The 72089-nt window shown below is 35.4% G+C and overlaps 1 protein-coding gene and 1 long non-coding RNA gene across 5 annotated transcripts; one reads left to right on the forward strand and one right to left on the reverse strand.

The window, feature by feature from the left end:
* Positions 1 to 7550: 7550 nt before the first annotated feature.
* Positions 7551 to 36942, forward strand: LOC144440212 (uncharacterized). 3 transcript variants are annotated; one of them, XM_078129516.1, is made up of 5 exons: positions 7551 to 7693; positions 9669 to 9818; positions 13382 to 13470; positions 15447 to 15657; positions 35083 to 36942. In XM_078129516.1, the coding sequence occupies exons 1-5, from the start codon at positions 7684 to 7686 to the stop codon at positions 35874 to 35876; spliced, it is 1254 nt and encodes a 417-aa protein (XP_077985642.1). In that variant the 5' UTR covers positions 7551 to 7683; the 3' UTR covers positions 35877 to 36942. The 3 variants fall into 3 exon arrangements, with proteins under 3 accessions (XP_077985642.1, XP_077985644.1, XP_077985643.1); XM_078129518.1 differs by lacking the exon at positions 7551 to 7693 and adding an exon at positions 8798 to 8908; XM_078129517.1 differs by lacking the exon at positions 7551 to 7693 and adding an exon at positions 8901 to 9040.
* On the reverse strand, positions 15970 to 36286 carry LOC144440213 (uncharacterized). 2 transcript variants are annotated; one of them, XR_013481174.1, is made up of 4 exons: positions 36162 to 36286; positions 35055 to 35188; positions 19106 to 19238; positions 15970 to 16508 (listed from the first exon to the last, which is right to left on the reverse strand). It is a non-coding gene; the product is annotated as an uncharacterized LOC144440213 (long non-coding RNA). The 2 variants fall into 2 exon arrangements; XR_013481175.1 differs by lacking the exon at positions 19106 to 19238.
* Positions 36943 to 72089: the final 35147 nt, after the last annotated feature.

Here is a 72089-nt window from a genome sequence, read left to right on the forward strand (position 1 = left end):
TTGAAGACCAGTCACCATAGCTGTGTGCCACTGTCTGATTGAAGACCAGTCACCATAGCTGTGTGCCACTGTCTTATTGAAGACCAGTCACCATAGCTGTGTGCCACTGTCTTATTGAAGACCAGTCACCATAGCTGTGTGCCACTGTCTTATTGAAGACCAGTCACCATAGCTGTGTGCCACTGTCTTATTGAAGACCAGTCACCATAGCTGTGTGCCACTGTCTTATTGAAGACCAGTCACCATAGCTGTGTGCCACTGTCTTATTGAAGACCAGTCACCATAGCTGTGTGCCACTGTCTTATTGAAGACCAGTCACCATAGCTGTGTGCCACTGTCTTATTGAAGACCCGTCACCATAGCTGTGTGCCACTGTCTTATTGAAGACCAGTCACCATAGCTGTGTGCCACTGTCTTATTGAAGACCAGTCACCATAGCTGTGTGCCACTGTCTTATTGAAGACCCGTCACCATAGCTGTGTGCCACTGTCTTATTGAAGACCAGTCACCATAGCTGTGTGCCACTGTCTTATTGAAGACCAGTCACCATAGCTGTGTGCCACTGTCTTATTGAAGACCAGTCACCATAGCTGTGTGCCACTGTCTTATTGAAGACCAGTCACCATAGCTGTGTGCCACTGTCTTATTGAAGACCAGTCACCATAGCTGTGTGCCACTGTCTTATTGAAGACCAGTCACCATAGCTGTGTGCCACTGTCTTATTGAAGACCAGTCACCATAGCTGTGTGCCACTGTCTTATTGAAGACCAGTCACCATAGCTGTGTGCCACTGTCTTATTGAAGACCAGTCACCATAGCTGTGTGCCACTGTCTTATTGAAGACCAGTCACCATAGCTGTGTGCCACTGTCTTATTGAAGACCAGTCACCATAGTAGCTGCAATAATTGTAGCGTTTACTGTGATGTTGAGGGTTTTGATGTTGTTTTTGTGTTTTTGTCATTCCAAACTGGAAGCGAACACTACAATTCCTGTATTAAGTAAACGCACAAAAACGGCAGAAAAAACCACACGCAAACACTATAATTATTGCAGCTATGACTATAACTGTGTGACGTCATGAAGTACAACCTCCGAGTGCCGCCGTGATCTTCATCATTTGAATAATACAGTTTCCTAGATAATACTTCTGATGTTCTGAAATGGGAGCCAGATATATTTTGCTCATGATTTGAACCAAATTAAACCTCATGAGCAGTTCTTTACCGAGTAAATAAAATATATCTCGAGGCTTTTCCGCAATATTTATTACTTCTAGAACCTACATTAAGTGATGAGTTGGGTGACAGCCATGCAAATGTATTTGTGTACGTGTATGCTTTCCTCTGTCCGCCTGTCTGTATCCCTCTGTCTCTCTCTACTCTCCATCCATCCATCTGTCTGTCTGTCTGTCTGACTGTCTGTCTGTCTGTATCCCTCTGTATCTCTCTATTCTCTATCTATCTATCTATCTATCTATCTATCTATCTATCTATCTATCTATCTATCTATCTATCTATCTATCTATCTGTCTGTCTGTCTGTCTGTCTGTCTGTCTGTCTGTCTGTCTGTCTGTCTGTCTGTCTGTCTGTTTGTCTGTCTGTCTGTCATCCCCCCCACTCTCTCTCTCTCTTTCTCTCTCTCTCTCTCTCTCTCTCTCTCTCTCTCTCTCTCTCTCTCTCTCTCTCTCTCTCTCTCTCTCTCTCTCTCTCTCTCTCTCTCTCTCTCTCTCTGGAGACTTTTTTGAACATTCAAACCTCAGGAATAGTCATTTATAATGATAATAGCCATACAGTGCAGTTGCATTGAGAATAAAATTGGGGTATTGAAGACAATTTTTTAGTAGTCTATGGCCATGGCTTTCGATATTGTGTATGGTTTGAAATTTTAGGCCACTAAATGGCCTTACCGTGGGAGGGGGTATCCCCTACCCCTCCCAAACCCTCCCCACTAGCTAACAAGGGGGTGCTGTTTCTGTCCTGAACCAAGAAGATTAATTGAAAGAAAAAACTCTGCTGGCTAAGTATTTTATAAGTACAGGTTACAGCCCAATGTGAGACCTTTTCACAAAGTTCACATCTATTTGTAAAGAAATCTCGTCGCATGTAATGTATTTCCACTGTTAGTTTAACGTAGTGCACCATACTGTACATATCTTAAGTGGAGCGGGGTGGGGGTGGGGATGGGTCTGTATAGTTACACATTAAAATATGTGTAGCTGGAAGGCGGGGGGGGGGGGGGGGGGCTATGACAATTCTTGGGTTCATTTCAGGGGAGGGGGTGTTGGTGGGTGACATTCTTTGAGAGCGTGAGGGTGGGAGGAGGGCTGCAGAGAAAAATTGACCAAAACGATTTCTCCCCATCCTTAAATTCTGACCTAAGCCTCATATATCATTTCTATACGTCTACGAAGAGATTATCTATTCTTTAGCCACAATTCAGAATGTTTGAATGGTTCCAATTATGTCAGAAACTTATTCAAATGAATGTGACATTTAAAAGTATCTAAAGCTTTCACTTTTATACCTGTACAATAATCAGTACACACATCTCAATTTTACTCTAGACCCAATTATTGAGTATTAGTTATTGAATAGATGGTTAATTTGTCAGTGCTGCATTCCAAAATCTGCAAACTTGCTGCCACCTAACAAAGTAAACCAACCTACACTATAGTCACCTAACTCTATGGCCAATGTAACCTTTGCTCTCTGTTTGTTAACCAATTATTACCTACAGAACTGAAGACATTTTGGCTGCCACATTTTATAATAAGTCCACTGTGTTAATACTTTTGTAGTTCTTGATTCTCGTTTGAGGACACCAATAATCCTCTTGCTGTATAGATATTGTGTTCCTACTTTTCCCATGTTGGTTTGATTTTACAAGTTTGTCAACAATGTGCAACACTTTATAGGTTTTACGTTTGGTGCAGAGACGTTCGTCTCCACTACATTTGTATTTTGTTTCTATCAACGGGCCAATGCGGTTGAGACACTGGATATTGAAAGAAGTTTATGGTTTATAGGTAATATCGGTTGAATGCTAGAGCAAAACGGAACTCTCGATTTACACATTACATTGCTGAGTTCATCCACACTGGTGTATATAGTTTGCCAAATTATACTAATATTAAACTAAATGTGAACACGATCAATACACATCACTACCTTATTTTAGTTCCAATTGGTGTTTATTTAACAAATAGACTGTTCACTTATTAGTGATGAATATTTGTATGAACTTGCTGACACCACTTAACATGCTACACTTAGTTACTCATCTTTATGGTCAGTGTAACCTTTGCTCAACTAATTATAATATGAAAAGACATCTTCTACAGAACTGAAGACATTTTGGCTGCCACATTTTATCACATGACCTTAGATTGACCTCAAAGAATGTTTTACTGAAAATCATTTATTTTCCAACAAAATATATTTGTACAATATAGGAATCTTCAGTAGCTTTGTCTTCTTTAGACAATCACTTAATTCAACTTTTAAGTTTTAGACAATCACCGAGTTAACTTTACAATTCTCCTACCATACTACAAACTATACAGGTGTAGCAGGCGACAACAAACATAATGTGTGACGTCAACAAGTTGAATATTACAATAAATAAGAAATCCATCTATATTTGACGAAATCAATGAATTGACATTAATACACATTGATACTGAAATAATGGCATCTAAATTGATGGATTTCGTAAAATATAATGTTTGTATTGTTTGGTGATCAATATTCTTTATTTAGCTGACATTTTACGACAATAGTGTTTCGTTAGACTTTTCCTGAAGGTTCCCGAAAATGTAATGTTTTCATTGTTATTCTCACAATCGGTATATGTATCACATTACTGACCTGGTAATGATTTGTTTACAGGGCAAAAACTAGTTATGACTTTTGGAACTCCTTTGTTTGAGTTGAGTTTAGTTGAGACTATTCAGTTCTCATTTCTGCCAGATGTTAATACTAAAATGTAAATTACCATTGTAAGTTCACATTATCTTATAACACAACCCTTCATCCTGATTGGTCTTTTCACCTGCCAATCATTCACACAATAAGTATTAAGTATAATTACCAGAGATGAATCAAAACTGGTTAAAACAGACGGCTCAGTTGCAGTTGGAATTCTGGTTAAAATGTTGTTGCGTATGAGATTCGTAGATTTTATATTCACAAATTATACCCTCTAACTCAATCTCTACAATGTTTTAATTAAACAGATGTGAATAATGGCAACAGCGTCAGATTTCCAGAACATCAGACAGGATAAACTGGCCGTGAAAAATCTGATAGGAGAAGGTGGTTTTGGCTCAGTATACCGTGCCTTGCACAAAGATTGGCAGACAGAAGTAGCTGTTAAAGTATGTTGTGCAGAAACTAGAATTACTGAGAGGTAAGATATTTAATGTAACTGAATTAGCATATGTTTTCTCATTGAACAGGTTTGTGTTGTTTCACATGAATTCTCATTTAGTCATAAGTTAAAACCCTCTAAATTTAACGAATTTTTCGTAGAATACCAGCTAGGGGGAATATCCCGTGCAGAACGCTCTACAGTGGCCTAATTTAGACTGGGCATATTCCCGCTTAAAATAGAAACAGGTAGATTTTGTGGGCTTGAAGTCGAAGACAGAAAATGTCACTTCTGTCAAAACTCACCAGATGATGAAGTACACTTTATGTTTTACTGTAATTTATACAAGGATCTAAGGAAAAGCATTACTGGATGAAATAATAACTTCAATGCCAAACTTTAGTCATCTGGACATTTACGATAACTATGCCATTTAATGTTAACATTTCCCATTGATACCGCAAATTTTCTACACGGAGCATTTAATCGTAGTAAAACTTTCATTTATAATCTAAATGTATGTGATATTTATTTATGTATCTATGTATTTTGAAATGTTCTTTTGTGTCCTATAAGCCAGAGGGCTGGATGTGGCTCTTTTGTTTGTAAATTTTAAGTATTGTAATAGTTTGGATAAGTTTGGATTTTTTAAGCCTATGTTGAACACCTACTTTTGTTGCCACAATTTTCTGTTTGGTTTTCGCACAGGGTAATAAAGAGAGTAAAAAGATGCTGTTCTATCACACACAGATTATACTTAGAAAACCACATATTTTAATACATGTTTGATTTTCAATTAAATAAATATCATTGACAGTTTTTATGCCATGACACACTGAAAATGCAAATCCGAAACTTGATTGATGAGCTAAAACATTCAGACAGACCGGTCAGTTTTTCCAGCCGGGGGGTGGGGGGGGGGGGGGGGGTGTCAGTGTTTTTTTCCATTAGCCGACAAAAAGTCAGTGACCATCGTGAATAAAGTTTCATAGCATCTTGACAGTAAGCAGTAGAGGGAAGAGCTTTGAGACTGGGATATATTCACCTCTTGTGTGAGTGTGTGTGTATGGGGTGGGGTGGGGTGGGGGGGGGGGTCTAGGGGGTCTCCCCCTAGAAGCCCTGGAGGATTTCTAGTCCTAAAGCCAATTTTTAGGCTATTCACAGACACTTTCAGACAATAATTTCCAAGCTTTACAAGACAGCGCCAACATGTAAAAAGCAACTACATAAGGTTGAAACATTTTTAAAATAAAGTTTCATAGCATCTGGACAGTAAGAGGTGGCGGAAAGAACTTTGATTTGAGACTGTGACATGTCTACCTCTTATGGGTGGGGGTGGTTCTAGGGGGTGTCCCCCTAGATGCCCTGGAGGATTTTTACTCTTAAAGCCAATTTTCAGGCTATTCACATACACTTTCAGACAATAATTTGCAAGCTTTACAAAACAGCTCTACCATGTAAACAGCAACTACATATGGTTGAAACATTTTTGAAATAAAGTTTTATAGCATCTTGACAATAAGAGGTGGAGGGAAGAACTTTGATTTGAGACTGGGACATGTCTACCTCTTATGGGGGTCCTAGAAACAGGGAGAAGAACAAATATTTACATATACCACATTTCAGACAAGGCTATATGCCATTGTAGAAAAAGAATGTTTTTCTTCTATCACAATCCAAAACACAATGACCCCCCCATCCACAATTTTGAAAACAGCATGACCCCCCTACTGCCAATTTCAAAAACAGGGTGACCCCCCTCCCAATCCTCTGCCCCCCCCCAGCCGAAGAAACTGACCGGTCCCTTAGGTTATTCATAGCCTCAGAGGTGACTGTACGTGTATAGCCACATCTGGCGTTTTGTACAGTAATGGACAAGAGGTAATATTGCCAAGCTTTGAAAAGCTAAAGTAAATATAACTTTTTAAATACGTTTTCCATGTTATAAAAGTGGGCCTGTAACATTGGTATAGGGGCATTGATATTGCATGTATAGTTCACTGGTATGTTAGAGCACGATGCGGATAGGATTTCTTTTCAAGCAACACCATTTGACATCTTTTTTTCCCAAAAATCTTCCAACCCCTCCCCCCCCCCAAGATATCAAATTGTCCACTCTTTAATAAGGTCCTTTTTGGAATCCAGTGGGATCCTTGTTTCATCATCAGACTCCATGTTCATTTCAAGTTCTGGTGATCAAATGGCACCTACATACTGCACTTAAACTGATTCAAGTTTTTTATCAACGAACTCAGTGTAACAGTCATGTATATTTGTTTCTAATTTTGTAACTGCGTCATCGCATGACAGATCGTGAATGCACATACAGTGACATGCTAAAGATATGTATGTTGCATTTTATCAGTATTGTGCCTGGTAAAGTTACTAAATCTGTTATTTTCGATCTTACTTACATTCTAGGGACAAGGATGAAATTCTGCAGGAGGCAAAAAAGATAACTGCAGCTAATCATCCAAATATAGTACGTCTGTATGGACTCTGTATGACAAAGAAATACTATGGTCTGGTAATGGAATATATGCCACATGGTTCATTGTCTTCTGTATTACATCGACCTGGTGTAACTCTACCCTGGCCTCTCAGGATTAAATTTCTGTATGAAACCAGTCTGGGTATGAACTTCCTGCATAACATAGGATCGGTTAAGATGTTACATTTGGATCTGAAACCAGACAATGAGCTACTTGATGAAGATATGCATATCAAGGTAATCACTGCAGTAAAATTTGAACTTAATATATTCAGTGATTTGATAGTCTTTATAAAACTGTTTACTAATATTATTATGGAACCCCAGTAGTGTATAAATACAATCAGTCCAACAATATTTATACATATTTGAATTTACAGCTACCTCGTCTTAAGATGATTTAAATAATGTATCATAAATATATACTTTGTTCAACCCTTTACAGATTATCATTTATTGTACATAATTTTTTAATTATCAACATTTATGGTCATACTCATTTAATTATTATGAATTAATGACACATTACCATGTATTCAAGTAGATAAGAGAAATATGCTTTGATCAAATTGTCTCATCTACGATAAAGAAATGACATCTAGAACACTCTTCAAGGTATAATTAGCATTTAGGCATATCAATAATGATGTATATCGTTTGAACTTTAAGTAACATTTTTTTAAGCTCTCTGACTTTGGAATGTCAGCTTTAAAGAACCTGACAAGTACTATCAAAACCATGGAGGCAGCCAAAGGAGGGACGTACACACATATCCCACCAGAGCATTTAGATGATATGACTATACCAGCCACTGAGAAATTTGATGTATTCAGGTAAATAGATATATGCCATTGAGACATCATTGCTTAAAGGAACAATAGCCTGAAACAAACCCTTTTGTCCCCCAAAGTCAGAGGTGAGAGTTGCTACTACATTGGGTCTAACTTCAAGGTGAAGGCCAAAATTTAATCATGGTGCATGCACATATGTATTCTACTGAGATGCACTGACCAATTTCAACTAAACCTGGCACAAATATCAAAAACAGTAGTCCTCATATCAACATTATTCAGTATCATGAGCTTGGCGAGATGATTCACCATATCATCAAGGTCAAATAGCCAAAAATCTCCAGAGTGCACATGCATAACTCATATGTGCATGTTCACATTTCAACCAAACCTGGCACAAATGTCAGATATAATAGTTTACAAATGCACATCATTTTGTTTCATGTTGACCATCATGATAGTGACTGATTAGCAGCCATGTCACAACAAATTGAGAATATAAATTAATGCATTGAAATGTTGCAGACAATGATTTGTTACAATTGTATAAGTTGCTTTTATTGATTAGAATTCCATTTTATTTTTCCAAATATCACAGCCCAATGCCCAAACCTACCCTTGATTTAATGTATCAACTGTTTGATAGTATATTTCACAAAAGAGAGTAGTCTCGATGCCACATTTCGTGACCATCATCCCTCAGTCTAAATTTGAGCATGTGCAGCGGTGAAGCCACAAGAAGGTCAAATGCTCAGTATCTTACAATATTTAGACTGAGGGACGATAGTCGTGAAGTCTGGCAGCGGGACTAAAAAGAGTTGTTGTTTCTTTAAGTGAAGAATGAAATATCATAGCACCAAGGAAAACACTTCTAAATACCTAATATTTATTATTTAATCTAATACCATATCAACTATTTATTCCACTGCTCTAGTTATTGAGTAAGATTATAGCATTGCAATGTAAAACATAATTTGCCTTAGATTGTAAAATATTGAGATGACATTGTAAATGACACTTGAAATATATAACATCTGTTATTTTGATTCCACTGGTGGAAGCCTTATAATGTATATTAAGTCTAGAATATATCAACAATTATATTTATATACCAAATGTACCTTGTGTTTGTTTACAGTTTTGGTATTGTAATATGGGAAGTGCTGACACGCTCACGACCATATAAAGATAATGTAACATGGTTCAATATTTATAAAGATAATTCTGCTGTAGTATATAACCATGGTGAATGATAAGGTGAAACATACAGTGTTTTTGAGGGGGACAAGTATTAAATATAAGACTTAATATAACATTCAGGACACATTTATAGTATTTGCCAAAAGAACAGAAGTATTTCATGGCTCTGGATTTATAGACTTGTAACATGTAAGTACTCTAGCATAAATGTAGCTCATAAAACCAATTAGACATCTCCATCCTTTAAAAAAACATAATATTTATGGTAATCAGAACTAGTGCATGTCATGCATCATTTGCAAGAATTCATGAATTTCTTGTATCAACATTTCTCTCATTTCTCAAACTGAACTTGAATTTGTAGATCTAAATTTAATATCATTGATACTGTCATCATGTTGTGAATGTCTTTCATATACATGTACACATCCCTAGATGCATCTCCATCAAATTAAAGCTCAATCTACTCTGGATTTTGAATTAAACATTTCTCACCAAAAAGATGAATTTTCATACCTAATTTGCATATCACTGATGTTCTCATCATATTAAACAATTTTACACAATCCTAAGAACGTTCCAACCCAATTTGAGACCAATCTGCCCAGTAGTTTCTGAGTTTGTTTTTTCAGCACAAATGGGATTATTTGACCCAAATCACACATCATTTGCATTGAACATTTCCCAAAATAGACACCTTAAAAATGTCCTCACTAGGTACCACTACACCATGCTTGTAGCACTATTGAACTTTATAAGTTCACTTGCACTAACAAATTAAATGTCTCTAAATAGGTACATATTTTCTTGTCTGTAGGTGTTGTTAACGTGGGATTGTTAATTCATAAAGTGATAGATGGAAGTAGACCAGATATGAAATTAATACCAAAGGATACACCAAAAGAACTCATACAACTTATGGTTGATTGTTGGCACCAAGACCCAAAGAAACGACCTCAGTTTATTGGTAGGTAGTTTTCTGTGCCTATAAAGTTATCAGTTCTTTTCTGCATTTACATTGTACTTACTATTCAACCAAGGATATTAGCATATTACAAATTCATGGTTATAATAAGTATTTAATTATTAAGAAGCTCATACATTGCATTTGGTAATCAAAAGTGAGGTCATTGTATTTATAACTATAGTATTTAAGAATTCAAGAAATGTATGTAAATAAGGCTAGCAACAGGACCATGCCCTTTGCAACAGCCAAATGATCAATTATATTACAAAGATAATGATATGTATTAATAGACAACTGAATAAACATTCAAACAAGCGACCTATCGGTCAGAATAGCTCCGCTGTTTTTTTTTTAATTTAATTTTTTATTTTGGTGACACGTAGAAGTGGTTCAGTTCTTCAGCTCTTCACTATGCACTTTTGTTTTAGCGATGCAATAAAGTGGTTAGTGGTTCATATGATGTCTCACTGTAAAACACATTTTACACAGAAGTTGGTAATGTATTGTACTTTTATACCAGTCACCATTTTATAACAAAAATCTACTGTTATGAAAAATTGCACACAATCTCAGAAAAAAAATGACTGGGAAATGCACACAAGAAAAAGAAAAAAAAGAGGATTTTGAGGTTGGCTATAAATAATTCCATTGTCTTACAGCTTTAACCCTGGGAAATTTTAATGATGAATGAAATAAACTAGGGATCTAAAATAATTTTGAGGCAATTTGAATTTAAATTTTCTAACAAATTTACCAAGTCAACAACATTCAACTTGTACAAGTTGTAGTAGATATATATAGGGAAGAAATGTATTAATCGCCATCTTAGTTTCCGGACGGCGACAATCCCCGCCAAGTACCCGAAAGAGAGTCATTCTGGCAGCCATACGTTACAGTGGTAACACTCGTTCATGTTCTATTACCTTTCATAAAGAAAACACAACGAAATGGTTGAAGTGATCTTTTTTTTTAAATTTCTTTTCATCACAACAACAAAATCTGCGTGATCAAAAGTGTTGTAAACTAAACCAGAAAGAATTATCGGACTGGCTAAACTTCCCGATGAACTGGAGTAAGGTCCAAGTCCAAGTAAGCCTCGATAGTACGTGAGAAAATCGTCTCAAACTAGCGATACAACTTTCAAAATATAACTTGACATGTCTATATTTGTTAGATTTATACAATTCAAGACGCGTTTTCACTCGAAAACAACAATTCTGTGAATAATGACACTCTGAACGCAGCGATTTCTCGGACGATGTTACCACTGTAACGTATGGCTGACAACAACTTGCTTCCGGGTTAGTCCCTCGTGCATCCGGGTACCTGGGGTTGTCGCCGTACGGAAACTAAGAAAAATGGAATTTACAAGAATTTACAGTGTTTCTTGTGACCGGCGCGGCGCCTGTCAGCAGACTCGGCCATTTTTTTTCATCATTCCATTGTATTTAAACCTTGTACATGACATTTCGCAATATTTATAATTCTCAACAAAATACCTCAACATGCCTCACTTCGCTCGTACTCAAAGCAGCCCCTCGCGGTATGATCACTGATGACATGACGAGAGAACCTTTTCATCGGATTTACATCATCGGGGTAAGATACGCAAAACATAATGCAAAGTCTGAAGCCAAATTAAAGTTGTGATTATTTTAATTATTTTTACTTGCCAAATATTTGCATTTTGGAAATGGCAAGACACGTTCATGTCGTTTAACTTTACATGTGAACTGTCGGCCAATAAACAAAATTTGGTTGATTCACAGTCCGCAGTTAGACTGCTCTTGCATAACTTCAACCGCATGCCTTCCTTATGCAAGTTGTCTTAATTCTGGTTCACACTCCAAATTGCACGACAATATAGAATTAATCACAAGTTACATGTTATCTGAAAACATCACATTTTTATAGTGGGTCTGAAGTGAGATTTTAGTGAGTACCAAGAACGTCCTGTGTTGTTACTTGCTGTGGAAAATCGCCCGGTCAAATGAGGTCAGCTTCAGCTTCTGGTCGAATCAGGATAGAGTATGCAAATAAGGACGTTGCGGACTGGCTGAAGTTTACAACCCTGTTTCGAATAAACGCTTGTCACTTCATGCATTTGGGCGCCCAATGCGTAGAATTATGACTATAGCACATATTACATTGCTTGTTTGACGTCAATAGTGTCTTTTGAAAAGTGGCAGTTTACTTAAAGTCTCGTCGACTGATTTCCAATATGGCGTCGGTCATTATGCTCATTAACATATTCATTTTTTTTTCAAATTACAAAAAAAAAATCATAAAAAATAAAAATGAAGATGTGCTGACTTGAAATTAACAAACCTGAGTAAGCTACCCCCTGCGCATCAACACGCCAGATATCAAAGCAATCTAATAAGAGGTTTTCAAGGAGTTGATGAAAATGACATTTTATGAAAAAAAATCATAAAAAATTGAAAATGGCACAGATCAACTTGGCATGAACAAATCTGAATAGCCTCCCCCCAGGGAACATGCACACCAAATATCGAAGAATTCCGACTGTCACTTCCGGAGTAGATAGTAAAAATATAAAAGTTTGACGGACACCTATGATTCACTCTACTCTCTATACCTCAATACCCACCTATACCTAAAGCTACGCTTTCAGCTTTCGCTGACAGCGGAGCTAAAAATGTATGTATGCAAATACTCACAGCAACCGTGACCACACCAATAGGAACAGCCAACCAGTGGTAGCAGGGATTTTTAGACAAGTGAACAAACATTCAAAAAATGTATGCAAATGTACCTAGCAACAAGACCACACCCATAGCAACAGCCAAATGATCACTTATTTCAAAGATAACAACAGGGATTAATTAGCAAATAAACAAAAATTCACAAAAATGCATGCAAAATATTCAATCAATTATACAGTTGTGCTACAATGCCATTGGCGCTATATTTCATACAATCTTATACATCACATTACCACGACTGATGGCAATCTCTGTAAACATCCATTGCAGGACTGAGTCATCTCCGATGACTGCTTGTTTCATTTGAACAAGAGGTAGATTATCTTATTTGAAAAAGAGCTAGATAATTTTATTTGACTTTTTTTTCAACAAAAACTCACCTTTTTAGACCATTTTATTGTAACACATTTGATATATTTTACCTGTATGCATGACAGTATACCTTTGTACTATAATTATCCTAATATCCAGACATTTATAAGTTTTTTTAAAGTGTATTTTTGTTGTCTTTTATGTTTGTTTGTTTTTTCCCTGTCAGTTGTACATCATATTGTGGTTATATTTAATGTAATGTGCTTTTATAAGAAATAACTGATTACGATTATAGCTTAGTATTATTGTTCAAAAATGTAAAAGTTATCATTGGATACTTGGTGTGGAAAGAAAGATAATATTTACTTCTATATTCTTAATGAACTTAGAGATTGACACTGTCTAATTACTGTATATGCAATAGACAAGTTAATTTGTATTGAAGTAAACATGAAAAGTTATTAATGTTTGTCCAATTAAAAAAGAAAATAATAAAGATTTTTATCTTTCATGTATCTTTTATAGATGTTTTATCAAGACTGAAAAGCATCGCTGAGAAGTATAAAAGTGATATGCATACAATCATTGGCAAAGTTGTCAGAGAGTTGGAACAGGTATGTGTTATATCAGAATGTAGTTAGTGACTCACATATATTGCAAATAATATCTAAATTAAATTAAAATAAATGTTTCAAAGCAAGTTATAGCCCACATGCTGTTAGATAATTGGTTACAAAGATTTACATCTGGTATACATTCATAAGGTCAAGATTTTAGATTTTATTCTCTACAAGTACACATACATACGTATGTACTTACATGTATGTACATACACACAATCGTTAGTATGTATGTATGTACAAGTACATGCATACATACGTACGTACGTGCGTATATACGTACATACATACTTACATACATACGCACGTACATACGTACATACATTCATCAAAACATACATGCATTCATACATTTTGTACATATACACACATCAATACATACATACATACATACATACATATACACATATAAACACATATGTAAGTACATACATACATACATACATACATACATACATACATACATATATACATACATACAGTATGCACATACACACATATATATATTTATATTTAGAAATGTTCGGGTTTTCACCTGGCATTTCTCTGTCTCGCCAATTTTTCCTTTGAAAAAGAATATTTATTCGAAACGTCGGATTTAACAGCTATATATACGGACTGGTTTATTAGTTCCTTATGCATTTCTTTCTACACACATATATAGACATACATACATATACATGCATACACATACATCCATACAATTACGCACACACACACACATACATACATACATATACATGCATACACATACATCCATACATGTACGCACACACACACACACACATACATACATACATACATATACATGCATACACATACATCCATACATGTACACACACACACACACACACATACATACATATGCATACACATACATCCATACATGTATGCACACGCACACACACACACACACACACACACACACATATATATACATGCATGCATACTTATAATCTCTATATGGATGGAGGGAGGGAGGGAGTAGATAGATGGATAGATAATTTGATATTCCACTCTGCCAGTCAAGGTCAAAGGTGATCATATGGGGTTAGATTATATTTTGAATTAATCTGCACATTAAAATGTTTGTCAATGATGAGTATTGCAATAATATATTTGTATTTCATACTATAACTATGGTCATAATTCAGTAAAAGTGATATGAAAATAACCAAATGCATTTCTTGTGTATATTACGTTTCTTTTATTACCTGTAATCGTGATTTCAAAGTAATTTAGCCAACAAATAAATACTACAAATGACTTATGGAATAACTGGCTTGTATTTGATAATTGACCCTGAAGATCAAGATCAAATGTAAAGGTTGTATAAAAACTGCACCCAATAATATGGGGGTAGATACTTGATGGGTGTCTTTATGTACTACAGGTTTTGAGTTATGTATTAGATATTGATTTTGACCACATGGTCACCAATTTGTCAAATTTGCACACATCACAAAACAAAGCAATGAGTAAATAACATGTCACCTTTGTGCCGGATTTGCATGAAATTAGTTATGAAGGGGTTACTGTAGCACCATAAGGGCCTGTGTCCATTTGTGGTGATTTTTAAATAGTTAACTTTTAAGTTTTATTGTGAAAGATAACTGGGGTACAAACATGAATTAAAGTTGGTTCAGAAGGGGCTAGTGAAAAGTTTATTGTTTTTGGAATTTTCTAAAATTTACATATTTCACAAAAAAACCCAATGATATTTTCTGATGGGTTGCTGTTTCTTCTCTTATCTCACTAAAAATTGCTCAGGTTAAAGAAAAATAGTGTCAAAAAATTTATTTAATTTTGACTTAGAGTCATAAGGGCCTAGTACTGGAAATACAATTTTTGTTCTTTTTTTCTCAAAATGGAATTTTTGGAGTTTAGGTCCTTATGGCATTAACCCCTTCATATTGGATGTCAGAGTATTAACAGATATTATCACAAGTTTTCAATACTCTGCCTTACAGGGGTCAAGTGATGGCAGAGCCAAGACTGGGATTCAATCGGACACCTTAGATGAAGCTGTCATGACTGTCCAACAAAAACCTATAAGACAACCTGCAGTCAAACCGCAAAAACCAAGAATACAACCTGCAGCAGCCAAGCCCAAAAGGAAAGTAAGAAAAGTGGAAGTACTAAGTGAGGATTTCCTCAAGAAGGTTGCTGTGAGGGATGATGGTAAGCTGAATAATTAAAATATAACAAATTATTGTTACAGAGTCAACAACTTACCACCTTACTTGGGGAGCTGTCATTATTCATAACCTGGGGGGGGGGGATCAGAGGGGCATCACTCAAAATGCTAAGCTAGAAGGAGGGTGGGGGTTGGGGGGTTACTCAAAAACTTGGGAGTGAAAGGGGGGGGGGATACTCAAAAGTTTTGATCACACTGAAGTATAGAATACATATAGTACATATATACACAATTACAAACAAACATATTTATTAACACTGTTTTATTCTGTTAGAATTTTTCAACTTATATATCACATATACATGGCCCCTATGAAAATGCATAAACATTCAACATATACATGTAGTTTTTGAAGTCAGTACAGTGGAACATATCAATCTGTAACACAAATAAATTGATCAAACCAATACTAGTACATTTAGCAGCTGTTACATAAATCAAATCATTAATTCATATTAAAAGTTGTAAGGAATAACCTGGTTAAAGAAATAAACAGCTGAAGCCACACAGGAGGACAAAGTCTGACCAAATAGGATCAACTCATCTAGAATATCATGGTGTAGATTATATGTCAGTCAGTGAAATTATACCGGATACTGGGTTGATATGGTGACTTGGTGAGCTAAAAATCCCTGACAAGTTTCTTTGCACAGATATTTATGACTTGTAAATACTGATTATAACTTATTAAATACATGTTGAAAACAAAGAATATGGTAATATAGGTCTTTTTACACTTGTAGAATCTTCTTGATTTAGTATCACAGTCAAAACCACTGATCATAGAATAGGTTGTACTTGTCCAACATTTAACTCTTACAGTGTACCATGCTTTCTGAAACAGAAGAGAAATAAAAAGTTGTAAAAATAGGTTATGAAGTAGACACTCCAAGATGTGACTTGGAACCGATGACAGCAGTGGGACCATGCCACTAAATAAAATAGATAAATAAAAGTGACAATGGCATTTTATGTATATCACAACTATTGATAGTGAAGTTTAATTTTCTGTAATGATTGTGTGGTCTTGTTGCTAGGCATATTTGCATACATTTTTCAGTAATGATTGTGTGGTCTTGTTGCTAGGCATATTTGCATACATTTTTCAGTAATGATTGTGTGGTCTTGTTGCTAGGCATATTTGCATACATTTTTCAGTAATGATTGTGTGGTCTTGTTGCTAGGCATATTTGCATACATTTTTCAGTAATGATTGTGTGGTCTTGTTGCTAGGCATATTTGCATACATTTTTCAGTAATGATTGTGTGGTCTTGTTGCTAGGCATATTTGCATACATTTTTTCAGTAATGATTGTGTGGTCTTGTAGCTAGGCATATTGTGTGGTCTTGTTGCTAGGCATATTTGCATACATTTTTCAGTAATGATTATGTGGTCTTGTTGCTAGGCATATTTGCATACATTTTTCAGTAATGATTGTGTGGTCTTGCAGCTAGGCATATTTGCATACATTTTTCAGTAATGATTGTGTGGTCTTGTTGCTAGGCATATTTGCATACATTTTTCAGTAATGATTGTGTGGTCTTGTTGCTAGGCATATTTGCATACATTTTTCAGTAATGATTGTGTGGTCTTTTTGCTAGGCATATTTGCATACATTTTTCAGTAATGATTATGTGGTCTTGTTGCTAGGCATATTTGCATACATTTTTCAGTAATGATTGTGTGGTCTTGTTGCTAGGCATATTTGCATACATTTTTCAGTAATGATTGTGTGGTCTTGTTGCTAGGCATATTTGCATACATTTTTCAGTAATGATTGTGTGGTCTTGTTGCTAGGCATATTTGCATACATTTTTCAGTAATGATTATGTGGTCTTGTTGCTAGGCATATTTGCATACATTTTTCAGTAATGACTGTGTGGTCTTGTTGCTAGGCATATTTGCATACATTTTTCAGTAATGACTGTGTGGTTTTGTTGCTAGGCATATTTGCATATATTTTTCAGTAATGATTGTGTGGTCTTGTTGCTAGGCATATTTGCATACATTTTTCAGTAATGATTGTGTGGTCTTGTTGCTAGGCATATTTGCATACATTTTTCAGTAATGATTATGTGGTCTTGTTGCTAGGCATATTTGCATACATTTTTCAGTAATGATTGTGTGGTCTTGTTGCTAGGCATATTTGCATACATTTTTCAGTAATGATTGTGTGGTCTTGTTGCTAGGCATATTTGCATACATTTTTTCAGTAATGATTATGTGGTCTTGTTGCTAGGCATATTGTGTGGTCTTGTTGCTAGGCATATTTGCATACATTTTTCAGTAATGATTGTGTGGTCTTGTTGCTAGGCATATTTGCATACATTTTTCAGTAATGATTATGTGGTCTTGTTGCTAGGCATATTTGCATACATTTTTCAGTAATGATTGTGTGGTCTTGTTGCTAGGCATATTTGCATACATTTTTCAGTAATGATTATGTGGTCTTGTTGCTAGGCATATTTGCATACATTTTTCAGTAATGATTGTGTGGTCTTGTAGCTAGGCATATTTGCATACATTTTTCAGTAATGATTATGTGGTCTTGTAGCTCGGCATATTTGCATACATTTTTCAGTAATGATTATGTGGTCTTGTTGCTAGGCATATTTGCATACATTTTTCAGTAATGACTGTGTGGTCTTGTTGCTAGGCATATTTGCATACATTTTTCAGTAATGATTGTGTGGTCTTGTTGCTAGGCATATTTGCATACATTTTTCAGTAATGACTGTGTGGTCTTGTTGCTAGGCATATTTGCATACATTTTTCAGTAATGATTGTGTGGTCTTGTTGCTAGGCATATTTGCATACATTTTTTCAGTAATGATTGTGTGGTCTTGTAGCTAGGCATATTGTGTGGTCTTGTTGCTAGGCATATTTGCATACATTTTTCAGTAATGATTGTGTGGTCTTGTTGCTAGGCATATTTGCATACATTTTTCAGTAATGATTGTGTGGTCTTGTTGCTAGGCATATCTGCATACATTTTTGGAATGTTTATAATATACATTTGCTTTCACTTTACTGGTGTTATATTGGCGTTACCTAATTTCCCAAGTACTCCCCCTTGTTATCACTGAAGGCCTCCTACATCATGAAAGGCTGGTATCATGGTCATTTTTACATAGCTATATTTAATTGGTTGCAATCAAATGTTTATACTTTAGAAGCTGGATAGGGTTGTCTGCAACACAATGTATCTTACAGTCTAGAATGGTACCAGACAAACCCATTTTTACATGTTTGTTCTGTAGACTCGTATTGATTTATGTCAGAAAACAGAGAAAGTAAGAACAAACACTAACTACCTCCAATATCTTGTCCTACTGTTTTAGTACTAGTTGTAGACTGTTCTTGTTCATTAATTGTTACTCTATTGATTTGTGTACAGAAAACAGAGTTAATAAATAACAAACACTAACTACCTCCAATATCTTGTCCTACTGTTTTAGTACTAGTTGTAGACTGTTCTTGTTCATTAATTGTTACTCTACATCTATCACAGTCAATACTACTCATCATGACATCCATGTAACACTTTCAATTTAACCACTCATTCTGAAACAGAAAAACAAATCAAAAAGTTTAAATAATAACTTGTGAAGCATGAAAACCTCAGATTGTGGAAGAAATGCTGGAAAACATACAAAAGACTATAACAAATTTGTCCAAGTAAATGATAATGCAACAAAAACAAAGCTAAACGTATCTAACTTTATAGCTGAGTCTGTAAGATGATCACGGTGAAAGTGAAATGACTACTTAGATTGCATATAGCTGGTCAGTTGTCAATAAATACTAAAATGGTACGATGAATTTTGTACAAATTCTAGGAAATTAGTTTTTATACAAAGAATACAATTTTCATGTAGTTTTATCAAAATAATAAATGTTAATCAAGGATAGAAATTAAAAACTACCTTCAAATTATTGGAGCAATATTATCACTGTTTAGATGTTTGACAGATTTGTAACCATAGCAACAAGTAATGCTGAATACATTGTGATTATGAATATATTGTATTTTAGGTATAAATGGCAATACCACGGTAGTATTCTGATTGTCATTGTGACAAGATCAACAACCAAAAAGTGATTTTATCCTTCAAGTAAACTAATAATGTACAGGGAATGTCACAAACTAAAATATAAACTTAATCTGTAAAGTTATCAATTTATATGTTTCCATGGAAATAATATCACGCTAGAGATGTTTTTCCTTTTAAAACAAAAAATAACATATATCCAATATCTTGTGACAGATGAAAGAAACTTTGATAAATTGTAGGAATGTTACCATGGTTACAAATTAATGTATTTCAATACATACCAGATCTAAACTGAATGTCTTCCGTAAGGGCAAAGTTTTGAGATTGTTGTTCCTACAGACAATTGACCGATCGCCCTGAGCACAGTAGCCACGCCCCCTTAGTTACCATTGCTACTATGACAACTTCGCATGTTTTGCATGGTTTGTCGTAGGCAAAACATGGCGTCCAACGTGGCGATTGCTGAAAAATACTATTCATAATTTGAGAGTTCTTTATTGTTCCACTGCCACCAAGGCAAAGATGGTGTATCATATGCTTTCCTACGGTCGGTACATCGATGGAAACAATTTATTTTAGTTCGGGTAGTGTCAGTTCATCAAAGTTTATCGAAGTCTGAGAAACCACACGGCAGACGCATGTTGAATAAGATTTTACATCATAGCCGTCCCCGTTCCTGTACAGCTGGGTACGTATTTATTTATTTCACTGATGTTTTCATTGATTTTCACATTTCATAGCAATACTATTTGTTTTACAATAAATTCCACTAGGTGACAGTGATAAATCATCAGATGAGAAGTAAACTAATATGATTCACCGTTGCATCGCTACGATATAGAATATTAACAAGTTTGTTATTGACGAAAAAATGGTTTGATTTGTATTTTCAATGGTATTACATAACAATCACACGTCTATTCCATCAACACAAACAAGTCATTGAGAATGACATAGTCCCGCTATGATTGGGTTTTAAGGAATTATCACTACTCTGATCACGCAACAACACTTGAGAACCTAAATCAAACTTATATGTTGTGTCTGCATGCTTGTAGGACATGGAACATGCCTACAACAATAAAGGATGGGTTGGGTATGGGGGATCATATCACGATGAAAACGGATATGCACATGTATGTCATAGAACACTGTCCTAATATCAACTTTGAATGGCTTTGGACATAGAAAAATTGCAAACAAAATGGCTGCTAGGCGGCCATATTGGATCGTTTTACAACAACAATGAATATGCACATGTGACACATGTGTCATAGAACACTGTCTTAATACCAACTTTGAATGAGATCTGTTCAAGCATGTCTGAGTTATGGCTTTAGACACGGAAAATTTGCAAACAAAATGGCTGCTAGGTGGCCATATTGGATCATATTATGAAACAATTAACGTGCATATGTATGCCATTGTATGTTGCCCCTGTACCAAGTTTGAAAAAATCAGTCCAGGCATCTCCAAGAAACAGCTGCGGACGGACGGACGGACGGACGGATGGACGGCCGGACGGACGCACAGACAGACGGAACCCAATCCATTATTAGTCTCCATCCCGGACATCGTCCGGCGGGGACTAATAAATGCAAAAAGTAGAAACAGCGCAATTTATAGCATTTTACGGTATGAGAGGTCACTTGTTCAACTTGCAGGATACGATTGTGTCAAAAAGTTGAAATAAAGAGTCCTGGCCTGAACGGTGTATACGTGCAGTATAGAGGCTTACAGTAGGTAAACTGGGGAAGGCAAAAAAAAAACCCACCCCTTGAATTCACAATTTTAAATGTCAGTCGAGACGACCGTTATAACTGCAAAACTCAACGATTTTCTAAAATAACGGTCGCCATCAATTAATCATTCTCTGCACACGACAAAGTCAACTGCAACGTACCATATCATTTCTATTCAAAATTATATTTCTCTCACAAGCATTGCACAGTGAAAAATAAAGAAACACTTATTAGACTTGAAAAAATAGACACTCATTTAAGTTTACCCTACCTCAAACTGTAGTTATTTTGCAGATTATTACTGTCAGATACTCTCAGAGTATTAATTTCTGATAATCATAATCATAACAATAACTTATGGTAATAAGAAAAACGTTTTTTCCTTTCTGAAGTCCAGTGGAGCAACAAATACTTCCTAATTTTATGTGTATTTTTTTCTATTTGTATATTTATTTCAAACTTGCCTAGTCAGTGTTAACTTTGTGGCACTAAACAAGTTGTAGCTCTCCAAGAATGGATATTTCTTTGTCTGGCATTTACAAGCAATCATCCATTACATGCACCCCACACTGACAAAAGTGAACCAATATGAACTGTGAAGCCAGTGAAGCCCAGATATTTTTTTTAAATAGCAAATATAGAGACGCAAAAAAATATTCCTAGACCATAGAATTTGTAAAGTTCGTTTGCATACAACTACAAAGTAGTAATTGATATTTTTTTTACAATCTCTAATTTATTACACATAAGGAAAAGAACTTGAAACTCACAATTCATGAAGTGATTTAATTATCCAACACCAAATACAAAATCTCCTTAAAATGACAATAACAAGTCCAATGTTTGTTTGTCTTTGATAATGTCTTGTAATATTTATAAACAGAAAAGAAAGTTTAAAGGAATTGTTACTATTGATTGTCATGAAAAAAGTTGTAGCAAAGTATGAAAGGAGTTTTCATGTAGCTTGTAGAATATTTTTGATACATAAGCCATGTTATTCATCAGCTGCAAAACTCCTAACTTTAAATCAGAGACACTACAGGATCTCCTTTTTAATTCGTAGTCAGAGGATTTCAAATGTTAAGACATTTTCATGTGGTTACTTTGTCATTCTGCAAACCAACATCCACTAGAAACCACATCCACTAGAAACCAAATTATAAGAAAGGAGATGACATTATCATTCATGTTTCATGTATATTTTTGTTTTATTTTACAGGCACCGTCAATGGAAAAAAAATAGCGCAAATATTGCGTTGCCGCACAACTTCATGTTCAGGGCAATGATAGATATATAATTTTTTGAAGATTTAAAGTTGTAACCAAAACAAAATTTTCATACCTAATTTCCATCATCATAATCCAGCCATCCTATGTTGGAAGTGTACAAGACAAGTATAGCAACATCCTAATCAAACTTTAAAGGGATGTGTCTACAAGGTTTTGTACTTCTTTATTTTTTAAAATCAATTTGGAACCAAGTCATACCAATGTAACATGTTTAACTTTCTTGGTTGTCTTATTGTAATATTTTAAACACAAGCTACATTCAGTTTATATGGGTAGGTGATGAAACGGCTGTCTTACAACATATTACATAATCAAGTCATAAACCAAACTGGCCATACTACAGGCTTTACCACCAGAGGAAATAGTAAAGTAAACATTATAGTTAATTAACAATGTACTGTCCTCACTGTGTCAGCTATTAATGAGGACAAATCTACACATTCTCAACAAAGTTAAGCTCAATGTACTGGGTAATTTCAGAGTTGAAGATTTTTGAGGAAAAGCAATGATATAGAATAACACTTCAGGAAACATCTCACCAAGTTTCAAACTCATTCACTTAGTACTTTTTGAGATATAAGTTTTTGACCAAAATTCACATTTTTACACCTTAATTCCATATCACTCATGGAATCATGGTATGCGTAACATATCTTCGTCCATACATCCCTACCCAATAAATTTCAGCCCAATCTGCTCAGTGGTTTTGGAATTATAGATTTTTAACCAAAAAGACACATTTTTAGCCCTAATTTGCATATCACTGATGGAATCATCCCGTCATGGACAAATCTTACTTTACATCCCCTTAAGAATGTTCCCACCAAATTTCGCACCAATCTGCCCAGTAGTTTCTGAGTTTAAGTTTTTTGACCAAAAATCACATTTTTTTACCCAAATCACACATCTGTGATGCGATCATTTTGATTTGAACAATTTCTCAACTAGACACCCAAGGTAATGGACCCACCAAATATCATGGCAATCGGTTCAGCAGTTTTTGAGTTTAAGTTGTTTACACACATACACACACACACACACACACACAGACAGACAGACAGACAGACAGACAGACGCCGGGCGATCCCTATAGCACTACTGAACCTCAGTTCAGTTGTGCTAAAAAGCGCATCGTCGTACCACTTTAGACAACATTTCCTGACGAGAAACTATTTTTTCCTTTTTAGTGGCCTACAAAAATATGCCAATAATTTATTAAAACTAAAAGCTACATCAATAATATTTTCAGGACAAGTGTGCTTTGGTATCGCAATGCATGTAGCAAATTGTATTGAATTTGAAGTGTGCATTCTTGAGATATAGCCTACTTACCGAAAACCATTAATTATGTAAATCAGTTCTTGTCTCTACCCTACAGAACACATGCAATAAATTTTGTTTGAATTGAGCCAGTCGTGTTTTAGGAAATGGTGATAAAGTCGCACCACTTTTGAAGACATTTCCTGATGAGGAACTATTTTTATCTTTTTTGTGGCCGATCGAAAATATGCCAATAAGTTATTAAAACTAAAAGCTACATTAGTATTATTTTCAGGACAGGTGCGCTTTGGTATCGCAAATGTGTGTACCAAGTAATGAATTTGAAGCGTGTATTCTTGAGATATAGCCTAATTACCGAAAATCATTAATTACGTAAATTGCTCATTAATATTCACGAGATTTTTACCAAAACCTAATCAAGTCTTGCCATTACCCTACGGAATACGTCTTCAAAATCTCATTTGCATTGAGCAAGCGTTTATGGAGAAAACGATGACACAGATCCTTTAATGTCCATGACGATCTTGTGTACACTGTACCGAAAATATGCCAATATCTTATTAAAATCAAAAGCTACATTAATAATATTTTCAGGACAGGTGCATTTTGGTATTGCAAATGTGTGTACCAAGTTATAATGAATTTGAAGCGTGCATTCTTGAGATAAAGCCTAATTACCGAAAATCATTAATTATGTAAATTTCTCATTAATATTCATGTGATTTTTACCAAAATCTAATCAAGTCTTGCCATTACCCTACGGAATATGTCTTCAAAATCTCGTTTGCATTGAGCAAGCTGTTATGGAGAAAACGATAACACAGACAGACAGACAGACACACACACAGACTTCCACCCATAAATATATCTCTTCCATATGAAAGAAAAAATCAAAGTTTGTATTCTGAGGTTACCCAAACAGACTTATTGACCAGTGAAAACTGTGGTTTCTGGTTGACTACCTTACCAGGTATGAATAAAACAAAACCTGAATGCCTCCCGTAAGGGAATCACTACAGTGAAAACTGTGGTTTCTGGTTGGCTACCTTACCAGGTATGAATAAAACAAAACCTGAATGCCTCCCGTAAGGGAATCACTACAGTGAAAACTGTGGTTTCTGGTTGACTACCTTACCAGGTATGAATAAAACAAAACCTGAATGCCTCCCGTAAGGGAATCACTACAGTGAAAACTGTGGTTTCTGGTTGGCTACCTTACCAGGTATGAATAAAACAAAACCTGAATGCCTCCCGTAAGGGAATCACTATTATAGTGAAAACTGTGGTTTCTGGTTGACTACCTTACCAGGTATGAATAAAACAAAACCTAAATGCCTCCCGTAAGGGAATCACTACAGTGAAAACTGTGGTTTCTGGTTGACTACCTTACCAGGTATGAATAAAACAAAACCTGAATGCCTCCCGTAAGGGAATCACTACAGTGAAAACTGTGGTTTCTGGTTGGCTACCTTACCAGGTATGAATAAAACAAAACCTGAATGCCTCCCGTAAGGGAATCACTACAGTGAAAACTGTGGTTTCTGGTTGACTACCTTACCGATTTACCAGGTATGAATAAAACAAAATAACTGACTGAAGAATTACACCAAGTATCATAAAAATGTTGATATGGTCACAAATTTTGCAAAGAGAAATTATTTGGCATTTCTCTGTTGCCATGGAAAATCACTTTTAAAATATCCAGTCATTTCTATATTCATCTCAATTCTATTTTCTTCACAGTTTTTGTTTTACAAATTTACAACAACAAAACCCTGGTACAATCCTTGCAGGAATTGTCTACAGATCTGCTTCAGATTATTTCACAATTGTGTGGTTCTGATTACGTTTAAGGTGGAGATGCACAAAGGGAAGGTTTTAAGGGTGACATATTTTCAAGTTATTGTTTCCCAACAATGAATAAAGTTTACACCATCAACCCAAATATTTTCTGAAAGGTTTTTCTCTCCTCTTAAATGCTATTGTATTTTCTATTGTCTTTGACTGAAAGTGAGAGTTTGTTTAAGGTATGAATAGAGGTGTCTTGATTATCTCAAGGCGCCAATATAAACGCCTTGGAAGAGACCACCTGTCACCCGATTTTCCATTTCTTTGGTGTTTTAGAATGTTCACTTCACACATAACAAAAGTGTGTCTCACTTTTTTCTGCCATCTGTCGTTCTTTTACAACATGCCTCAAAAGTTGACAAATTATAATGAGAAGCTTATTGACAGATTTTTCTCACTTAATCATCAATTTCACACGTAATAGAGCGAACTTACAAATTCTGAGACACACTGTGTAAGAACAATACCTCAGAAAGTACCAGCGAAAATTTCAATTGATTGCGAGGAAGTACTGTCGACATCGAGACTTTAGAACTTAGTCTGGGGGCTTGAAAATGTAAACGGAGAAAATGCCGATTTTCGAAATACAGCGTAAAATTTGACTTGCAGAAGATTTCCTGGCGTGTCATGCAATAAAAATATCACCAAGCAGTTGATAAAATGAGTCTTCAGTTATTCCAATTGTCGTTTTGATTAATACAAGTGTAGCATCGTAGAAACACGGCAAATCGAGGTCGTTCGACTGGAATGTTATACACGAGATCACGTTGCAAATGGCGCGGAAGCCCAGTTTATTGACGTCATCTCATTAATTAGTAATCAGAGGCGTGGCCAAAGTCAAGTCCAAGGTTATTATGATGTTACTCTGTCCGGCGGCAGATCCACGGTGCTATGCCCTGTGTGTCTAAACTTCACTTTTCCCGGAAGCACTTCCCGATACAAATATTTCGTTTTGAATTTCGGAATAACTGCATTAATTTTGCTCAGTTTCGAACGTCAAACACTCAAAATTTCGTAACTAGATGAGATGTAGTAGCATGGCCACTTTCTAAACCACGGCGGAATCACCTTGTTACTATTTCGTTCAAAATATTGTCTAAAGCTTCGAATGTGCGATGAAAGGGGTAACCTACATGATTTCACACATTGTCACATAAATTTAGTCAAAAAATTAGTGTCTGCTTACGTCTGTACGTACACACTCCATTAAATCCAAAAGGGGAAATTTTGCCTGAATTTGGCTGTTACAATAAACCCAAAATCTTTCCACACAGCTAGCTTGCTACAAATTACATGTAAAGCGTTTTCTTGTTGTGGTGTCTTTCGCGTTTGATTGTCTGACGCATTGCATTGCTCATGTTGGCATCTGAAAATGGCTAAGTCTTTTGATTAAAAATAACTTTCAATATGTATTGGCACATCACTGCATATCAGACACATCGACTGATATCGTAGACAGACGGATAAACAAAACTAGACTCGATTGTTACGGACGGGTATACGGGTATGTTTGGAAAATTGAAATCGCCAATAGAAATACTTAAGCTCGGGTGATACTCGCCATTCAGTATAACTCGGAGGAGTACAAGCACGTGAACATTGACTGTTTTCTGGAAATAGGACAAGTCTAGTCAATCATAAAACAACCTTAACCGACATTTTGTAAGAACACGGAAGGAAAATAATAGGAAAATCAAAGACATTTTAAAACCAACTCGAAATCGGAGATGCGAGATATTATGGAAGTATTCCGGAAGTACAAATTAAAGCAAGCTCAGATTGCAGTGCGTTGGTGATTGTTAGTGCATACGCTACTCGTGAAGTTTATTTTGAACCGAGATTTCCTGATTCAGTCAAAACACGGCCCAATATGTAAACCATAAAAAATTGTCATCTATCTAAAGATTTTGGTGTGTTCAAATGTCTGTAATGATCGATCAACCGACCGAAAGCATGACGTGTGTACATTGTACCGTACGTATTGATTTTCACAGCGAGTATGCACTGACTCTGTGTCGCGCCGGAAGGTTCTGAAACTACTGTAGACAGTTACTAATTCACAGGATTTTGGAGTACGTGATTGAAATGTGTCAGCTTACATTTGACCGTGACCAGCAAAGTATCAACAGTTTTCAAAGTACAAGAATCAGATATTAGGACGTGAGCAGTAAATCTTGAGACGGTGTACGAAACTAGGTCATCAGTGAATTTCGGAAACGTATGGTAAAATATCTTTGAGAGGTTTTACTCGTTTGTTCATATGAGTTATACAGATATTTTTGACGTTATTAACGTTGCGATGTAACTACTAGAAGAGAAATAAAGTTACGCCCGGGATGCCAACATCTTTTTCTTTCCTTCATGGTACCGTCATTGAGATATCTCCCCTTTTACTCCATATGCCGGTGGTTACAGTGCTAGTGATTCGTGTGTGATCTGAGCATGCGCGAATTTGACACCGCGTATATTTTGCATAATCCTCTGTCAATCGTCTTAGTTGTATGCAAATATCGTGAGTTTATAGTGTTAAAATAGGGCTTCTTTTAGCGTTTTGGTACCCGTGCATTTGTTGACTTCTTTTTTTCATGATTTTTCGGGATTTGCAAAACTCAAACCCAGTCCAGTTTTCTCTGGTTGATAGAAGAATATTTACTATGGCAAAAGAGCACATAATCTCAAAAATGGTCAAAATAACGATTTTTTTTGTGCATCTCCACCTTAATTTTAGAATGGTGGGATCAGTAGATTGTTATTTTTATTTATTTTTATTTATTTTAATGTGTAAGTGTCAAGTTTAGATAGTTACTGTTGTTTTCCATATGGTCTCTGTGTTATTATCTGATCAAAAGCCATTACAGAATAAGATTAGAAGAATAGTTGTATATATTGTCTTTTTTAAGTTGATGTCAGTTTCTGATCTACAGCCATTACAGATTAGAAGAACAGTTGTATATATTGTCTTTTTTAAGTTGATGTCAGTTTCTGATCTACAGCCATTACAGATTAGAAGAACAGTTGTATATATTGTCTTTTTTAAGTTGATATCAGTTTCTGATCTACAGCCATTACAGATTAGAAGAACAGTTGTATATATTGTCTTTTTTAAGTTGATGTCAGTTTCTGATCTACAGCCATTACAGATTAGAAGAATAGTTGTATATATTGTCTTTTTTAAGTTGATGTCAGTTTCTGATCTACAGCCATTACAGATTAGAAGAACAGTTGTATATATTGTCTTTTTTTAAGGCTGCTTTCACAAAAACTTGTTGGGGGGGGGGGAGATTTTTTGTAAAACCCTAATTTTTTTTCAAGTACCCCCCTGCCATATTCCAACATTTTTCAAGTACCCCCCCCCCCCCTGCCAAAGCCCCAAATATTTCAAGTACCCCCCACCCGAATAAATTTTTTTTGGAATACTCTTCCTATGCTGTAACATTCCATACCGAGTACAAAACTGTACATAATACACTTAATACCAACTTTATCCATTATATATATAATCAATTTGTATATTGTGTGTATATATATACACAAACACCAGTTAAAACAAAATGTTATGTTAACCAGTGCATTGCCTTTCCAAAAAAACAACATATACTTGCAAATGAATTACACTTTGAATAACTCTTGTAAAATGATCAGCAGACCAACCGAGTCTTTGTTTTCTGTTCAATATTGTATTAGTACATTATACTAGTAGTGTTACAGTTGAATGTCATTTTATTTGTATTTGCAAATATTGTGATGCACATGTTATCTAAAGAGAGTTTTATACTGTATTGTTACAGTTTAGTTTCCTAAATGTGTGCTAAAAGAAATCAAATTGGTCTAAATATTAAACACTGAAAAAACTCTTGATAAAATGCATTGCCATGTATCCCGTTCTTGTTTGATGTAAATTAGTTCAATATAATGTCAAAAGAAAATAAATGTCCGACTCAAAAATGCCAGCCACATTTCATCTAACAGAATAGGAATCAAGTGATATATATTAGTGGTAATGATAATTATTAAGATGGCCCTATTATCATAGTAATCATATATCTTAATGAACCTGGTAATACATTTACCTTGTAAGAGCCTGATTATTGGACTGGTTTTGACGTTAGATTACAAAGGTGAATGCAGGATTTTAAACAAAGTCTCAGAATGTGTTTATTTAAATTTTTGATTTCCAAGTGGTAGCTCTCCTTCCAGATCTTGTGTATATAAACATGGCATTGTCATCACCATCATCAGACCCAATTTCTCCTTCAACTTCATCAGAGTTGGAACTAGCTGTATCATCATTCTCACTGCCACTGTCATCAGATGACAAATCACTCTCACTTTCTTTAGATTGATAATAGTGGCATCTTACAGCCTCAACTTTGTCTATTTTGTGCATTCCTGCCACAGCTGGAATTTCATAGTTGGAAAGGTACTTATCAAGTTCTTTCACTTTCAATCTGGAAATGTCACTGTTTTTGACAAGTGCATCCCAGTCATATTCATCAAATTTTTTTCAGCACGTTGCTCCCTTTCTTTCATTCTTTTTCTTTCCCTCATAGAGGCAAGTGTTCTCTGTTGTTCTAAATGAAGGATTGCTCCCTTTAATATCTCTTTCTTGACAACAATTTCTTGCTCAATTCGTCAAGTTTCTCAACATTTTTACTTGACACTAACCCTTTACTATACAGGTGTTTTAGTTGTGCACGGGGTTGGAAGTCATCTGGTGGTCTTTCACTACCATCATCTCTTGTTAATGGTGTTGAGAATATATCCATATAGTGTCAAAGTTTATTTATTTATCTTTATATTTACAAGTAAAAGTATATTCATGCAAAGTTGAAAAGTATGTGCAAAAAAGTTATTTTACTTTTTCTCTGTTAACTCAGCTTGTGAGATATTGTCTTCTGTTTCACATGTAGCAGACGTTGCCAATATGCTAATTTTAGGAAATATTTAGAATGTGTTATTAAAAGTTTGTGTTGAAAATTATAGTCATATCTATAGGATGAAAAAATACCTTTCACAGAAGTTTTTGATACTTGTCAAGTATGTTTTAGTGCAGGTGCATCTTTTACATTTTGATGGCAGGCTGAGATGAACCTGTTCCAAATCTTTTTTTTTTTTTTTAACTTCCAAGAGCTGCAAATGTAAAATGTTGCCTGTCATTTAATACTAGTAAGAATTTACATGAAAAAGTTACATATCATTGTGAAAACCACAAACCAAAACACAGTCATGTCACAAAGAATATTTTCAGTACAGTGTAACGGCATTTTCACACATTAAATGAACCAAATTTCAGTAGATAGTAGTGTACATGAATGACACTGGTATTTTCAGACAAAAAACAATCTGTACCACTCAATTCGCCCATTTCAATTTATCATTACATTAACAGTTTATTAAAAGAAAATCAAAATTTGACTGTTTTTGTTTTTCAGTTTACTAACTTGTGAGTAACTGTTGTTTGTAGCTGTTGTTGTTGTTGTTGTTTTTGTTGTTGTTGAAAAAAGAAGACCAACATTTTAAAAGCTTATTTTCCCATGTTTGAAAAGTCATGATGTCAATTTATTTTCAGGTACCCCCTACAACCCATAACATTTTTTCAGGTAGCCCCCCCCCCCCCCCCCCCCCCCCCCACACACACACACACACTATCCATATATTTTCAAGTCCCCCCCCTAAAATCTCCCGACCCCCCCCCCCCACACACACACACAGGTTTTTGTGAAAGCAGCCTAAGTTGATGTCAGTTTCTGATCTACAGCCATTACAGATTAGAAGAACAGTTGTATATATTGTCTTTCTTAAGTTGATATCAGTTTATGATCTACAGCCATTACAGATTAGAAGAACAGTTGTATATATTGTCTTTTTTAAGTTGATGTCAGTTTCTGATCTACAACCATTACAGATTAGAAGAACAGTTGTATATATTGTCTGTTTTAAGTTGATGTCAGTTTCTGATCTACAGCCATTACAGATTAGAAGAACAGTTGTATATATTGTCTGTTTTAAGTTGATGTCAGTTTCTGATCTACAGCCATTACAGATTAGAAGAACAGTTGTATATATTGTCTTTTTTAAGTTGATATCAGTTTATGATCTACAGCCATTACAGATTAGAAGAACAGTTATATATATTGTCTTTTTTAAGTTGATATCAGTTTCTGATCTACAGCCATTACAGATTAGAAGAACAGTTGTATATATTGTCTTTTTTAAGTTGATGTCAGTTTCTGATCTACAGCCATTACAGATTAGAAGAACAGTTGTATATATTGTCTTTTTTAAGTTGATGTCAGTTTCTGATCTACAACCATTACAGATTAGAAGAACAGTTGTATATATTGTCTTTTTTAAGTTGATGTCAGTTTCTGATCTACAGCCATTACAGATTAGAACTTTAAGAACAGTTGTATATATTGTCTTTTTTAAGTTGATGTCACTTTCTGATCTACAGCCATTACAGATTAGAAGAATAGTTGTATTTATAATATACCTAGTGATAATACTGTGCCATGATTCGCTAGAATCAGTCATGTGATAGGAAAATAGAAATGACTATTTCCCTAGGGAAATAGTTTCATCAACTTTTATATGGTCATGTGACCACCGTGCGTTCACAGCAGGTCAAAATGGCAGCTTCTGACGATGTCGTCTGTCACCGCGAGTTCACAGCAAGAGGTATATTATAAAACACATATTGCCTGGCCTATATTCGGGCTATAGCACCCGTTCATTACCCCCTCGTGACTGTGAGTTACAGAATCACATGCTATTTCCCTCGGCCTTTGGCCTCGGGAAATAGCATGTGATTCTGGTAACTCACAGTCCCTCGGGTGTAATAAACGGGTGCTATAGCCCTCATGACCAGGCAATATGTGTTCAATATTGTCTTTTTTAAGTTGATGTCAGTTTCTGATCTACAGCCATTACAGATTAGAAGAACAGTTGTATATATATTGTCTTTTTTAAGTTGATGTCAGTTTCTGATCTACAGCCATTACAGATTAGAAGAACAGTTGTATATATTGTCTTTTTTAAGTTGATGTCAGTTTCTGATCTACAGCCATTACAGATTAGAAGAACAGTTGTATATATTGTCTTTCTTAAGTTGATGTCAGTTTCTGATCTACAGCCATTACAGATTAGAAGAACAGTTGTATATATTGTCTTTCTTAAGTTGATGTCAGTTTCTGATCTACAGCCATTACAGATTAGAAGAATAGTTGTATATATTGTCTTTTTTAAGTTGATGTCAGTTTCTCTATCCACTTTTTTCTCATGAGATTTCACAATTTTTGCAATATTTAATTAATAGTTTGTTTCAAATACATAAAAAAATGTTAGGATGGGCAGTAAAAAACTATATAGGGTCTGGTAATCGGAACAAAACAATTTGTTCACATAATGTTAACATAAAACAAGAAGTTATTTCATAACTCAAAAACTAAATGTTCCACACACAAGACTGAAGTCATATTTGTAAATTATTATTTTCCTTGTTGCCATGGAAATGATCATTTTTTTATCAAACATTTTTTTATAACTCTACACTGTGACTTGTCATTCTACAAGATTATCAAAATAATGTGTATTTCTATTATCCATCAATATCAAACAAAATTAATGAAAAACATTACTTTTTACCATTTCTTGTAATATGTTACCATGGACACAAATTCTAAACAATATTTCAAATGTGTTGTGATGTGAAATGTTTTATAAATACCCAATTTAAAAAACAGAATAAGTAGTTTATCTGACTAAAAAAATGACAGATAAACCTGTATGGTTGCTATGGTGATTAGTGTTGCATAGTATTTTATGTCATTTTTGGATAAAAGGAAGGAAATAAGAAGCGTAAGTTTCATTAATTAGAAATTTCAAGTTGCCATGGAAACCACAAATGTACTGATATAAATAATTCATTGTCATGTAGTATGAAGAGAACTTGAATTCATTTTGAGACTCTGGTGAAAATAAATGGTATAACATATAACAGAAACTGATCAATCAAAACATTTAAAAATGTGTTTCCATAGCAACCATTCCTAGACCTTTAATAACGCACAATTCATATTAAGTCTTAAAGAGACATCAAATCATATTAATAGTTGATAACAGAAATGGCAATAGTGGATAAATACAAACCATAATAGTACTAGTGTTTAAAGCCAATGGTTGCCATAGCAACAGATAATTTTGATTGTAAAGAGTTTACATTGTAAAGTAAAAATATACATTCCAGGGTGATGAAATTCCATGTTTAAAATTACAACACGTAAACTAACAAGCTCCAAGTATTTAGTTTAATATCCTCAAATTTATGTCTACAAAGATTATTTTTGACCAATTCTTGAAATATATTACCATGGTTACAAATTATTTTTAAATATTTCCAATTTGAGCTGTTACATGAAATTATATTAAAATGTAATTTACTTCAAAAACAAGATTGAAAATTTTCTAATTTAGAATCACTGGTATGGTTTTCTTAAAATCACCCCCAAAAAGAAGATATTTATGGTTGCTATGGTAACATATGAATCAACATATTCACATTTTTTCTTTATAAAATAAAGAAATAGTATGAATCAAATTTTTCATAACTAATAATAAACCAAAAGTGTATATAAAGAATAAAACAAAAAAATCAAATAAAAATAAACAAAAATACACATTTTTGTGTTGCCATGGAAATTGTAAATTTAAATTAAAAATTCTGAACTAACTTTCACAAAGTTTTAAAAAAATCTTGGGTCATTTAATATTTTTGAAAAAAATTTTTTTCTAATACCTAACGAGTACAATAGGGAAAAACTAATTTTTGAACCATTATTGGAAAATGTGTTTCCATGGCAACATTTCCTTGATTGTTTATACCACATAATTGAAATAATGTCATGAAAATATCAAATCATGTGCATGGTTGAGGGGGTTAATAACAGAAAGGTGAATAGAGGTATTATATGTACACAGGCTATGCTAGTATCAGATATTTAAATTCAATGGTTGCCATAGCAACAAGTTATTTTGATGGTAAAAAGTGCAAATGTAAAACTAACCACATATATTTCAGTTTCCATGGTGATGAAATTCCATGTCTGAAATTATTTTTCTATTCTGAAAAGTGAATTATTTCAGAATGTTGTATTTTTATATCTTACCTTTATTTAACCTTTGACCTCTTTGTAGGTTCATCACAATGGTCAGAAGAAAGAATTGGCCGGAGTGGTGAAGGTCCTGCAGAGTTCAACGATCCCCGTGGTATGGCCATGACTCCAACTGATTTACTACTGGTCTGTGACAAGGAGAATCAACGAATTCAGATTTTAAACAAAGAATTTCAATGTCTTGATTGTATTACAGTTACAGATGAATTTCCACAACCCTTTGAACCATGGGACATAGCAGTATCCCATGACAACCAATATTTCATATATGATGATGGTAATAAACAAATTATTGTGACAAATCAAAATAAGAAAATAATCAGAATTATTTGTCAAAGTGAAGATCTATGGGGTATAACTGTCATGGGTAACTTTGTATTAGCTACTGACTACTATGGACATAGACTGATTAAGTTCACAACAATGGGAGACAAGGTTACAGAGGTTAAAGGTCAAGTTCAGAGTAAAGGTCAGTTTAGTGAGCCCTGGTCAGTGGCTGTAACAAGTGACCAGAAGGTTGTTATGTCACATGACAAAGGGATACATTTTTATGATTCAAATCTAAAGTTTTTATCTTCATATGATCACAGCTTTAATGCAGCTGGACTGTGTGTTGATAAAAGAAATAATATTTATATTTGTGATTGGAGCAATCATAGAGTTGTTATGGTAACAGAGAATAGAGAGTTTGTAGTTGTACACTCTGACATATGGTCACCTTGCTTCATAGAAATCAGTGACGAAAAGACAACCAAGATTTTTATTACACATCGCTGGGTCTATGGCTATGACTACATCACAGTGTTAACCTTGTAAACATACACACATCAACCCACCATATATCTTGACACAATTTCACATTTTTTTCTTATTTTGACAATTTATTTTCCATAACCATGCACCTCTATGGCAGTCGCTATGTATTTTAGACAACATTAAACCAAAATTGAGATAAAATTCACAAATTTATTGTCAAAATTTTGACAATATTTGTGAAATTGTCCCTTGTCAGTGATTGTTTTGAACAATGACAACTCTGTGATGACAATTTACCCACCAGAAAATGACATTTGTGTGTGTAAAATAATTATAAAATCTTACCTGTACATTCTGTAATTTATGTAGAATTATCCCATGTAAATATTTCATGTAAATTTAGTGATTAAATATTTTTAACAATTTAAAATCAAAATTCATATCAATAAAGCAATTGTGAACTGGACGCTGCCATCTTTATAACTGAAAACACTACGCCAGACACTTCACACAGTATACGATGTAATGCGGCTTAATCAATCCGCAGGTCAGGAATGAAATAGTTCACAGACAAAACGGAGTTTTTAAGTTTAACTTGGGATGAATCTAAATTAATAGTTTATTTTGATGATTTCTTTAACTTGAATTTTAATACTAGTCACCCTAAATACTCACTAAAAACAACGGGTTTATCATCGACGAGTTTTGAGAAACTAAACTCTAGGTGGCGCTGTAACCACTTTCCAAGCTTTCCACGAGAACAGTGTTGTGCAATGTACAGACCTCAATATTTCGACACTGCTCTCCGTATCTAGTTATGTTGACACTCGATCAGTTCGTGTTGATATTTAGTTGTTTTATTAGCAATGCAGTTAGTGGCATTTTATTTCTATTTTCACAACAACAATATTGATGTTACTGCCTAAAAGTGAAAATAAACTATTGTTAGAATATGTATCTCCTGGAGAATATTAATGTTATGAACATTTACATATATTTCATAGTTTTCATTAAATTTCTTTGATCTGTAAATTTAATGATTTTTACTCAAAATGTAATGTTTTAATTTACTTTGTATATTGTTATTTTGACACAACTGATGACAGCATGTTTACGTTGTTATGGCAATTTAAACTTCCAGTTCAGAATAAAAATGTTACAATGATATTATAAAACATTCTATATCAGTATTTAAACCCTGTGTGTGTTTGTGGACTGGGAGGGCGTACATTATTGTTATAATTTTATAGTTTTGCCAATTTCAGTGAATTTGTAGACCGAGAAATGCAAAACAACGTATAATATACACAGCGCTGAACATCGTCTGCCATGTTCGGCCTGGAAGCTGAATACTAATCATAGCGACACACGTACGTACACGTACACACACATATACACTTCAATGAACTGCTGTGAATACAAATTTTTTCTTTTTAATTTCAATCTTTAAAAAAAAATTCTTATGGTGTTTACCCCATAATTTCTCTGTTCTTAAATACCCACACCTTTTATTGCCTAACGGGCATAAGCTTGTATTGTTATGCTCGTTCCGGGGCAGCGATGCCCAATAACGGAGTACATTATCAGTAATAATGTACAGTGATGACGTCACAAAATTCACTGGAATTGGTAATGCTATAATAATAAGTATATCCACTAAAACTTGTGTCAATCTTGGCTGCAAGAGGGCGCTATTTACAATTTCGCCTTTAGGGAGCTGTCAGCGAGCCATGTCAGGCATCACATGAGCGAGCTAGGTCGCCGTACAAGTATATCATAGTACTCATGCATAAAGTATCCACTATACAATGTAGTGCGTAGTATTATGTGTTAAATTATCATTGTAAACAACGCAGTTGGGATCATAATTCATATTTTAGTCACTACTCCCCGGGCCCCGTCTCTTTGATGGGGTCAATTTATCACTACCACTGAGACTGTGAAGACTCATGGATGGATGTCCCGATGCTGACACCAGTGAGTGTACCCTGTTGTAAGTTACTTCAAATCATCGTACGTTTTAGTTTAAAATCTCGTCTTGTATTTGCAAAGACACAAGGTAGTTGGTAGACGTAACGATGTGTTGAATAATAAATCTCATTATCTAAATTTTAAATCATTTATATTTGTTTAGTTTAAAACAAATCAGTTCGCAAAATGCAATGTCTTCATTTAGGAATATTTTACATTTGTCGAATCCATGTGCCCACATACACGGTGTAACTGCAATTATTGTAACGTTAGTTTTGAATGACTCCTTTTTTCGTTTTGGGGTTAAAACTCAAAACAAACAGAACAAAAAATCCCAAACATCAAGTCGAAAACAGTTTATAAATACGCAATGTTTAGGATAAGGTATTATAAAAACTAACGTATTCCACTAGGCTGGATGCCAATATGGCGTCCGACGTGGTCTTGCTAATTTTCTCATGCACACGTATGAAATTCTATCGCCAAAGTGTAGCATAAGCACATTGTTCATGTCGTTTGTGTAAATAAAATGCATAAACGTGCATATACAATATACAATATTTTTTTTTACAAAATGGAATTCTAAGCAGTACATTTTATTGTTATGATTATGAATTAAAATACTCTCATTATTGAAATACATATTTACATTATTGAAATACACATCTATATTATTGACATACACATCTATATTATTGAAATACATATTTATATTATTGAAATACATATTTATATTATTGAAATACATATTTATATTATTGAAATACATATTTACATTATTGAAATATATATTTACATTATTGAAATACATATTTACATTATTGAAATACATTTTTTTTTCAAAAGTCAACTTTTATTTATATCCCTTTGAAAGAATATATACATCGTGTAGCTCACAAAGCATTAACAAACTCTTTCAACATTTTGTTCTTCTTATTATAATTGATATCAAATATTTCTTCTCTTACTATTTGTTCAATATCTCTTCTTTCCAAAATTCACGCTTTATGCATATGGCAAAAGTCGCCACCATCAAGATTAAATTAAATACATCAAAAGTATTTTCTTTGTTTGGGATTTTGTTGTATAATAAATAATAATCAAATTGTGCTATTTTTTTGACTGGCATACATTGAATTTTTTCTACCCATATTTCCTTCCAGTTACAATCTTTCCCATAATCCTTTTCCCAAATCTTAGGAGCATATATGTTTTAACACCGCTATTACTTACTATGTTCCAGTAAAAATCTTTACATGCAAAATCAAACATGTCTTTGTATTCTCCGTTGAAAGCTCTTTTTCTTAGCTATATCCTACCAAATCTTATATAAATCTTATTGCTAACTTCACACATAACCCTGTACCAAGTTTTGGGGATTGCTTTTTTTACTTCTACATATTGTACAATCCAGTTTCTCTTACATTTCAATTTCTCCAGTAGAGTATTGTATCTAATAAAACTACCATTATTGAATAGGTCTGCTATGTGAATAATTCCTGACTCAATCCATTCTTTGAAAAACAACACAGACTTGTAACCAACGTTTAAATGTCGGTTTCCCCATATGATTTGTTCTCCAATTGAACTAGGTGTTAAATTAAGATTGTCATTATTCCTAACAACCTTATACCAGTTCATAATGACCTCCCTATATAAACATGGCATATTCCTTGTAATGTAAACAAGACTTTTTTTGTCAAGATTGTAATTAAAAATAACTTTGCAACCTCCAAATTCACGAAAATGGTGTTCTATTACTGCTTTCCAGGTTTCATCCCCTGCATTAGCTATATCTAGTCGATTTACCCATCTACATTTTAGTGATTTTATGAAGGCATCGATATTAATCATTTGCAAACCCCCCTTTTCAAATTCTGTACAATAATTTCGGATTTTCCCTTCTTAGTTTGCTTCTTTTGCCACTGTCCCCACAAGAAATTAATAAATAAATTGTTCAACCTTTGAACCACTAGGTTTGGTGTTTCAATCATAGAAGCTACATATGCAATTTTTGACATGCCAAGACTCTTTATAATAGTTATTTTGCCAAAGAGAGTATCTTTGCTTCCACCCGTTTATCATAGTGTCAATTTTTTCAATTTTATCATCCCAGTTGAGCTTCCTCAGTTCATTCTTGTTATGTCTAAAGAATATGTCCAATGCTTTAATAGGTTTCATTGGCCAAGGGATTAGACCGAGATCCTCCCTTTTCCAAAGTCCCACTTTCAACCCTTCTGTTTTCTCTCTATTTAGCTTCAATCCAGCATATAACACTCTAGCTAAAGATTTTTTCTTACTTATAAATATTTGCATATCATCTGCAAGTTGCATTATCTTAATACTCTTACTTCTAACTTTAAAACCTTGAAGTTCTGTATCACTCCTTATTACATTTGCAAGAATTTCAACAACGATCAAAAATAACAAAGCAGACAAGGGACATCCCTGACGGATACCACGCTGCACACTGAAAGAGGGTGACACCCAACCATTATTGATAATTGCACTAGTACATTCTCTGTAGATTGTCTTTATCCAATGAATAAAACTTTCCAAACTCAGTTTTTTGCAAAGCAGCAGACAAGAACCGATGTTCTACAGAATCAAACGCCTTGCAAAAATCAAGAAAAATAATAGCACCACTCATCTTTCTTTTCTCTATAAACTCTATAATGTCTTCTATTAGGCGTATGTTTTGACCAATAAACCGCCCTTTGATGTAACCTACTTGGTCACTATTTATAATTATTGGCAATACCTGTTTAATTCTTTCCACAAGAAATTATTGAAAGACATATTTACATTATTGAAATACATATTTTGTTTTCTGAAATACATATTTACATTATTGAAATACATATTTACATTATTGAAATACATATTTTGTTTTCTTGGACTATGAATATCTGATGTGTATAGTTTTATCTGGTGTGTATAGTTTCTTTCAATTCTTTCATATTAACAAGCAAGTTATCTAACAATTGTGTGTTGTTTTGATTTCAGAGTTGATCGTATGTCTTCATCGAGAGTGGTGTCGTCCACAGCGTATGTGTTGTTTTATGAAAAGGTGAAGTAATGACATCACTATATCAGTTACAGTACTCCACTAGTGGCAGGACATATGACTTCTTTTGTTTTTATCAAGATGTATGCATTTGCAGTTCAGTTCAGGTCTTTCAAGTCAGGATTGAAGAAGCCTGATTCCTGGATTTTAACTTTGAAGTGAATTTTTAACTGTGATTTACGATTTGTAGATTGATCCAATTGGCTCTGTTTTAGAGTCGAACTGAACATATAAAACAGTACTGAAGAATTTGGTTGTTTTTTACGTTAAATGCTGACTTTGTTGGCATTATGAGGTTTTTTATAAAATATTTGTAAAATATGATTATGTAACGAGGAAATGAGAGTTGGTAAAAGAGAAAAGTGATGGATGTTATAATGGCTATGTTGTTTTTTTAGTATATTTAGGGGCTGGTTCTCCCAAAACTAGTGTTGTTTGATAACATTTATGAAAAACTTGTCATGCAAAATATATTTTGTACATTTTTGTACATAAATTGTAAGAATTGACTGCATAGCTTCCGTTAAAAAAACCCCAGTTTTGATGAATTGTGTTAATTTATTCTAATCAAGTGTCACCTCTTACAGGAAAGTACAAAATTATCTTGTAAAACATTGTTTACACCTTACTATTAGAAATGAATTAATCACAGAGATGAGAATTTACTGCATATTATAGGTATCAATCTGATTAAGATCCGATGTGGTGAAAGTGTCTAAATGCTTTATTTACCTCTATTTCCATCATTTTGTGACGTTTGTTTTCATACCGAGTGATCGCCGCCTTCCCATGAAGGATTTTAATCAGATTGGGGTGTACATGTATATAGAGAACGACATCAGTGGTTTGTAATAAGTACTGTGTTATAGTTATATTCAACCAGTTCTCTCTTTAAGTGAAGTCGGATATCTAAAGTCATATTTCAACATTGCACAAAATATTTAAGATATTTATTCACTGAAATATTTGGTTTAGTAGTGTTACCATGACAATATTAGACTCTGTCATGGATAGTATCTGATTAACTCTCTTTGGTGGGGGTGAAGAAAGTGACTAACTCACTGACTGATTGTACTGGTCAATGTCATCAGTAGTAGTGCCAAATTTACTGACTCACTGACTCTCTGACTGTCTAACATAGAAAATACAAGATGACCTTTGACCTATTCATATCTGCATATCAATACATTTCTTATTAACATGGGGGATTTGACCTTTGACCAGTAAGAAGACACTATCCTACTGTGAGTGTCCCATAACAGGTTTGTTGTACTGTCCTATCAGAAACACTACTCTACTGTGAGTGTCCCATAACAGGTTTGTTGTACTGTCCTATCAGAAACACTACCATACTGTGAGTGTCCCATAACAGGTTTGTTGTACTGTCCTATCAGAAACACTACTCTACTGTGAGTGTCCCATAACAGGTTTATTGTACTGTCCTATCAGAAACACTACCCTACTGTGAGTGTCCTGTAACAGGTTTATTGTACTGTCCTATCAGAAACACTATCCTACTGTGAGTGTCCCATAACAGGTTTATTGTACTGTCCTATCAGAAACACTACTCTACTGTGAGTGTCCCATAACAGGTTTGTTGTACTGTCCTATCAGAAACACTACCCTACTGTGAGTGTCCCATAACAGGTTTATTGTACTGTCCTATCAGAAACACTACCCTACTGTGAGTGTCCCATAACAGGTTTATTGTACTATCCTATCAGAAACACTACCCTACTGTGAGTGTCCCATAACAGGTTTATTGTACTGTCCTATCAGAAACACTACCCTACTGTGAGTGTCCCATAACAGGTTTATTGTACTATCCTATCAGAAACACTACCCTACTGTGAGTGTCCCATAACAGGTTTATTGTACTGTCCTATCAGAAACACTATCCTACTGTGAGTGTCCCATAACAGGTTTATTGTACTATCCTATCAGAAACACTACCCTACTGTGAGTGTCCCATAACAGGTTTATTGTACTGTCCTATCAGAAACACTACCCTACTGTGAGTGTCCCATAACAGGTTTACTGTACTGTCCTATCAGAAACACTACCCTACTGTGAGTGTCCCATAACAGGTTTATTGTACTATCCTATCAGAAACACTACCCTACTGTGAGTGTCCCATAACAGGTTTATTATACTGTCCTATCAGAAACACTACTCTACTGTGAGTGTCCCATAACAGGTTTATTATACTGTCCTATCAGAAACACTATCCTACTGTGAGTGTCCCATAACAGGTTTATTGTACTGTCCTATCAGAAACACTACCCTACTGTGAGTGTCCCATAACAGGTTTATTATACTGTCCTATCAGAAACACTACCCTACTGTGAGTGTCCCATAACAGGTTTATTGTACTGTCCTATCAGAAACACTATCCTACTGTGAGTGTCCCATAACAGGTTTATTGTACTATCCTATCAGAAACACTACCCTACTGTGAGTGTCCCATAACAGGTTTATTATACTGTCCTATCAGAAACACTACCCTACTGTGAGTGTCCCATAACAGGTTTATTATACTGTCCTATCAGAAACACTACCCTACTGTGAGTGTCCCATAACAGGTTTATTGTACTATCCTATCAGAAACACTACCCTACTGTGAGTGTCCCATAACAGGTTTATTGTACTGTCCTATCAGAAACACTATCCTACTGTGAGTGTCCCATAACAGGTTTATTGTACTGTCCTATCAGAAACACTACCCTACTGTGAGTGTCCCATAACAGGTTTATTATACTGTCCTATCAGAAACACTACCCTACTGTGAGTGTCCCATAACAGGTTTATTATACTGTCCTATCAGAAACACTACCCTACTGTGAGTGTCCCATAACAGGTTTATTGTACTGTCCTATCAGAAACACTACCCTACTGTGAGTGTCCCATAACAGGTTTATTATACTGTCCTATCAGAAACACTACCCTACTGTGAGTGTCCCATAACAGGTTTATTATACTGTCCTATCAGAAACACTACCCTACTGTGAGTGTCCCATAACAGGTTTATTGTACTGTCCTATCAGAAACACTACTCTACTGTGAGTGTCCCATAACATGTTTATTGTACTGTCCTATCAGAAACACTACCCTACTGTGAGTGTCCCATAACAGGTTTATTGTACTGTCCTATCAGAAACACTACTCTACTGTGAGTGTCCCATAACATGTTTATTGTACTGTCCTATCAGAAACACTACCCTACTGTGAGTGTCCCATAACATGTTTATTGTACTGTCCTATCAGAAACACTACCCTACTGTGAGTGTCCCATAACAGGTTTATTGTACTGTCCTATCAGAAACACTACCCTACTGTGAGTGTCCCATAACAGGTTTATTGTACTGTCCTATCAGAAACACTACCCTACTGTGAGTGTCCCATAACAGGTTTATTGTACTGTCCTATCAGAAACACTACCCTACTGTGAGTGTCCCATAACAGGTTTATTGTACTGTCCTATCAGAAACACTACCCTACTGTGAGTGTCCCATAACAGGTTTATTGTACTGTCCTATCAGAAACACTACCCTACTGTGAGTATCCCATAACAGGTTTATTGTACTGTCCTATCAGAAACACTACCCTACTGTGAGTGTCCCATAACAGGTTTATTGTACTGTCCTATCAGAAACACTACCCTACTGTGAGTGTCCCATAACAGGTTTATTATACTGTCCTATCAGAAACACTACCCTACTGTGAGTGTCCCATAACAGGTTTATTATACTGTCCTATCAGAAACACTACCCTACTGTGAGTGTCCCATAACAGGTTTATTATACTGTCCTATCAGAAACACTACCCTACTGTGAGTGTCCCATAACAGGTTTATTGTACTATCCTATCAGAAACACTACTCTACTGTGAGTATCCCATAACAGGTTTATTGTACTGTCCTATCAGAAACACTACCCTACTGTGAGTGTCCCATAACAGGTTTATTATACTGTCCTATCAGAAACACTACTCTACTGTGAGTGTCCCATAACAGGTTTATTGTACTGTCCTATCAGAAACACTACCCTACTGTGAGTGTCCCATAACAGGTTTATTGTACTGTCCTATCAGAAACACTACCCTACTGTGAGTGTCCCATAACAGGTTTATTGTACTGTCCTATCAGAAACACTACCCTACTGTGAGTGTCCCATAACAGGTTTGTTGTACTGTCCTATCAGAAACACTACTCTACTGTGAGTGTCCCATAACAGGTTTGTTGTACTGTCCTATCAGAAACACTACCCTACTGTGAGTGTCCCATAACAGGTTTGTTGTACTGTCCTATCAGAAACACTACCCTACTGTGAGTGTCCCATAACAGGTTTATTGTACTGTCCTATCAGAAACACTACTCTACTGTGAGTGTCCCATAACAGGTTTATTGTACTGTCCTATCAGAAACACTACCCTACTGTGAGTGTCCCATAACAGGTTTATTGTACTGTCCTATCAGAAACACTACCCTACTGTGAGTGTCCCATAACAGGTTTATTGTACTGTCCTATCAGAAACACTACCCTACTGTGAGTATCCCATAACAGGTTTATTGTACTGTCCTATCAGAAACACTACCCTACTGTGAGTGTCCCATAACAGGTTTATTATACTGTCCTATCAGAAACACTACCCTACTGTGAGTGTCCCATAACAGGTTTATTGTACTGTCCTATCAGAAACACTACCCTACTGTGAGTGTCCCATAACAGGTTTATTGTACTGTCCTATCAGAAACACTACCCTACTGTGAGTGTCCCATAACAGGTTTATTGTACTGTCCTATCAGAAACACTACCCTACTGTGAGTGTCCCATAACAGGTTTATTGTACTGTCCTATCAGAAACACTACCCTACTGTGAGTGTCCCATAACAGGTTTATTGTACTGTCCTATCAGAAACACTACCCTACTGTGAGTGTCCTGTAACATGTTGTAACAATAGTTGAAGTTTTTGTCTATCTTAGTAAGGTGAAAGCTGTCTGACCACAGTTATGATTTTACCGTGGCACTTCTTGGAATTGAATGGTTTACCAGAGAGTAGTCAACTTTATTTTATTAATAACCTTTTACAATTGTTTCTCTCATTTTACTCTCTATAGTTACTTTCTGTCAATTTTGTTTGTTTCATTGTTTGCATATCATCTTGTTATTGCATTTCTTGTCATGTATTGTTTGTTTTTTTAAAGTAAAAGTAAAAGTCCAGTCAGACTTATTTCTATCTTTAGTACACTTGTATTGTAGTAAAGGTTGTTTATTATAGTGACATGTGATATACATTTTACAAATTGGCAATAACAATATCAGAAAGCAAACACATCACCCAGCCCACCGGACTTATTAGTCACTACAAAACTGAATTGCTCGTATAAAGCACTTAAAAATAAGATATTGATTACTGCTATCAACTTAAAGGTAAAGTCCAGTCAGAATTATTTCTGCCTTTAGTACACTTGTATTGATTACTGCTATCAACTTAAAGGTAAAGTCCAGTCAGAATTATTTCTGCCTTTAGTACACTTGTATTGATTACTGCTATCAACTTAGAGGAAAAGTCAAGTCAGACTTATTTCTGCCTTTGGTACACTTGTATTGATTACTGCTATAAACTTAGAGGAAAAGTCAAGTCAGACTTACTTCTGCCTTTAGTATACTTGTATTGATTACTGCTATCAACTTAAAGGTAAAGTCAAGTCAGAATTTATTTCTGCCTTTGGTACACTTGTATTGATTACTGCTATCAACGTAAAGTAAAAGTCCAGTCAGAATTATTTCTGACTTTAGTACACTTGTACTGATTACTGCTATCAACTTAAAAGAAAATTCCAGTCAGACTTACTTCTGCTTTTAGTACACTTGTATTAATTACTGCTATCAACTTAAAAGAAAAGTCCAGTCAGACTTATTTCTGCCTTTAGTACACTTGTATTGATTACTGGGTGATAAAATAGCACCTCGTCAGGTATTGATTTTAGAGGTTACTTGTTTCAAGAATAATCTAAAAAGATGGTGAGGTAAACACATGTTTTATAATTCATGTTCACTGTATATTATACAAGATTGTAGAATGAAGGTAATGAAAACAAAATGGAAAAAACTGCTAAAATGCAATTAAGTTGTTGCCACTCAAACAACACCAAGTCCATTAGGATAAATTATAATTATTTTATTATTAACTTCATACCTGGAGGATTGACAACATTTATAGGCAACAAAAAAGACCAAAAAAATGGACATGAAATTTTAAAGTGTACATAAGATGTGTATTTTTGGTTAAATAACTTTGATATATTAAGCAATGGCTTTCTGATATTTTATGGTCATTTTTTTAACAGCCTAGAAATGTAAATTGAAAATTACAGATGAGAAATCAAAGGGTCACCGAAAAACTGTGTATTATACACATTTTATGTTCCCAAGAACAATTTAGATAGATAAGAAACAGGCTTCCCACAGACCACTCATTACAAATATAAACAACACCACACTCCTGCCAACAAGCAGACACTGTATGTACACACATATCACCACAAGGGAACCATGCAAGCAGACACATTCTTACTAGATTCAATTTGTATGTGTCAAAATCTAAGCCTGCAATGTTATGACTTCCAATAGCTTGTTTGTTCCAAGGACATTGGGTGTGTCTCCATGTATCAGTTAGGGTGGGATGGTGTTGTTTATATTTGTAATGAGTGGTCTGTGGGAAGCCTGTTTCTTATCTATCTAAATTGTTCTTGGGGAACATAAAATGTACATGATACACACAGTCTTTTGGCGACCCTTCGAAATTTCTGCTGTATTTGTTTCTTATTGCAAATGCTGTTTAAGGCAATGCAGGGCTATATTCAACTAGTAACACCCAAGTGAAGCATTTTAATTAAGGCAATGCAAGGCTATATTCAACTAGTAACACCCAAGTGAAGCATTTTAATTAAGGCAATTCAGGGCTATATTCAACTAGTAACACCCAAGTGAAGCATTTTAATTAAGGCAATGCAGGGCTGTTTTTACAACTAGTAAGACCCAAGTGAAGCATTTTAATTAAGGCAATGCAGGTGTTTTTACAACTAGTAACACCCAAGTGAAGTATTTTAATTAAGGCAATGTAGGGCTGGTTTTACAACTAGTAACACCCAAGTGAAGCATTTTAATTAAGGCAATGCAGGGCTGTTTTTACAACTAGTAAGACCCAAGTGAAGCATTTTAATTAAGGCAATGCAGAGGTGTTTTTACAACTAGTAATACTCAAGTGAAGTATTTTAATTAAGGCAATGTAGGGCTGGTTTTACAACTAGTAACACCCAAGTGTTAGCATTTCCACTGTGTGCCACGTTCATTGAAAGTGTTCATAGTAAGTTCGATGTATACTGGTTCAATTGTAGAAGTAATGGTGTCAACCAAGAAATCAAATGTTCATTAATTTTACAATATGCCTGGTGGGTAAAATTCTATTGCAGGTATCAAGAATTAAAACTGTACTGTTACGCTTGACATACATGCTATTGATGATTTTTGTACACACTGAAACTGCTTTACTTGGATGTTAGGGGTTGTTTAAGCTCTCAGTGCTAATGGCACAGAATGAAACTGCTTTACTTGGAAGTTAGGGGTTGTATATATCAGTGCTAGTGGCACACAGTGAAACTGCTTTACTTGGAAGTTAGTGGTTGTATATGCCATCAGTGCTAGTGGCACACAGTGAAACTGCTTTACTTGGAAGTTAGGGGTTGTATATGCTATCAGTGGTAGTGGCACACAGTGAAACTGCTTTACTTGGAAGTTAGGGGTTGTATGTGCTATCAGTGCTAGTGGCACACAGTTGAACTGCTTAACTTGGATGTTAGGGGTTGTATATGCTCTCAGTGCTAGTGGTACACACTGAAACTGCTTTACTTGGATGTTAGGGGTTGTATATATAAGTGTTGGTGGCACAGAATGAAACTGCTTTACTTGAATGTTAGGGGTTGTATATGCTATCAGTGATAGTGGCACAGAATGAAACTGCTTAACTTGGATGTTAGGGGTTGTATATGCCATCAGTGCTAGTGGTACACAGTGAAACTGCTTTACTTGGATGTTAGGGGTTGTATATGCTATCAGTGTTGGTGGCACAGAATGAAACTGCTTAACTTGGATGTTAGGGTTTGTATATATCAGTGTTGGTGGCACACAGTGAAACTTCTTTACTTGGATGTTAGGGGGTTGTATATGCTATCAGTGTTGGTGGCACAGAATGAAACTGCTTAACTTGGATGTTAGGGGTTGTATATATCAGTGTTGGTGGCACACAGTGAAACTGCTTTCCTTGGATGTTAGGGGTTGTATATGCTATCAGTGCTAGTGGCACACACTGAAACTGCTTTACTTGGATGTTAGGGGTTGTATATGCTATCAGTGTTGGTGGCACAGAATGAAACTGCTTAACTTGGATGTTAGGGGTTGTATGTGCCATCAATGCTAGTGGCACACACTGAAACTGCTTTACTTGGATGTTAGGGGTTGTATTTGCTATCAGTGCGAGTGGCACACACTGAAACTGCTTTACCTGGATGTTAGGGGTTGTGTGTGCCATCAGTGCTAGTGGTACACAGTGGAACTGCTTTACTTGGATGTTAGGGGTTGTACTGTATATGCTATCAGTGTTGGTGGCACACAGTGAAACTGCTTTACTTGGATGTTAGAGGTTGTATATATGCCATCAAATAATTTAACATGTACAAAGTGTTAGTAATGTGTAAAATAGAACAAGAATGGATGTATGAAATATCAAGTAGTCAATATTTTCTATAAATCCTCATCAGAGCCATTCATATTTTACTTTATGTTACCTAGTTTATTTATCTTCTTATAACATTATTTATGCATAGTCAGTTGCTGTTTCTTTCAAATATTTGTTGTTTATTTTCTGCTGTTGAAAAATACATAAAAACTTTACTAGAAAATATAAATAGTTCACTCCTAAATTACCTATGTACATTATGGTACTGTATACCCTGGCTTGATGTCTGTATGTAAACAGTATGAATCAACTGAATTGCCTGTTTACTAGTCATTGATGGTACTGTATACCCTGGCTTGATGTCTGTATGTAAACAGTATGAATCAACTGAGTTACCTGTCTACTAGTCATTGATGGTACTGTGTAATCTGGCTTGATGTCCATGTGTAAACAGTATGAATCAACTGAATTGCCTGTTTACTAGTCATTGATGGTACTGTGTACTCTGGCTTGAAGTCCATGTGTAAACAGTATGAATCATCTGAATTGCCTGTTTACTAGTTATTGATGGTACTGTGTACTCTGGCTTGATGTCCATGTGTAAACAGTATGAATCAACTGAATTGCCTGTTTACTAGTCATTGATGGTACTGTGTACTCTGGCTTGATGGCCATGTGTAAACAGTATGAATCAATTGAATTGCCTGTTTACTAGTCATTGATGGTACTGTGTACTCTGGCTTGATGTCCATGTGTAAACAGTATGAATCAACTGAATTGCCTGTTTACTAGTCATTGATGGTACCATACTCTGGCTTGATGTCCATGTGTAAACAGTATGAATCAACTGAGTTACTTGTTTACTAGTCATTGATGGTACTGTGTACACTGACTTGATGTCCATGTGTAAACAGTATGAATCAACTGAATTGCCTGTTTACTAGTCATTGATGGTACTGTGTACTCTGGCTTGATGTCCATGTGTAAACAGTATGAATCAACTGAATTGCCTGTTTACTAGTCATTGATGGTACTGTGTACTCTGGCTTGATGTCCATGTGTAAACAGTATGAATCAACTGAATTGCCTGTTTACTAGTCATTGATGGTACCGTACTCTGGCTTGATGTCCATGTGTAAACAGTATGAATCAACTGAGTTACTTGTTTACTAGTCATTGATGGTACTGTGTACACTGACTTGATGTCCATGTGTAAACAGTATGAATCAACTGAATTACCTGTTTACTATATAGTCAGCAATGGTACAAAGCAATATACATAGCAACAAACCATGGACTCACCCATAGCAACCAACCACAGATACAACCATAGCAAGCAACCATTGACACAACCATAGCAACCAACCATATATACAACTATAGCAACCAATCATGGACACACCCATAGCAACCAACCATGGACACACCCATAGCAACAGTGTCTTGTACAAGATAACACCAGGGATGGGTATACAGTACTGGTAGACAATAACCATTAATGTCTTACAAACCAAACCCTTTAAAAACTGACATCATCAATCAAGGCCTATACTGTACTAATTGTGCTACACCACCATTGGCACTAGTTGTAGTTACTGGGTTCATATTTGTTTGCTTTGATGGTAGGGAATTACTTTTATAAGTTTGACAGGTTTTGTTATATAGATCTGTATCTACACATGTACATATTTATATTATGCATTGTACTTTTAGAGGATCAGGAGACGAGAAATGTTTTATGAAAAATAAATACACAAATATAAAATAATACTTTGATGTAGTGTGTATTACATATTATCACAACTGAGGTGTGTGTCTGTAATAAGGGTATGTAATTCTGTATGTCTGTCTGTATATTAGTACAACTGAGGTGTGTGTCTGTAATAAGGGTATGTGATTCTGTATGTATGTCTGTATATTAGTACAACTGAGGTGTGTGTCTGTAATAAGGGTATGTAATTCTGTATGTATGTCTGTATATTAGTACAACTGAGGTGTATGTCTGTAATAAGGGTATGTGATTCTGTATGTCTGTATATTAGTACAACTAACTAAGGTGTGTGTCTGTAATAAGGGTATGTGATTCTGTATGTATGTCTGTATATTAGTACAACTGAGGTGTATGTCTGTAATAAGGGTATGTGATTCTGTATGTCTGTCTGTATATTAGTACAACTAACTAAGGTGTGTGTCTGTAATAAGGGTATGTGATTCTGTATGTCTGTCTGTATATTAGTACAACTAACTAAGGTGTGTGTCTGTAATAAGGGTATGTAATTCTGTATGTATGTATGTCTGTATATTAGTACAACTGAGGTGTGTGTCTGTAATAAGGGTATGTAATTCTGTATGTATGTCTGTATATTAGTACAACTGAGGTATGTGTCTGTAATAAGGGTATGTAATTCTGTATGTATGTCTGTATATTAGTACAACTGAGGTGTGTGTCTGTAATAAAGGTATGTAATTCTGTATGTATGTCTGTATATTAGTACAACTGAGGTGTGTGTCTGTAATAAGGGTATGTAATTCTGTATGTATGTCTGTGTATTAGTACAACTGAGGTGTATGTCTGTAATAAGGGTATGTAATTCTGTATGTCTGTCTGTATATTAGTACAACTGAGGTGTATGTCTGTAATAAGGGTATGTAATTCTGTATGTATGTCTGTATTAGTACAACTGAGGTGTATGTCTGTAATAAGGGTATGTAATTCTGTATGTCTGTCTGTATATTAGTACAACTGAGGTGTATGTCTGTAATAAGGGTATGTAATTCTGTATGTATGTCTGTATTAGTACAACTGAGGTGTATGTCTGTAATAAGGGTATGTAATTCTGTATGTCTCTGTATATTAGTACAACTGAGGTGTGTGTCTGTAATAAGGGTATGTAATTCTGTATGTCTGTCTGTGTATTAGTACAACTGAGGTGTGTGTCTGTAATAAGGGTATGTAATTCTGTATGTATGTCTGTATTAGTACAACTGAGGTGTGTGTCTGTAATAAGGGTATGTAATTCTGTATGTATGTCTGTGTATTAGTACAACTGAGGTGTATGTCTGTAATAAGGGTATGTAATTCTGTATGTATGTCTGTATATTAGTACAACTGAGGTGTGTGTCTGTAATAAGGGTATGTGATTCTGTGTGTGATTCTGTATGTATGTATGTATGTATGTATGTATGTATGTGTGTATGTATGTATGTATGTACGTATGTATGTACGTATGTATGTATGTATGTATGTATGTATGTATGTATGTATGTATGTATGTATGTATGTATGTATGTATGTATGTGTGTATGTGTGTGTGTATGTGTGTATGTATGTATGTGTGTATGTATGTATGTATGTATGTATGTATGTATGTATGTATGTATGTATGTATGTATGTATGTATGTATGTATGTATGTATGTATGTATGTTTATTCCCTAGTATGCATCTAGCTACTTAATATATTCTATCTTTTACAAAGTGTTTTGGGGTTCTATTTGATAATTTGGTGCACATAATGTTGAGATCTTTACCATTTATTAGAACTTAGAGTGTTTCGTTCTATGTCATAACACATAGATATAATGTCAGGTGGTAACCTACTTATACCTTGCCTTGGTATGCTTTGTAAAATAATAACTTGAAACATCAGGATTGAATTTATCTATCAATATATTAAAGTTTGTCTATTAACCCTGTTGTTATCTTTGCAATATACGTGATCATTTGGTTGTTGCCATGGGCGTGGTCTTGTTGCTAGGCATATTTGCATACACTTTTGAATGTTTGTTTACTTGTCTAAGAATCCATGTCTAAAACTTTGTCTGATATAATAAAGAAAACACGGTTTCATGTAGGATTAAGTAGATCTTTAATTCAGTGTTTCGGCTTTACAAAAATTAAGAAATCTAAAAATGACCACAAAATTATGGCTACTTCCAATACGTCTAGCCTGGCTACTTCCAATACGTCTAGCCTGGCTACTTCCAATGCGTCTAGCCTGGCTACTTCCAATGCCTCTAGCCTGGCTACTTCCAATGCGTCTAGCCTGGCTACTTCCAATGCCTCTAGCCTGGCTACTTCCAATGCCTCTAGCCTGGCTACTTCCAATGCATCTAGCCTGGCTACTTCCAATGCCTCTAGCCTGGCTACTTCCAATGCCTCTAGCCTGGCTACTTCCAATGCCTCTAGCCTGGCTACTTCCAATGCCTCTAGCCTGGCTACTTCCAATGCCTCTAGCCTGGCTACTTCCAATGCCTATAGCCTGGCTACTTCCAATGCCTCTAGCCTGGCTACTTCCAATGAGAAAGTGAAGAAGTGTTTGTTTTATCTGCTAGTACTATAATTGATGATCGGTGTAGGTCCCATGCATTTTATAGGACACTTTCCTGGCAATCTTTAATTTGTCAAAGGCGGAACTTGAAACGAAAAGTAGGATAACAAAGTTATACTTCGAATTCGACGAGCAGTAGAGTTATGCATTCAATATTCTATGAATTCTTAGCCCCCCCGCAACCCCCCCTCCCCCCCCCCCCCCGCGTTGTCGAGCAGCACACAACCAATATTGTACCATGATGGTACCATCACTTGTCATGTTAATTTCCCCCCGGGAAATTTCCATAAGTTGACATTCGTAGAAGCCATTACATATTGTCAGTACGTTTTCTTCTTTAATAGTTGCCTGTGGTTTTCGTCGATTTATACGTCATACTATATTTGCACAACAATGGATTTCGTCATGTTCATTTTCGTTGGCTAAGAATACATTTTCGTCTGCATTCGTTCTAAAATTTGCATATACGTCCATTTTCGTTGAAGTTAAATATTATCAATAGATTAAATAAGGTTTTCGTCGCTTTCCATTCTGATTAAAATCCGATGTGGTGAAAGCGGCCAAGTGCTTTATTTACCTCTGTTTCCATCGTTTTGTGTCATTTGTTTTTGTTCCAAGTGATCGTGGAGGCGGCGATCACTCGGAACAAAAACAAACAACACAAAGCGATGGAAATAGAACGAGGTAAATATAAAGCATATAGCCGATTTTAATGAGATTGGTCACTTTCATACCTCGTACCGTATTTGCACAACAACATATTTTCGTCTGCTTTGGTTGTGATGTCCACTTTCGTCGATGTTCAATATTGTCAATAGATTAACGAGACTTTGTTGTGGAATTCTACTCTGTTTGAATTTAGCCTTTTAATTATATTTGATATCTGAGTTATTCCAGTGATTGTCCAGTCACAATGAGTTAATAGTAGGTGCTCTTAATGATTGACTGGGTTGGGTTCTGTTTCCATACCATAATTATCCGATATGAATCGAGAAACATGACTCTGTGAGAAAATGAAAGATTTTTTTATTTTCAACACTAGGAGTGCTATTCAAACAGGACGGTTAACCCAAAGGGACACGTATTATTGCTTAGATTGCTGTTTTCCTAAGAAAACGTCACACGAATCATGGTACTACAAATGTATCAATTTATGCTCTATAACTTTCCATAGAGGTAGGGGAAATGTATTCAAGTTAAAATGTCACACGAATCATGGTACTACAAATGTATCAATTTATGCTCTATAACTTTCCATAGAGGTAGGAGAAATGTATTCAAGTTAAAATGTCACACGAATCATGGTACTACAAATGTACCTATTTATGCTCTATAACTTTCCATAGAGGTAGGGGAAATGTATTCAAGTTAAAATGTCATATCTAGACTTTAGACAATGAAAACAACAATCTAAGAAAAACTACACGCCCCTATGGGTTAACCCCCTAGTCTAAGAAATACTACACGCCCCTATGGGTTAATCCCCGAATCTAAGAAATACTACACGCCGCTATGGGTTAACCCCCGAATCTAAGAAATACTACACGCCCCTATGGGTTAACCCCCGAATCTAAGAAATACTACACGCCCCTATGGGTTAACCCCCTAGTCTAAGAAATACTACACGCCCCTATGGGTTAACCCCCAAGTCTAAGAAATACTAAACGCCCCTATGGGTTAACCCCCGAATCTATGAAATACTACACGCCCCTATGAGTTAACCCCCGAATCTATGAAATACTACACACCCCTATGGGTTAATCCCAGAGTCTAAGAAATACTACACGCCCCAATGGGTTAACCCCCAAATCTAAGAAATACTACACACCCCTATGGGTTAACCCCCAAATCTATGAAATACTACACGCCCCCAAATCTAAGAAATACTACACACCCCAATGGGTTAACCCCCAAATCTAAGAAATACTACACGCCCCTATGGGTTAACCCCAAATCTAAGAAATACTCCACACCCCAATGGGTTAACCCCCAAATCTAAGAAATACTACACACCCCAATGGGTTAACCCCCGAATCTAAGAAATACTACACGCCCCTATGGGTTAACCCCCGAATCTAAGAAATACTACACACCCCTATGGGTTAACCTCGAGTCTAAGAAATACTACACACCCCTATGGGTTAACCCCAGAATCTAAGAAATACTACACACCCCTATGGGTTAACCCCAGAATCTAAGAAATACTACACGCCCCTATGGATAAACCCCCGAATCTAAGAAATACTACACGCCCCTATGGGTTAACCCCCGAATCTAAGAAATTACACACCCCTATGGGTTAACCCCGAATCTAAGAAATACTACACACCCCTATGGGTTAACCTCGAGTCTAAGAAATACTGTATGACCCTATGGGTTCACCCCCGATTATTTCATTGACTTCTGTTTACATATTTTGTACAATGGCTCCTAATTTTTGATGAATTGGTTTGACTTTTCTTGAATAATAAAGTAACAATAAAAGTCTATATTATTTCTGATGCACATACTGCCTTAAAACTGCACTAGCTATAAGTTTAACTTTTTTTTTCATCAAGTAACCAAATATGTATTCACTTAAAATTGGTCAGTTACGTATAAAAATACATTGGAACTGTTACTTAGTGGTCAATATTATCCGTCGGTAATGGAGTGACGAGTTTAAATCTTGAGTGAAAGTTTGGTTTAGAATCTATCGTCATCTTAAAACTGCACTAGTTTGTAACTGTAGTAAGATAAATATTGGTTTTTAACCAGACAACCATAATCTATTCATAGAAAGTATTAAAATACCAAATCAGACATTGCATATGTTAACCAGTGGTCAATTTTTATTGCAAGAACAGGTTTAAAGTATGGTCACCGTTGAGGGCGCTTATTTTTTTTTGGTGTGGACCAAAAATTAATTTGATTTGATTTATCATGTATACAGCTACAGAAAATACGTTCATTCATCGGTGATGCAATAGTGTTCAGTGTGTACGATATTACAGGTAAGTTATTGTATTTAACTAAACATTTGAACACAATATATTCAGTTGCAGCTATTATTTCAGGTTGATTTTGAAGTTCGACATTTTCTTTTAGTTTCTTTAATTTTGTATTTTTTCACACATTCTCAGTTTTGGACTTTGACAATCAACTGATCGTGAAAAACTCACAGGTGAAAACATCGGAAATTCAAAACCATGTAATGGCACTAACAAGCCACTGTATAAAACAAATTATGTAATGGCACTAACGAGCCACCGTACAAAAAAATATGCATGATTTTCAGTTTGCATTGCATGTAATATGTCCGTGTAGCATTGTAATCATATAAAGTAGAAAGTTACATTGTTGTAGGGTAACAAATTAGAAAGTACAACCTGTATTAAACTAAATGATACTTACCAAAACATCATCTACATAATTTATAACTATAGCCAACATATCCTGGAGTTTAGCAGCAGCTTTACCAACGTGTTCTAAATCATTGATGACAACATCAATTGTTCGATGTCAACATGTCAACAGTGCAGTTTTGTGGTTTTAATCACAGATAACTAACACAAATTAGTTGTCTGTGTTTTAATTAGCCAATAAAATAATCTCTGTATTGTTAGATGAAGACACATAATTTGTTTAATGAATCAGACAGATATTTCCCTTAAAAATATAAATTGAGTTAAAAGACAAAATCACAAGATCTAATAATCTTCTTACCTCCCAACTTTTTCAGGTTTATAAAATGTTATTTATACAGGAACTGACTCAGAGGTAAATAGAATATCTTGTGTCTATCCTATTATCTGACACCAATGGTTTCATTAAAGGCAAAAAATAAAATGTCCTATAAATTCATGATATTGACTAAATATGTACACAGGGTGTCATTACAGTGATATCTTTACAGAAAATATGTAGTATATGGTCATCATATGGGCTGCATAAAACACACAATAAAATTCGAGATCGATTATTGACCAAATAAACTAAATGTTGGCCTTGTGTGTAAAAAAAAAGTGACCAGGTCGAACATTGCATTGTACACATACATCCGGTAATCATGTGCAATAGCGACCTCTACAGGTAGCACATTTCTCATTTACACTCGGCCTAACAGGTTCTCGCCATATTGAGGCTGTTAACAACCCAATGTATTATATTGTAAGGGAGGTCTGGTCTGGACATTTATACTAAGGGAAAAACGATAACACAAACAAACAGCCAACACAAAGTTAAGTCAACAAATGACACTACGTGATGGTGGTAACGAGGCAACTAAAATGAGTTGTACTAAAATCTAAGTCCACATGTTGCGTCGATAGGAGATACTGTGTCGATCTATCAAGACTAACAAACAAAACCTAAATTCACCTAAGTTGTTAGGGTTTGTAGACAAGACAATCTTGTGTATATTATAATACAATGCAATATGCTAATGATGAGAACTGTTATAATTCTAAAATAATCATGTACAACATTTATTGTTTAGATTGGTGATATTTCATTGTTAGTTGGTGATGAGTTCTTACACTAAATGCTTGTAATGTTACTGTGACAATACAATTATCTACATACATGTAAACTAAAAACAAACTGCTCCTTTCCAAACACTGTCATGCAGTATTGTCATATGTATCATACACATTCCATTAATAATAAATAGCGCCAATGGCGTTGTAGCATAACTGTACAGTTTTTGAAATTGTTTATCCACCTGCTGATAGGTGTTCATTTACTGAATGATTATCCAGTTGCATTCCCTTGATAAACAATCAACCATTATTTATATAAACCATCTACCAAATCAATGACCTCCTGTAAGATTGTAAGGCCTGATATATCGGTGCTAGAATTTATCCCATAGTAATTGTATATATTGTATATCCAAGTTAATCCAACTCATACAAATTGTTGGAAGAATTGGCATGTTGATGTATTCCTAGTAAGAGATCTCTCCCTCTACCCCCACAGTTAGGTAGACGGGGATATGCAACTCAAAATGGTTGTTTTCTCACAAGTTCCTCCACTAGGTAGATATCAGTGTAATGGAATTAATTCTGTTAATTGTAATAACTTGACAGGTAGTCATTTTTACTAACATGATGTCCTAGATATGTTGAAATCTGAAAACTCTTTTTTTCCGTAGAATACTCGAACAGATCTGTATGGTGTATTGACATTTGTATGTCACATGAGGTCATGGCCAGAATGAGGACAGTATATGTCATTGCACCCACTCGTACTGAATAAGTTTACTGTAAATATGTTGGTTAATGAATAAACTTTTATCAATTGATTTATATACATTGAATGTTGTGATTGGTCAGGTTTTGGTATTTTTATCGCCACTTCTCTCATGGCATGCACATAAAACACCAGAAACGCGAGTATTTCCAACATCTTATGCTAACCAACATAGCCAAGCCTATCAGCTGACATCTCATCCCAGTCTACCAGACTTCTGTGGTCACCGTCAAACTGACATCTCATCTCAGTCTACCAGACTACAGTGGTCACCGTCAAACTGACATCTCATACCAGTCTACCAGACTACAGTGGTCACCGTCAAACTGACATCTCATCTCAGTCTACCAGACTACTGTGGTCACCGTCAAACTGACATCTCATACCAGTCTACCAGACTACAGTGGTCACCGTCAAACTGACATCTCATCCCAGTCTACAAGACTACAGTGGTCACCATCAAACTGACATCTCATACCAGTCTACCAGACTACAGTGGTAACCGTCAAACTGACATCTCATACCAGTCTACCAGACTACAGTGGTCACCGTCAAACTGACATCTCATCTCAGTCTACCAGACTGCTGTGGTCACTGTCAAACTAATAGTCCAAGTCAAGCTACCCATAGGTAAGTTTGATAAATATTTGTTTTGTCAATCCAAGTACAACTTCAAAACTGTCAACTGTACCATTTGACCAGACCAGATGATGTGTATCTTTTAAATATCAAGGCTTGTATTGTCAGCTATGTAAGTACTGTCTGCTAATAGGAAGTTATACATTTCAGTAGTTGTAACAAATGAATATCATACAGTTAGTATTGTGGTTAGGGTATACAATATACAGATAGAACAATGCTCTGGGAGTATTTCAGAAAGATCTGGATAGATTGCTTGTATTATCTAGATGATGAAAAGGAGACACAAAATACTTTAGTTAACGTAGACATGTCAGTCAGTCAGTCAGTCAGTCAGTCAGTCAGCCAGCCAGCCAGCCTGTCAGTCAGTCAGCCAGCCAGCCAGCCAGCCAGCCAGTCAGTCAGTCAGTCAGTCAGTCAGTCTATCTATCTATCGAAACTTTAGATTATCCAGTATTGTAGTGAAAGGATAAACTGTCTATGTGACGATGTATGGAAGGATAAACTGTCTATGAGACGATGAACTGACTCCAGACGATGTATGGAGAGTGACTGGAACTTAGAGACTTTTTTAACGCCCAGATCTAGGAAATACAAGTGCTAGCAGCTCTGCGATCAAAACCCAAGTCGTTCAAACATGCCACGGTAAGGTCTTTAAAACAATAAATCACAATAAGTCATGCTTAAAAGATGAGCTTCCTAAGATAACAATATGTCTTGTCATGCATAATTACGAGCGTCATGGAAATGAAATAAAAGACACTAAACTTTAACTTGAATGACATCTCCGGACATATATTTGTACATGTTGTCTTGAGTAATTACAAATTCATGACAGTCAGTCAGTCAATCAGTCGTACTTAGTAGTTAGTTAGTCAGTCAGTCAGTCAGTCAGTCAGTCAGCTAGCTAACTAGCTAAAGTCCAAGCAATGTCATGTGTCTATAAACTTATAGACTGCATCTTGAAATATTTCCCATTCGTCCGATTGCTGAAAGTGGTTTTTGCTATCTTCTAAAATACTGATAGCAAAATCAACTTCATTTAAGTTGTACAAACATACAGCAAAGTTAACGTTGATATTATCAAAAAGAGTTGATCAGAAAATATCTCTTTGTCCAGCTGTATTACGACATGAAGTCAATGAATATGTTAGGTAATCTCGAACGAGCTCTTGGCATTTAGAACATTCAGTTTGTCTAAAAAGGCTAGGATTTTCATTATTTTGTAAACTATTGGCCTGTATTGAGGGAACTTTTATGATTGAAAATACAGATGAAACGGTACAAGGCTCTGATGTAATTGAGAGAAGAGTAATAATTCGTCTCTACTATCTAGTCTCTGTCTCCAAAGATTGTACTCGTTTTCATTAATGGCATCCTTTACAATGGTTTTCCATTTTTTTACGAGGAAAGTAGCTTGTTGTACAGAATTCGTCGAGGAACTTGTATTTTGACAAAATGCTCATAATATCAGGAATGAAACCCATACATTTTTTAACTGAAGAACGTTCGGACTCTAGCAAACGTTGTAGAAATACATGGTTCCTAGTCGACGAATTGTCACTATTGAAAAAGCGTAATTTGCACTTATCAATATAAGCTTCTACTGACATTAAACCTAGAGCACCTAAAGTTAAATCTGATTAGTGTATGTCCACACTTCACAGGTGTGTAAGGCTGCTGGGAGGCACATGCGTTTCCCCAATTCAGCACTGACGATTGGGTTAAGTCCATGTGGTCCAACCCCAACACTTCGTAGAGAATTAATCAAACCTCTGCCCTTTTTACAAGCAGAAAGTGTACGTTCATTTGTTGACGTATTTGAAATTTGCAAGCCAACGATCGTAATTGAGTCAACTTCTATAATACGAGAGTTATATAAGGACAGGTTCCTGTGTTGATACAATTGTTTGTGTTCACTTGTGGTTTCTCCGAATACTATAATGCGACTTTTTGAATCAGATAATTTTAATCTCCATTTCGAGCTGTATGCGCATACTATATCAAGCAGTGTCTGGCAAGTAGAGCAAGTTGGTGACAATATGGAAATGTCATCGGCCAAGGCGGGCGACCCTAGAAAAGACGGGCCGACATAGCATCCTATAGCTGGGCCACTATCTTCAAGTTCAAGGAACAGGTCATTTATATAAAAAAGTGTAGTTGAAAGAATACTCCCCTGTCGTACTCCTTGAGAGATCGGGTAAGAGTTCGATACATGCGTTCCTAAAGCAATTTGACAGTTTTGACCAATAAACATTGTAATTATGTAGAATTCGCCATAGTTTTGAATGTATGCCCCTAGAATACATCTGGTAAAATAGCCCGTTCCACCAAAAAAGCGTTGTGGAAGTCTAAGCAACACATGAATAATTTGCTATGTCTTTCAATATGGTGGTGCATTGTCTCCAGAATGACAAAGGCTGTGGTAGCTGCAATAATTGTAGCTTTTGGTGTGATTTTGAGGGCTTTTTCGTCTGTTTTGTGTGTTTTTGTCGTTGCGACGTTTAAACCGTATCAAACGCTACATTGTCCCCATCTTCAAAGGAGGTAATGAAGATCGCTCGGACACATCAATCTACAGGGGAATAATCCTGTTGAATGTATTCTAATGATGGCATTGTAACAGATGGTCCCCCAAAGATGATATGCTCATATGTTAATGAGTCAGGCCCACCTGCTTTTTCACGTTTTAACTGCCTGACTGCAGATAGTATCTCATTTTGTGTGAATGGTGTACACAGTAAGGTTTCGGTGTTGCTGTTACTTTTGTCAACTAGACTATCAAGTTCATTGTCTATCTTGACTTTGAAATCTCTTAAAATGTCATTGTCTTCTGCTGGTACATTAAGCTCTCTGAAATAATCTGCAAAGACATTGACAACACGGACTGGCTCGGAAATTGTTTCATTATTTGCTTTTAGAGCAGGGAAACTGTCACGGTTGTTTTTCTGTGCCGGTTAATATTGCGCCAGAAGACAGATTGGTCGAATTCCATTGAATATTCTATAAAGTTATACTTTTCATGTTCTTCTTGGCGTTGTCGTCGCCTTAGTTCACGCCTAAAGTCTCGTTTAGATTCTTTGTAGTGTCTATAGGTTGGATGTTGTAACCCTCTTGGCCTACCGGCTTGTATCCATGTATTGCCAACACATATACATCTAGTCCAAAGCTGAATGACAATTAATCTGTGAAACTCATTCTGTTTGAATGTAAATTTTGACATTTCATATTATGTTACGTTCAATGCAGTATTTAGGCATTGGTGAAATTTAAGCACACTTACAGTTAACTCCGGTAACTGTAATATTTGTGCCATATTTCTGGAGGAAAAGTATTGGGTAGATCAAGGCCATGTTTTAGTTTTTATTTGTGAAAGACAGTAACATATTATTATTTTAAAGTTTGATATTTTTAATACTGAATCAATGTGAGCTGAATTACCTAATATTCAATTCTGTCTTACGACGTCTGACTACGACCATAGAATGCCAAGAAAGTATAACTTAGAAATATATGGAAATCTATATACAGTGAGTACAGATCCTAGCACTGATGGCATGAGAATACTTTTGATTTGCATACATAATAATCTAATTCTAGTTATCCTTAGACAATTCATATTGTTTTTTGTGTCACTTAGCACTAGATCTACACTATCTTAGGAAAGGATAAACAACTGAATCTACATGAACTTCACTTCACTTTTATGGTACAATTGTTTGTCGATATAGTAACTATTGATACATTAGTATCGATATAACGGGTAACACTCATACAATGTATAGTAATATTGAAGTAGCTAATTTGTTGATATACAATTCTACAGAGCCTTTGTTAATTTATAAAAACAGTCTAAATGAGAATAATAACCTATATCAAATCTTGAAATAGACAGAATATAAGAAACAATGATGAGAAATAAACTTTCACAGTTTTTGCTGTGTTTATTATTATTTCGTCTATTTATCCATCCCACAAATGATTCAATAAATCTGTGTTTTGATCAATACATACTTGTATACTTGCTAGGGAATGACCTATTCAAAATAAAATATCTACACGTTTATATCAAACATTTACTGAACAAAATGTTCAAGTACTGTCACTGTTGTACAGTGACATGTGTGCATTCATTTGAAATCAGGTGTGTTACTAGGTAGTGGATGCACTAACTCCTATTGGTGTCGTTTTTTAGCACAGCTGAACTGATAAGGTTCAGTAGTGCTATAGGCAAGGCAAAGAGTTTGTCTGTCTGTCTGTCTGTCTGTCTGTCTGTCTGTCTGTCTGTCTGTCTGTCTGTCTGTCTGTCTGTCTGTCTATGTCTGTCTGTCTGTCTGTCTGTCTGTCTGTCTGTCTGTCTGTATGTGTGTGTGTGTGTCTGTGTGTGTGTGTGTGTGTGTGTGTGTGTGTGTGTGTGTGTGTGTGTGTGTGTGTGTGTGTGTGTACAACTTGAAGTCAAAACCGCTGGACTGATTGCCATGATATTTAGTGGGTATATTACCTTGGGTATCTAGTTGGGAAATTGTTCAAATCAAAATGATCTTACCACCAGTGTGTGATTTTTGTCAAAAATGTGATTTTTGATAAAAAAACTTAAACTCAAAACCTACTAAGCAGATCAGTCTGAAATTTGGTGGAAACATTCTTAAGGGTGTTTATATTAAGAATTGTTCATGACGTGATGATCCCATCAGTGATATGCAAATTTGGACTAAAATGTGTCTTTTTTGGGTCAAAAGTCTTAAATTCCAGAACTACTGAACAGATTGGGCTGAAATTTAATGATGATGCATCTGGGGGTGCATAGATGAAGAAATATGAAGTATATTATGATCCCATCAGTGATATGCAAATTAGGTGTGAAAATGTGAATTTCGCTCAAAAACTTGTATCTCAAAAGGTACTTGGACAATGGTGAGATGTTTCTAGACGTGTTATTGAAATGTCTTCAAAGGAGCCTTGCTATAGAACAAGTGAGATGAAATAAGTAATTGCTATAGAACAAGTGAGATGAAATAAGTCAACAATTCTTAAGGGATTAGCTTTCATGACACATGTAAACTTAAAATAAATCACCCAAAGCAATAGCACCTCTAAATTGGTATCTCAGTATTTACATAAACAATCTTACATGTGATCATAATTCTCCTTAGCACGACAAAACTGTAGAACTACAGGAGATGCCCATCACAGAGGGCGTGCACTTCAACTATGCACTGAACTTGAAACGCCCATGACTGGCCAGTATAACAATGGTATGATACACATGACGTAGTAATCCTACACGGAATGCACCGATCTTGACGAGATTTAGAGTAGCTATTATAAAAAAAACTCAAATTATATAAATCTCAATTCGCGATGGAATTTGAAGAAGACAATATGATGCGGAATCTGGTGAATTTAGTCACTTTGAAAGAAAAATGAATAATGGTTGAATTAGACGAGTGACCATTTACAATAAAAATAAATAATTATATTAAAGTGATAATATATTATATCAATTCTTGTACGATAGATACATTAATTATGAATGTTTATGCCAATCTGATACTTATGTATTTATAAATGCTACTGTATGTTCAACTTGGAAATCGCCGTCAAGAGATATCAGTAATGTTCCTGGCAGTTCATCATTTTACTATTCAGGTAGAACGTTTAAATTGCCGCGTCTAATTTTAGACTTATATTAGGTTAGAAATGAAACTGTTCAACTATGATTTTAAAAAGGCAGTTTTAGTTCATATGTTGGAAAAAATGACGCAAATGCACCTCAGGAACGTTTGATCAGAATATTTCTCAATGAGGCACCAGAACTACAGACCGCCATGTTTGTAAACGTGACAACAGATTTTGTATTTCTGTGAATGTGCGATTTTTTAGAAAACAAATATTGCATACAGTTGACGATTTCTAAAGATTCTCACAGTTGAGCTTGGCAGTGAATAAGGGTAGTGCCAGATTATCAAATTCATACAACTTGCAGGCTTTGGGTGGGGTGGAGAGGGAGTTATTTCAATGAATTGTATTATGCAATTTCGTCCCTAAAAATGCAAGAAGTTGCGGGGTTTGACAACTACTGGTAGTTTATATTTTGTCATGATTTGGATTTCGTAGTTTATCAGCGAGAATTTCGCACCGACAATAACACTAGATGTGAACTTATTTAGACTTTTTGTACCGGACTTTGTCATACATTTACCCAAGATAAATAGCTTTGCGTTAATGTATGACAAGACGAAAAATTCAGTTCAAAATTTAGGTGTAGAACGATAAACCCATTCCGCTAGTAAATATTGTTTTATACTATGAGACTGATATGTACATTTAGATTATACAGTAGTTGTGTATTATAGCAATGTTCAGAATACACATTTGCAAGCGATCTGAAACAGGAAGGTAATTTTTATCCGTATTGATCCACATGCATAATTGCAAGACAATCATCGTAGTAAAATCACTAGCCTCTTTTGCGGCAATGCTTAACAGATAGTTTGTTGCATCAACAGAAACAAATGTACTCTGGCGGCGAGAATTCAAGAGAATAAATTTGTTACCTGTCTATTCAAGTACATGTAGCAAAATCATGATTTGAAAATGAATCACAATCAAGATATGTGATATGCGGATCAAAACTGATTATTATAAATTATTGACAATTCACATTCATAAATGTATTACAAATTTTTGGACACTTGAGATATGTACCCTCAGTATCTAATAACCTTATGTATTTTATAATCACTCATATCAACTTTGCTGTGTACAAAGTATGTTAAAGTTACCGGCTCCCTGTAGCGTAGTGGTTAGCGCACAGGATTAGCAGTCGGGAGGTCAGGGGATTTTTCTGTGACCGACCCAAACCCAGGGTGAGTGTTCTACAGACTCGATGGGTAGGCTGTATCACTCAGCCGTGTCTCACTCACAAGACGAGTGCGAATTTGGGGGGACTCCTGGAGTAATGACTCGAAAAGTAGGGGACGATTACTCACACGGAGCCCGCAGGTGCTATGTTTGCCGGGCCTGGGTGACTCTGGGATAGCCTGTGGACTGACTGGGAAAGCCTTGACAGTTCCACAGCAACGTGATATAGAGCATAGCCCTGTCACGTAGTCCCAAACCCGAATGGATCTCTGTAGCATTTGTGTTTGTTTGTATGTATTTTGTCTGCATAACAGAAAATCGCTTGGAGGAATTCCCAGCACAAAAATTTTGTAAAAAAAAAAAAAAAAAAAAAAAAAAAAAAAAAAAAAAAAAAAAGTATGTTAAAGTTCACACATACACATATATATAGACAGCACTCCGGGGTTTTGTAGGCACAGCCACGTACATATTATTGGCATACCATTACACACAGGTATCTATTGATATTAACGTGTTGATTAATGTATGTATTGCATGCGATGTAGGTGTGTAGAGTTATCAAAGTGTATAAGGTTATCACTACATTAGGCTAGGTGCCTAGTTTGGTAGAGATAAAACCATTCACGACATGTCAGGACTTATATCGGTCATAATTTAAATAAGACAATTGTATTGACTAGGCAAACAAGACCGAAGCAGCATCACCCTACAAATGATATCGTATGAGTTTTTATCACAACTGAACTGATAAGATTCAGTAGTGCTATAGACATGGTGCTGTGTCAGTCCACCTGTCTGTCTGTCTATATATATGTGCGCGTGCGTGCGTGCGTGTGTGCGTGCATGCGCGCGCGCGGATGTGGACGACATAAACTCAAAAACCGTCAGACCGATTGCCTTAGTATTTGGTGGGGAGATTACTTTTGGTGCCTAGTTGGGAAATTGTTCAAATCAAAATGATCGTGTGCGATTTGGGTCAAAAATGTTATTTTTGGTCAGAAAACTTAAAACTCAGAAACAACTGAACAGATTGGTCTGATATTTGGTGGGAATGTTCTTAGGGGCGTGTAAATTAAAATTTAATCCATGACATAATGATTCAATTAGTAATATGCAAATTATGGCTAATAATGTGTCTTTTTGGGCAAAAATCTTTGATTTCAAAACTACTGAGCAGATTGGACTGAAATTTAATGAGATGCATCTGGGGATGTATAGATAAAGAAATATTAAGCATATAATAATTAAATATCATCAGTGATATACAAATTAGGTTTAAAAATGTGAATTTTGGTCAAAATCTTATATTATCTCAAAAAGTACTTAGTCAATAAGACAGAAACTTGGTGAGATGTTTCTAAACGTGTTATTCTGCAGATATTCTTCAAAATATTTTAACACAATTGGCCGTAGCAACCATGACCACTCCCTTAGCAACAACCAAATGACAGTATATTTTGGTCAAATAACATTATCTGGTTGGCAAGTAATTTATAAGTACACATTCAAAAATGTATGCAAATATCGCTAGCAACCATGACCACGCCCTTAGCAACAAACAAATGGCACTATATGTTGGTCAAATAACAACATCATCTGGTAGGCAAGTAATTTATAAGTAAATATTCAAAAAATGAATCCAAATATCAGTAGCAGCCATGACCACGCCCATAGCAACAGCCAAGCGGATATTCAAAAAATGTTTGCAAATATGTCTATAGCATCATACATACCCACACCCATAGCAACAGCCAAATAATCGCGTATATTGCAAAGATAACAACAGGTTTGGATAGGCAACTGGATAGTCATTCACCAAATGAACACCTATACCTAGCATGGATCACCATGTGAGTAAACATTATTAAAAACTCTACAGTTGTGCTGCTACACCATTGGCGCTATTTTTGTATTTCTGTTTGGAATCACCTTTAAGCTTATTATGTGATACATCTTTCCAAGCATTGATAAAGAAGCAACGTATGACTTGACAAAACACCAACTCCCCATTAACGTTAAGTGTATGAATTCTTAATTATATAATTTACGAATAAATACATACTTTTCACTGTTATTGATAGAAAGCTGATACAATGGTAAGGAAAATATTGCATTTCAAATAATTTATCCACGGCCAACCCTTATCTCTCTATCCGTAATTTGGACTGTAGCCTTATTCTTAGGCTTACAGAGTATTTGTAAGCCTATCGTCTTTTAGTTCTTCTTTGATAAACAATCTTATTGTAGTAAAATCTAAACTCTAGAAAAAATCACAAAAGAATGCTGACATCCACTGTGTCAAAAGTAACAGAACTCGACACAAAGACTCTGGTATGATTAACGTCAGAGAGACTGATGAACAACAGGTACAAATCGATTACATTCTTGAAGAATGCAGGAGATTAAACATGTGATTTATCAATGTGGCAGATGTTATCAGCTCATTCATTCAGGTACTGGTTGGGACAAACACCATTTACTACTACAGGTTCAGACTTGTCAGAAGGGTGGATTTATGAACAAAGTTTATCAAAAGTCTGGTACGGTCGATGCAACTCATACAGAAGTTGGTCTCTTTCCAACGTCTATGATTACATTGCTCAACGTATAAAATATGTTCGTGTTTGGTATCAATTGTGTGTAAGATTATCACTTCGTTTGGACGTGTTCGTTGGTTCTATCACCAGAAGAACCACGTGCACCCATCATGTTTAAATCTAAGGATCGATAGGACCATTTAAGTTATGACCAAATGACTGACCAGTATACTAAACAATTTAATTAATTCACCATCAGATGTATATGATCCTAAATATGCAAAAACATTGACTTTCTGTGTAATCTCTTCAATTAGTGCTTTCAAATTATTGATAACATGTTGGTATTTATACTAAATCTGTACTAGGAATAGGATACCAACCAAAAATGCACCTGTCAGGGTGAACGTACCAAATATTGGTTGTCATTCTACGCAATATTATGTACAAGTGATAGCTTACATCCATAGCATCATGAAATTGATTAGAATGGACACTTTTGATAACAGACTAATTTCAATATCATAATCATTGTATCAATACACCATCTAATTCTATTTGAAGTCGATATACTAGCAATATACATTTACCAATTCCACACCAGGTTTAGCACTATGTATCAAAGGTAACATATTAACTTAACGACGACTGGCGGTACTAAAATATTTACACACAGCACAAGTATGCATCGATGGCGTACAACGACTAATGAATTAATAACATTGGGTATGCGTGTATGCTATCAAAGTTAGGTCAACACGAAATCAAAAAGGTGATTGGTAGGAAAATAGACTTTACAAGGGGCTGAAACTTAAGTTGGCACAGTTACAAATTTAACATTGAGCGATATAATGATGACGTTACCTTGAATATGATTGGACATCCAAATACTTCTATCTTAATACCCACCATGACAGATATTGAAGAATTAACTATGGCTGTCATAGTTCTTAAAACCAACCTTATTAACATTTTTACTTAGGAAGAATCATCAGCCAGAATTTGGCTTGTTTTGTCACCATTGCGACACCGAGAGTCACTTACGTCTTAATTTCAGTCAATGTAGGTCACATCGATATCGCTATGCAATCCTATAAAGACGAATGAATCCACGGTAGAATGTCTTGTATAAATGGGTTCATATTATAAAATACGGATACTGTTTCGAATTATCGTATTTAATCATATACTCGTTCATTCGTTCGTTCATTCACATGACTTTTTAACCACTTTCCTGACTAGATGAAATTTAACACAGGCCTTATAAGAACTCTGCATCATACCAAGCATATCATTCTGATATAAATGATTGCGTAATTATCTATTTGATCCTCGGTATATCTAGTAGAATCGATATTAGTTATTTATCCAAAAACTTGAAATTGTACCGCTGAGTATTTCCCCTCCTTCCTTCTTGCTATGTGCACATTTTAAAAAGTTCCCAAGTTTCAGGTTGATATTTCTCAATTTATTCATATCATAATTTAACATGTGCTTAATAAAAAGCAAAATAAATGTAGATTCGACTGAAATTCATATTCGCAGTAGAATTATCTGACAGAAAGAAATTATCAAAAATCGTCATGGAAATTTTATTTCTCACTAAACTTAATAGTGGGACAAATTTCTCCACCTACTGCACATATTCAATGCTCCTGGGTACTTTGTAAGGTTATACAAGCCCAGGGAGCAGTGAATATAATTTCGGACGATTGTACAAACAGTAACTAATGGATACTGATCTTTTTCCATAGTAAACAAATTCGATGACGCAAGTTGGGACAATATTAATAGGTTTTAATCACCAGTGTTGACTTCCTGACTGATGCCAAAGCTATGTTCATAAACTTAACTTCATCTTCCACCAGGCAGCTCACGAAAGCCTTCGCCAAGTATTCACCTTGGTTCGTCAGTGCTTTCTGAAGTGAAAAATGAAGTTAAATTTATGAATATAGACTAAACGTTTGCACAGATGAGCTTCGGATCATTCCCCAGACCACTATTATAGAAAAGCTATAGTGATTTAAGATAAATATGATGCCAAAGCTCATTAAATAAACATACAATTAACATGATTATTGCAAGTCAATCTCAAGTATGATAATCGTTGAAAAGTAACCTCATCATTTTATTATTTATATTGCTAGGAATTATATCGAGTTCTAGTTTATCTACACAACTAAACAACCATGGCTAGTTATTCCGGAAGGGGAGATGCCAGAACAACTGAGAGTCTCAACAGAAACAAAACAGGCAACAAAGAAAGGTACAAAATATATATTTATATAACATTTTAGCAGTGACCATATATTTTTATGGTTCTCGTGCCTTTTTAATGGCAGCTATGGGTCGGTTGGTGGATTTTATTGGATTTTTTGTAACAAGCCATTTCCTACCATATCTACACAACTAGCATGTTCAACCCTTGTCATGAAAAAATACTATGTTCCTAAAGAAGCATCGTCATGACTGTAGCTGCAGATGACATCGATAGTGAAGACACTTGCTTATTCTCGCCAGAGAGGGCACTTCCGAAAAATATTAAGGGCGGGAGAAAATAAAAAGTATTTTTTATTTTGACGTTCGAGCTGAAAATTTGGGTCCGTCGGGTAATGAAAAAAAGAAAAAATAGGGTCACCCTTATTTCGATGTATTGTGTAGCTATCGTAAACCTTTCAGTACATATCTGGATTATCTTTACAGTCTTACAATATTTCCATAGTGGTGCAACATATGTGGTAAAATGTCAGGTCCTTTACAATCTTGCATTGTACTACACATGTGGCAATTGTGTATGGGGGGATATTTAACCTCACTTTCGTATCATATCTTATTTTCAACAGGTCTAAAATGGATCCACCTGGTGTATTGATTGTTGGCGATCGTTGGGGGCTTC

This window comes from Glandiceps talaboti, chromosome 9 (assembly GCF_964340395.1).
Source record: "Glandiceps talaboti chromosome 9, keGlaTala1.1, whole genome shotgun sequence".
In the NCBI taxonomy this organism is placed as follows: domain Eukaryota; kingdom Metazoa; phylum Hemichordata; class Enteropneusta; family Spengelidae; genus Glandiceps; species Glandiceps talaboti.

What these genes read in the sequence shown, in the direction of transcription:
- LOC144440212 (XM_078129516.1), top strand. An exon ending in GAAACGACCTCAGTTTATTG is followed by an intron (nt 9,819 to 13,381) that starts GTAGGTAGTTTT and finishes TATCTTTTATAG; the next exon opens with ATGTTTTATCAAGACTGAAA. An exon ending in TTGTCAGAGAGTTGGAACAG is followed by an intron (nt 13,471 to 15,446) that starts GTATGTGTTATA and finishes TCTGCCTTACAG; the next exon opens with GGGTCAAGTGATGGCAGAGC.